At 34.7% G+C, this 71670-nt stretch overlaps 6 protein-coding genes across 9 annotated transcripts; 5 read left to right on the top strand and 1 right to left on the bottom strand.

Moving 5' to 3' along the window:
* The first annotated feature begins 22113 nt into the window (after positions 1 to 22113).
* Positions 22114 to 23231, top strand: LOC107879947. Of its 2 annotated transcripts, none has more exons than XM_016726869.2 (2): positions 22114 to 22364; positions 22686 to 23231. In XM_016726869.2, exons 1-2 carry the CDS (start codon positions 22309 to 22311, stop codon positions 22960 to 22962), a joined length of 333 nt encoding a protein of 110 aa, XP_016582355.1. In that variant the 5' UTR covers positions 22114 to 22308; the 3' UTR covers positions 22963 to 23231. The 2 variants fall into 2 exon arrangements, with proteins under 2 accessions (XP_016582355.1, XP_016582354.1); XM_016726868.2 differs by having other exon boundaries at positions 22149 to 22364; positions 22674 to 23231.
* A 1486-nt stretch (positions 23232 to 24717) lies between these two features.
* Positions 24718 to 30565, top strand: LOC107840194 (probable phosphoribosylformylglycinamidine synthase, chloroplastic/mitochondrial). Its single transcript, XM_016683972.2, is given in 6 exon segments — positions 24718 to 24892; positions 25297 to 25356; positions 25586 to 27821; positions 27824 to 29773; positions 29992 to 30079; positions 30159 to 30565. Coding segments are annotated over 3 exon segments (4230 nt in total). The 5' UTR covers positions 24718 to 24892; positions 25297 to 25311; the 3' UTR covers position 29773; positions 29992 to 30079; positions 30159 to 30565.
* An 842-nt stretch (positions 30566 to 31407) lies between these two features.
* Positions 31408 to 36653, top strand: LOC107840192 (myosin-2). Of its 3 annotated transcripts, none has more exons than XM_047395018.1 (6): positions 31436 to 31789; positions 32969 to 33127; positions 33218 to 33390; positions 33990 to 35926; positions 36092 to 36294; positions 36380 to 36653. In XM_047395018.1, exons 1-6 carry the CDS (start codon positions 31682 to 31684, stop codon positions 36431 to 36433), a joined length of 2634 nt encoding a protein of 877 aa, XP_047250974.1. In that variant the 5' UTR covers positions 31436 to 31681; the 3' UTR covers positions 36434 to 36653. The 3 variants fall into 3 exon arrangements, with proteins under 3 accessions (XP_016539454.2, XP_047250974.1, XP_047250975.1); XM_047395019.1 differs by having other exon boundaries at positions 33990 to 36073; positions 36239 to 36294; XM_016683968.2 differs by having other exon boundaries at positions 31408 to 31789; positions 33990 to 36294.
* A 716-nt stretch (positions 36654 to 37369) lies between these two features.
* LOC107840193 (leucine-rich repeat protein 1) lies at positions 37370 to 40298 on the top strand. Its single transcript, XM_016683971.2, has 7 exons — positions 37370 to 37697; positions 37917 to 38052; positions 38217 to 38288; positions 38522 to 38665; positions 38763 to 38834; positions 38923 to 38994; positions 39898 to 40298. The coding sequence occupies exons 1-7, from the start codon at positions 37619 to 37621 to the stop codon at positions 39977 to 39979; spliced, it is 657 nt and encodes a 218-aa protein (XP_016539457.1). The 5' UTR covers positions 37370 to 37618; the 3' UTR covers positions 39980 to 40298.
* Positions 40299 to 43284: 2986 nt separating this feature from the next.
* Positions 43285 to 48789, top strand: LOC107840191 (PXMP2/4 family protein 4). The gene is made up of 4 exons (XM_016683967.2): positions 43285 to 43799; positions 46797 to 47025; positions 47738 to 47862; positions 48338 to 48789. Exons 1-4 carry the CDS (start codon positions 43467 to 43469, stop codon positions 48419 to 48421), a joined length of 771 nt encoding a protein of 256 aa, XP_016539453.1. The 5' UTR covers positions 43285 to 43466; the 3' UTR covers positions 48422 to 48789.
* Positions 48790 to 59011: 10222 nt separating this feature from the next.
* Positions 59012 to 61237, bottom strand: LOC107840189. The gene is made up of 2 exons (XM_016683964.2): positions 61064 to 61237; positions 59012 to 60513 (listed from the first exon to the last, which is right to left on the bottom strand). Exon 2 carries the CDS (start codon positions 60496 to 60498, stop codon positions 59422 to 59424), a length of 1077 nt encoding a protein of 358 aa, XP_016539450.1. The 5' UTR covers positions 60499 to 60513; positions 61064 to 61237; the 3' UTR covers positions 59012 to 59421.
* Between the last annotated feature and the right edge of the window lie 10433 nt (positions 61238 to 71670).

Raw genomic sequence — 71670 nt, 5'->3', positions numbered from 1 at the left:
TGAAGATAGCTGATATTTTGAAGAAAAAAGTGGTTGAAAAAAGTTTCTTCTCCAAAAGGCGAATAAATCAAAAAAAAAAATATATGAGAAGAAAAGAAAAACAAAAGAAATTGAAAAGTCAAACAATGTTGATGACGATGTTGAGAACTCTTTGTGCTAATGAATCTGAAGAAGACATGGAGGAAGAGGTATTTTTTGGTTGTATATGTATTTTTATTTACTATTATATATTTAGGGATTTCTGTAAAGCTTTATCAATTGGGGTAATATGTATTTTTTCAGTGAGTTAATATGTATTTTATGTTTCTCCTGATATGTATTTAGGAATTGCAGTGAGGTGATTTGTTCTGTTAAAAATACATATGCATGTTATATGTATTTTTGGATGTGTTGGTTGTATTTTGTTGATTTGTACAGTTTAAGGTGTAGTTTTAATGTGTGTTGTTGTTTTTTTACAGTTTTACAAGATTTTTTTTTTTGTTAAATTTGAGAAACATCATTGGGTTCTCGCAATTTTATCATTCTCCGAGAGGTGCATATTCTTATATAATTCATATGAATTCTCTGGTCACTATGCAATTGTTCTGGTTGAGATACAAAAATTAGCTGAGATTATCCTATTGTATCCCAAGCTTGTAATTTCTACGAAAAGAAAGGTATTGATCTTCATAACCATCCAATATACAAAGATAAAAGCTTGTCAGATCTTTTTGATGTGTTATTTGCAGATGAATTGGTTCAACAATCAAGTGAAAGCTTGTAAGTACTTTAATATACATTTACCAATATCGTTTGTAGAAATTAAATTTTACTATTCAATTTTTTTTTTTGTAGGGACTGTGGTTTGTATATGGTAATATACGCAGAGTGTCTTTCTTATGGTAAAAGAGTTCCTTTGATTGAGTTCAACCCCAATACACTTCGTACATGTTATTCTGCACTATTGTGGGGCTATATATGGCATGAGAAAACAAGAAGCAAATGCTCATAGCGATGTCGAAGCACCCTTGAGGCCTGGCAGGCAAAGCCGAATAACTAGTGTCACTGAAGTTTTAGAGTTATGATGATTGTTGAATTTATTACATTGGATAGTCGACAAACTGGTGTATGAATGTTGTTGTTTTTTTGTACAAACTTATTTATGTTTTGAAGTGTTTAAATGTTACTTATTTTGAAGTGAATGAAAGTAATTCATTTCTGTTGTATAAGTTGAATATGTTTTCAACAATTTTGTACTATGTGTCTTACTCCAGTGTTCAATAATATTGGTTGCAGTACGATTGACCTCTGAAATACATATGCAGTCTTAAAATTTTCAATACAAATACATATGCACTTACCTTCATATATATTCTAATTTGTGTTCATTTACTTTCAAAATACATATGAGATGAATTCAACTTTAAGTTTGTGAATTGAATGAAAGAAATTCATTTAAGTATTTTATGCAGTTTTATTTTTTTGACTGTGAGATTTAGAGATCAAAAATACATATACAATGTTCAGATTTTGCATTAAATAAATATATATGCAGAATATATTATATGTATTTATCCTTTGTTCAATAGTTTCAAAATAAATATGAGGTGATTCAAACTAACTAATTTAGAAAAATGCATGAAATTAATTTATTTTAAAATTTTATTAAAATCATATGAAACTGCATTAAAAATACATATGCAATTTACATCATATTTATTTAATTTTTCTTTATTCTAAAGCTAACATTCATATGAGGTTAACCAAAGTTACTAAATTTGTACTAAAAATATATATACAGTATTCAAAATACATATAATATGTAGATTCAAAATACATAAGCAGTGTTCAGATTTTGCATTATATACAAATGCAACATTCATATTAAACAGTGCTTAGATCGCAAATGCTAAATAAATGTTTAGAACCATAAAAATGTGTTCATTATTATAAAAAGTGCAGAAGAAAGTATTAAAAAATAATACAGAAGAAAAAATGTATCATTTATGATATTTCCTACAAGAATGTCTGTTGTGACCCTTAGCCCCACATCCAGTGCATGAGCTGATGTTCTTCTTTCCAAACATATCTCGATCCGATTTTCCACGATCCTTCTTTGCAGGAGGTCTTCTTGTTGGGCGTTTGTACTATGGTGGCAGTACAATTGTTATAGACGTCTCATTCATCTGGGAGCATACCTAATTTGTATTTTGATATAGGTCAATAGAATTTCATTACATTCAACAACTAAATTCGATCATTCATTGATCTAGGATTTCAGAAAATAATTGAATAAAATTCAAATAGAAATTTGTTTAAATTATGATCATAATTGAAATTCTACAAAACTTCACAATTTGTTCAAAAAATACATAATAAAATTTATTTAAAGTAAAATACAAACACAACAAAAGTTTTCAACCAAATACAGAAACTACTGAATCGAACAGAAGTAAAACACGTATAACATATATTTTCACATATACAGTTATATTCTGAAATTCCGACAAACAAACCAAAAATACATATGCAGTGTTAACACTAAGCATAGCAAAAATACATATGCAGTTTTAACATTAAACACACAAAAATACATTTGGGAGCATACCTAATTTGTATTTTGATATGTGTCAATAGAATTCATCACATTCAACAGCTCAATTCGATCATTCATTGATCTAGGATTTCAGAAAATAATTGAATGAAATTGAAATCAAAATTTGTTTAAATTATGTTCATAATCGAAATTCTAGAAAGTTTCACAATTTGTTCAATTGTTAAACCAATCAAAATAACAACAAACGATCATCAAATAAATAGTCGAATAGTGAAATTTTAATACCTGAAACAACTTCTAAATTGAAATTTGGCAACAAATAGTTGAATTCTGAAGGTTTTTGTATATATGTTGAATTTACTCCTTCATTGCTTATAACTCAAAATTCGTTTAGAAATTATTCATATAAAATTTAACGGCGACAACAAAAAATTAGATAGGAGCATCAGTAAATAAATCTACGATGAATCAAAAATTGAGTAATTGAAAAAACGATCGGCAAAAACAAAATATACTAAAAAAAAATACGGTAATACCTGAAACAACACTTAAACACTAATTCGTAGAAGATAATTGAATTCCAAAGTGTTATCGAGAACAAGGTAATGTTGATAGTTGAACTTTACGAATTTTTTTTTGAACATCAACAAGTACAATTGAATTTGATTGTTCAATTACAGCGAATTTGAAGCTTCAACAAAAATTTGAATTGATTTTTTTTTAAGGATCATGCGTTTAGCGACTGGAAAATTGAATTATTTTTTTTTTAAGAAGAAGAATCACACATATAGCGAGTGGATAATATAATTTTTTTTTTTGAATTTGAATAGGGTTGTTGGGAGGAAACAGAAAAAGGGTGATTAGTGAGCTTTTAATGGGATTGTAATCTTTAATTGTTAATTTATGAAATTATTACCATATTTAGATTAGATAATTAATGCAGTAAAAACAATTGTAATTGTATTTTTATAGCAACACTTTGCAAAAATACATATCAAAAGTTGCTATAATATGCAATTATGAAAGTGTTGCTATGAATCTCATAATTAAAGGGTTAAGTATGCTATTTCTGAATTTTACCCATATTTTTATATGTAAAAATAACATAAATCTCGACCTTATTAAAATTATTTACACCCTTTCCCACTTTCTTAATTACCTTACTCTCTCTTCCGATTCATATACATAACAAGGCCGACATATACATAGAAACCTTATATACAAGGCCAACATATACATAACAAGGTCGATTCATACACACAACAAGTATGACAAGGCTGACATATACATAACTAGGCCGACATATACATAACAAAGCCGATTCATATACATAAAAGGACCGACATATACATAGAAGCTATGCATATGTATTTTTAGAGGAAAATAAGATTTTTGTAATATGTTTGGAGAGATGGGACCTTTTTGTAATAAGTGAAATTTAAGTTGTGAGTTTGTGTAATTTTTAGTTTTTATATTTATTGAAAAAATTACATTACACCACAAGTTAACTTATCATAATTATGTAAAATATTAGTTCTTTTAAATAATTACATAAATTTCTAATTTTATTTAAAATTTTGGTAAGGTATACTGTAAAATCAAGTGATGTATCCATAATATAATGTATTCTTATAAATTAAGTGATGTATCCGGGAAAAAATTGATATATCTTTGTAGGATTTTAAATAATTTTAAAAAGAAAATTGGGATAAAATCAGTTAGCTCCATGTGGGCGATGTAATTTTATTAAATTTAAATTCGTACAAAATTTGGATTATATTAAATTCAAAATATATTAGTTTCGAATAAATATTACGAATTAATATAATTGAATTAATTATTTAAGTCCAAATAGGTATGAATTTAAATAAGACCCAATATTTATTGGGTTAGTCCATTAATTTGGGTTACAAATGATGAGCCCACTTTACTAAGCCCAAAATATTGTCATATTCTAGAGGCCCAAATAAGCGCCACGTGTCAAATGATGTAGCATGCCAAGTCAAGTAAAGGAGCCAATAAGACCGTGCCACATGTCAAACTGATGCAGCAGACCCATGAAATAAAAGCCCATAAAAGATGCCACCACTTAAATCTGATTGGTCAAAGGAAATTCATATTCATCAGGACTCTTCCTTTCCTACAACTATAAATAAGGGCCTCATAATTCAGAAAAACGGACCCCCAGAACTCTAACAAGTAGCAAGAGAAAGCTCGCAGATCAAACTCCGCAATTTCTCTAAAAAGCTCAAGCATCCAAACCAAGTTCACCAAGATTCAAGATCAAGACATTAATATTCAAGAACAAGCTCAAAAGCCCTTGAATTCAAGCACAAGTCAAGACCAAGTCCTCAAGTCCATCAAATTAAGTTCAAATTCAAGATCAAACTTTAATTAGCCCTTGAATTTATATTTGAAAAGACGAATCAGATGATTCCTAGAGATTGTAACACTCGCATAGAAATGAATAAAATTGGTTGTTGCAATATATTTTTGTCTCGATTATTTATTATTTTTTGGCCTCGAAAATTTTATTGTCCAACAAATTCTGGCACGCCCAGTGGGACGATCCCTACCTATCATCTCAACTTTTCATACTTTAAAGTTTAAAAACAACGAAATGACTTCCAAGAAGGCCAATTCTCAATGAACTGTTTCCAAGGCTACAGATTCAAAGTTCTCTGCTGAAGTAGAAAGCATTCTATATGTTACTTTCGGAAGCCTGGGAGCTGTCACAAGAAGCAAGGCAGGCTTGCTAGGACAACAAACACATCCAGTGTCGTCCGCTCCAGTTCCAGTTTTTAGATCTTCAACCTCAAAAGGAACGAAGTCCAATGCAAGTGCTTCAGAAGGAGGAAGCAGTGTGGCTGAATCACTGAAAAAGACTCTAGCTCTACTTGAGCATTCTGGTTTCAAATACTCTGGAGCCAAGAGCGATGGTCGTTCAACAAATGCGTCATCTCCACTTACACCACATAAGCTAAGTACTTCAAAAATCAACTTATGTGATAATTCGTGTTACTCTCCAACATCTTCGGTGATCATGCAAGCAATGGTAACTGATGTCTCATCTATAGAGGAGCAGCTTGCGAATCTGACAAAGTCAATTGAAGGCCTGACCAACTATGTTCAGAATGAAGAGGCTAGGATTGATAAGATAGTGGATAGAGTGGAAGGCTTGATAGATAGAGAATCTAGCTATGCACTGGGAAAAGCTCTAGAGGTTCATGAGATAGAAAATCCTGTGAAACAAACACCATCGACTAAAGAGGTGCAAGTTTTTGCTGAGGGAATAATCCCGATTAGGCAATTGAGGGAATTTATTGAAGGGACCCTCAAAGACAAGTATGATGTTGTCACCAAGTCTTCCCTTGCATATGCCAAGCCTTACACTGCAAGAATAGATAGCCTCAAAATACCTGTTGGCTATCAACCCCCAAAATTTTAACAATTTGAGGGCAAAGGTAACCACAAACAACATGTCGCACACTTTGTCGAGACATGTAATAATGCTGAAACTTAAGGTGACTATCTTGTCAAACAGTTTGTTCGTTCCCTAAAGGGAAACGTCTTTGATTGGTATACAGACCTCGATCCTAACTCCATCGACCGTTGGGAGCAATTGGAACACGAGTTCCTAAGTCGGTTTTATAGCACAAGGCGTACAGTGAGCATGATAGAGCTCACAAATACTCGGTAAAGAAAGGATGAGCCAGTCATCGACTTCATCAATCGATGAAGAAATACCAGTCTAAACTGGAAAGATAGGCTCAGTGAAGCTTCTATAATAGAGATGTGCATCCAAGAAATGCACTGAGGGCTTCTCTACATCTTGAAAGGAATTAAACCAAAATCCTTTGAAGAGTTAGCTACTCGTGCTCACGACATGGAGTTGAGCATGTCTTCTACTGGAAAGGAAGGAGTGCCTATTCATGATCCTCGAAGGAGAAAGAAAAAGCAAAAACCCAAAATATGGGGCAAGTTTCTTCCCAAAAATGAAAACAAGGAATCCATGAATGTTGATGTATCTCCTGTGAAGGTCACCACAAAGGTAAGATAGAAGCAAAGTGTGAAGACGACTTCTGGAGAGCGTCTGAATCAAAAAACTTTAAAGGAGATGCAAGAAAAGAAATATCCCTTCCTTGATTCTGATGTTGCTAAGATTTTCGATGAACTCCTTCAGCATAAGCTCATCGAAATCCCAGAGATGAAGCGTCCCAACGAAGCTGGAAAGACCAATGATCCTAATTATTGCAAATATCATAGGCTCATAAGTCACCCTTTGGAGAAATGCTTTATCTTTAAAGATAAAGTCATGCAACTAGCAAAAGAAAAAAAAATCTTCTTCGACGATGAGACAGCCAGCTCTCATAAAATATCTATCACTTTTAGCTCACTCGACCCAATTCAGATTTGTGTCAAAGAGCATAATGAGAAGATATTAGAGCTTAATAGGTCTTCAGTTGACGAAGACGATGATAAAGGTTGGACTCTGGTGACCAGATGCAGACACAAGAAGATGAGTCTGCGAAAGGAGACGTATGAGCAGCCAACTAGAAAGAGAATGGTAAATAAACCAAAGAAACAGAAGTTGGTTGGATTCTAAAAAAAGACGAGGGTGACGGAGCTTCACCATCTAAAACCTTAACGTCCGGTGACATTAGAGGAATTATTACCGAGTTGGTTTCGTATAAGACTGCCCAAGTCAACCTTGAGGTGTCTTGTTTTAATACCACCAAAGAGGGGGAAAAGGGTGAGAATCTACCCATGAAGGTTTCTTCACCTTCCGAAAAGCTTGCTGAAACTCTTGGCGAAGAGGCACATTTGTGTGATACAAAAATTACATTCACAAATAACGATCTTATGCTTGGTGAGACCCTACATAACCATCCCTTATACATGGTGGGTCAAATTCTAGGAAAGAAGATCAATAGAATTTTAATAGATGAGGGATCTGGAGTAAATATCCTGCCTATCCGTACGATGAAGGAGCTTGGCATCGCTACTAGCGAATTAGATGAAAGCCATATAATGATCCAAGGCTTCAACCAAGGGGGCCATAGGGCCATGGGACGTATCAAGTTGGGGATTCGTATGGATGATTTTCAATCAAACCCATTGATGCATATGATTGATGCCAAAACTTCATACAATATATTGCTCGATAGGCCTTGGGTGCATGGGAACAAAATTATCTCGTCCTCTTACTATCAATGTTTGAAGTACCTTGAAGGCAGAATGGAAATAAAGATAGTTTCTGATGACATACCATTCACTGAAGCTGAGTCACATTTTGCCGATGCAAAATTCTACTTAAAGAAGCATGTTGTGGATGAGAAAAGGGTTGAAGATGTCACCAAGACCAAGTGTGACGATCTTACATCTAAGAAAGTCGCGGTGACTGTCGAAAAATTCACCACCAAAAAGTCTCTCTCCACTTTAAATAAAGAAGGTGTCACTTCTACGAAAAAGAAGGCAACTCCCATTCTTCGTTATGTACCAAAGGTAAGGAAAGAAAAAGATCACCCATCAGGTTCCCAAGATAATATGCTAAAGGGGTCAACTTTACCTATCAGGAAGATTGATGCAATAAATCCATCCTCAAGACTTCTTGAAGAGTCTGTGGCTCAAAATCTACCATAATATATGACACTCCCTATGAAGCGTACGAAAGAGGGCTTTGATCCAAATGCATACAAGCTATTTATAAAGGCCGGATACGATCCTAATGAGCCATCAAGGTTAGGCAAACTTCCATCAGAGGGTACAACCAGGCAAGCACGTGAAGGCCAAGGATATACACAGCTACCTCCAATTCGAATCTCCATAAAAAGGGCAGTCATTAATTACATCACCATAGAAGAAGAATCCACTGCTGCTAAAAGACCCTCTGTCTTTGATCGACTTGGAGAACCAACTTCAAGAACTTCCATGTTCGAAAGGTTGGGACCTCTAAATAAGAAGAAAAGCAACAAGCGTCAAAGAAGTCATCAAAGCATGATGATGCACTCTTCATTTAAAATCCAGAAGGATTTCCAAAGTTTGATCCCTTTCAGAATGAGGCGACAGACAGAACTGGTGGTTTCATGCAACGAGGTGTTAAAAGATAAAACTCATACGGTGGTGTATACCAAGGAACATGAGGAAGATGAAGAAAGTATTGGCTCCTCATATCATGTTACGATCCAAAATGAGAATGAGGTCTCGTCTCAAATAAAGGTTGATAAAGAGATGGAAGATACTTTCTGGTGTCACCACATATCCATCAACGATGATGATCCTCAAGAGGAGGAAGATGCTGGAGATGCTCCATCTCAACTTGAAGAAGGAGTAAAGGCCACAATAGATCCCCTAAAGGAAGTTAATCTTGGAACTAATGAAGACCCAAGACTAACTTACTTAGTGCGTTTCTAGAAGTAGAGGAGGAAGCCGCTTATATGGACATACTCAAAGAATATATGGATGTCTTCGCTTGGAGCTATAAGGAAATACCTGGCTTAGATCCGAAAGTAGCAGTCCATCAATTGGCGATCAAGAATGGTGCTCGTCCTGTTAAGCAAGCCCAAAGGCGCTTTAGGCCAGAGTTGGTTCTTTTGATTGAAAATAAAGTTAACAAACTCATTGAAGCAGTTTTTATTCATGAAGTCAAATATCCCACATGGATTTCAAGTATTGTTCCAGTATGGAAAAAGAACGGACAAATTCGAGTTTGTGTTGACTTTCGGGATCTCAACAACGTCTGCCCTAAAGATGACTTTCCAATCCCTATACTAGAGTTGATGATTAATGCCACTACTAGTTATGAGGCAATGTCCTTCATGGATGGTTCATCCATCTACAATCAAATCCATATGGCACTTAAAGATGAAGAACTCACTGTATTTTGTACGCCCAAAGGTATTTATTGCTATAAGGTAATGCCTTTTGGTTTGAAGAACGCTAATACCACTTATCAAAGGGCTATGCAGAACATCTTTGATGGCCTACTCCATAAAAATATTGAATGCTATGTGGATGATCTAGTGGTGAAGTCAAGAAAGAGAGACGACCACTTAAAAGACCTAAGAATGGTATTCGAGTTACTTCGAAGATACCAACTTAGGATGAATCCGTTGAAGTGTACCTTTGGAGTTACTTTTGGAAAGTTTCTTGGCTTTATTGTACGACACCGAGGAATTGAAATTGATCAAGACAAGGTCGATGCAATTTTGAAGATGCCTGAGCCTCAAAATATTCATGAGTTAAAAAGCCTTCAAGGAAGGCTAGCATATTTAACAAGGTTCATCTCAAACCTGGCTGGAAAATGTAAACCATTTAGTCGTCTCATGAAGAAGGACACTTCCTTCGAATGGGACCAAGCTTGTAGTAATGCCTTTGAGAGTATCAAATCATACTTAATGAAACCACCAGTTCTTGCGGTATCCATACCTGGGAAACCATTGATACTCTACACTGCGGCACAAGAGAGGTCAGTTGGAGCACTACTGGCTCAAGAAAACAGTGAAGGCAAGGAAAATTCTCTTTACTATTTGAGCATAATGATGACGCCGAATGGGCTAAAGTATTCTCCAGTTTAGAAGTTATGTTTGGCATTAGTCTTCTTGATTCAAAAGATAAAGCACTATTTTCAGGCTCATGTTGTCCGGCTAGTCTCTAGGGTAAATCCCATCAAGTTTGTAATGTCGAAACTAGTCCTTAGTGACCGACTTGCAAGATGGTACCTTCAATTTCAATAGTTTGAGATTGTGTATGTTCCCCAAAAAGCTGTAAAAGGACAAACACTGGCTGACTTCTTGACAGATCACCCAATACCTGATGATTGGGAGCTGAGCGATGAACTCCCTGATGAAGATACAATGGCTGTTGAAGTTAGATCCCTATGGAAGATATATTTTGATGGTGCTGCACATCAAGATGGAGCTGGTGCTGGCATAGTGTTTGTCACTCCACAAGAAGAGGTCATCCCCTACTCTTTTACCTTGACGAATCGTTGCTCCAATAATGTTGCTGAGTATCAAGCGCTCATAGTAGGACTAGAGATAGCTGTCGATATGAAGCAACTACAATTATAAATTTTTGGCGACTCTCAATTGGTGATAAAGCAGCATTTGGGAAGCTATGAAGTCTAGAAGCCTGAGTTAAGACTATATCATGAATATGCAAAAAATTTGATGGGATGGCTTGGAGAAGTAACCCTACAGCATGTGCCAAGGAAGAAAAATAAGCAAGCTGATGCCCTAGCTGTTTTGGCCTCAACCCTGACTCTTTCAAATCAAACACAAGTTACTGTCCGCCAAGAATGGGTAGTACCCCCATAAAAAATGATGAAGAAGATAAAGTGAAATACCTCGTTGCCGTATCTGAAACTGAAAAAGAAGATTGTCAACAACTTATCATTGATTACTTATGTTATTGGATACTTCCAGAAGATCCAAAAAGAAAGACTGACATTCGTCGTCGTGCACCTCGCTTCCTCTACTATAAGGACACACTGTATAGAAGATCATTTGAAGGAGTACTCTTATGGTGTTTGGGAGAGGAAGAAGCAATCCAAGCTTTGTAAGAAACACATTCAGGAGTTTGTGGAACATATCAATCTGGAAAGAAGCTCCATTTTCACATTAAAAGGATGTGATATTATTGGCCAACGATGGTGAAATATTGCTTGGACTATGCTAGAAAATGCAAAGCTTGTCAATTCCATGCAAATTTCATACATCGACCTCCAGAGGTACTACATCCAACTATAGCGTCTTGTCCATTCAATGCTTTGGGAATGGATGTTGTCGGTCCACTACCAAAATCTTCTGGTAGGCACTTATACATCTTGGCCACAACAAATTACTTCTCAAAGTAGGCCGAAACTGTTGCCCTCAAGAAAGTAAAGAAGGAAAATGTAACACCGCGTATTCAAGTACGTGTATTGGCGTATTCAAGTACGTGTATTGGTCTTATTTATATGGAATTAATTTTATTTTATTTTATTTATACCGAAATTTGCCCATCGATGGTTCCATACGAAGGTTATTGAATAAGCTTTCCAACGATATAAAGATTTCCAAAAATGAATAGGTTTCGGATATAATCGAGCACGTTCGAAACTATAAAACGATGGCCGGAATATTGGGAATAGTAAATGTGCAGGAAAATTTCCTGCACACAAACTACTGAGGCCAGCCAATTTTTTGAGTCAACTTTGAACGATCATAACTCCCTTAATATAATGAAATGGGAGAGCTGCAACCTATGAAAAGAAATATCTTTGAGTCTTCTTTCCAATGCAATTGGTTTCATCCAAATCCAACGTCTGAGTAAGGAGTTATACTCGTTTTACTTCAGCCTCTCAAAACAGATTTTTAGGGTCAACTTCAAACGATCATAACTCCTTTTACAGGACGAACTGGGTGTCCTACTTTATATGAAATGAAAGCCCTTTGAATTATCTTTCCAACGATACCAATTTCACCCAAATCCAATATCGGAGCAAAGAGTTATGGACGATCTACTTTAGCTTATCAAAACAGTCCACCAAAGGACAGATTTGACATTATTTAAATTTTAAAGGCACTTTGGTCATTCCCTATGATATTATGGACGGGAATATGTGTATATATACATGTATATGAGTTCAAAAACTCATTTTCATCATCAATCATTGAGAAAGAACAAACCCTAGCCAAATTTGACCTTTAAATTACTTTTGATTCAACCGTAGAAACTCCAAAGTAATCCGATAACTGCGTTTGTCATCTCGAGAGCTTCGAACGACACCTATTATTTATGCAAACAGGATTGCATAATCAAGAGGTGAATTCTAAGGTATGAATATTGTTTTTCTTTGTTCTCTTCCATATGTATATGTGTGATAGAGGATTATATGTATTGGTTGTTATTGAAAAGTGATGAAAATAGGGTTATGGACTATTTTGCATGGTTTGGTTGTATTGAATTGTGGAAGGTGGATATGGTAATTGAGTTATGGAAGGTGGATTTGGTGATATACTATTGAATTGATGATTATTTATGTCTATGGCTCAATTTGGTTTAATGGATTGGTTGGAAGGATAAATGAATCTAAACTTGATATTGGAGGATGTTGTATGAATATGCATGACATGTGAATGTAATTGGAGTATAAGAGGGTTAAAGTGACACCCTTTATGGTGTAATTAAGGCTTACTACTTAACCACTAGTTTGGTGAATTCAAATAATTGAATTGTGACGTTTGGTCGCTAATACTAGATTGCTATATATGTTCATTGTAGATAAGTAATCCAAAAAGACGAGAAGTCCATTTGAGATTAGTATTGAAGGTTGACAGTCAGGTATGTAAAGCATACTCTATACCATATCTTTGGCATGAAAGTGAACAATTGTTCTATTAAGAAAGTTTCCAAAGTTATTCAGTAACATGTGATCCATAATGATTTTGTATGATGTCCTATGTTACCAATGAACTTGTTTCCACCCTACAAGATGTCAAGACATTCCAATACTTACTTGTTTTCCAAATCTTACATATTTATTGCACTAATAAATGTCAGAAGGTATCCGGTTACTCGAACAAGATCCATGTGCTATTAATGACTCCAAAACGTTTCATTGATATACCAATAAGTTCCTACTTCATTGTTATGGCATTGATGACTCTAAAACACTTTATTGATGTGTCAATGAGTTCTTACTTCATTGTTATTGCATTGATGGTCTATTTATATGTCTCTTATTGATGTATCATTGTTTCAAAGTATCAAAAATATGGTGGCGACCGAAATAACAATCTCAAAGATTAATTGAACTAAGTGATGGAAGTTCTCTCTTATCGGGTGGTATCCCAGGGGCATAAGCCGATCATGGGTCGATCCCTATTTATGTGTTTATGGGTGGTATCCCAGGGGCATAAGCCTAGCATGGGTCGATCCTAGTTTATATGTACTGGAGGCAGCCTAATGGTCACAGTACAGTACAGTAATGATTACAAAGATGATAAGAACGAAGGTAAAGTGATTGAATAAATACAATGTATAGGTTGTCACAAGTTCTAGTAAGTGTGGTCCACTCCTATTACGATTTATCACTTGTTTATGATTTCTATTAGCTCCTATATCATATGTGATTATCTACAGCTTTACATACTCAGTACATATTTTGTACTGACGTCCCCCACGGGGGACCTGCATTTCATACTGCAGGCACAGGTACCTCAGCTCATACACCGCACAAGTAGGAGCTAGGATACCCAGCTGCTTTTGGTGAGCTCCCGTTTGCTTCGGGGCTTTCCGTGTCATATCCAGTCACTTTTGGTATTATATAGAAGTTAGTTATATGGCGGGGTGTGTCCCGACCTTAGTTAAACTCTGTGTATTGTATAGAGGCTTTGTAGACCTAATGTACAGTTAAGGTGGTATTTTGTTAATAGACGTGATGGCTCCAACAGCCAAGTATTGTATATACATATATATGTGTGCTCGAGTTTATACAGGTTATTATTTCCTTTTATATGCGACATGATGTTGTCCGAATTTTGGGTTGTCATAGAGGTATGCATGGGAAGTATAAGGTTATGAGCTGGTTCTCCCGAGCCTCCTCGGTTACGGGTGCCAGTCCGCCCCAATAGAATTTGAGGCGTGACAGAAAATATTGCAAACTTCATCTGAGTGAATATCATCTACCGCTTTAGAATTCCTCAGTACATAATAACCGACAACCGCAAGCCATTTGATAACAAGTTGATGAACAAGATCTGTGACCTCTTTGGCTTTAAGCAGTGCAAGTCTTCAATGTATCATGCTGTCTCCAATGGTCTAGCTGAAGCCTTCAACAAGACTTTATGCAACTTGTTGAAGAAAGTCGTCTCCAAATCCAAATGAGACTGGCATGAGCGAATGGAATAAGCTTTTTGGGCGTATAGGACAACTTATTGTACACCAACGCAAGCAACCTCATACTAACTTGCTTTTGGAGTTGAAGTAGTCCTGCCACTTGAGCGTCAAATACATTCTTTGAGACTGGCTATTCAAGAAGGGCTCACCGATGAAGAAAATGCTAAGTTGAGTCTTGCGGAGTTATAAGTTCTTGATGAGAAGAGGCTGGAGGCTCAACAAAATCTTGAATGCTATCAATCCCGGCTATCTCGTTTTTTCAACAAAAGGGTTCGCTTGAGATGCTTCCAAATTGGAGATCAAGTTCTTGCAGTAAGAAGGCCCATTATCACTTCTCATAAGTCTGGGGGTAAATTCACCCCAAAGTGGGATAGACCATATGTCATACAAGAGGCATATTCAAACGGTGCTTACAAGCTTGTCGATGCAGATGGCGTGAGGATTGGTCCCATCAACGCCAAGTTCTTGAAGAAGTACTATCCTTAAAGGAAGATAACACTCCTTAAGGCACGAGTATAAACTGCATGTACACTCCTTAAGGCACGAGTATAAATTGTATGTACACTCCTTAAGGCACGAGTATAAACTGTATGTCCACTCCTGGCCCGCAAGAGTATAAACTGTGTATGGCTCAAAAAGAAAATGAAAGTTCGCTAGGTTGAAAACCTCGAAAGAGGCGGCCTAGGTAAAAGTTAGGACACAAGAAAAAAAACACTCACCCAGAACTACGTTGTGACTTGATCCTCTTTACTGAGGTACGTAGACGCTGGAAATTTCATTCTGAGTTCAGTTGCACCAGTGTAAAAAAAAATATGTTCATACAATATCTACCATATGGATACCAAGTATGAAACTATTCTAATTAAATTTTGGACTTATTCTAAATATTTGTGACTCAATGGGGGCAACCCGTCGAAAAGAAAGAAATTTCCTTCAAAGGGATTTGGAATGCCAAAGTTCTCCAAGCCTACAACTAAAAGGATCTCAAAATTTACATGCCTTAAGGTGGACAAGATTTGTTCCTTTTCACCTTAAGCGGGCCTCTAACGAGTTTATCCTTAAAGGATATTAAAATTTTCATGCCTTAAGGTGGATAAGATTTGTCCCTTTGTACCTTAAGCTGACCTCTTACGGGTTTATCCTTAAAGAATATCGAAATTTCCATGCCTTAAGGTAGACAAGATTTGTTCCTTTGCACCTTAAGTTAGCCTCTCGCGAATTTATCCTTAAAAGGATCTCAAAAGTTCCATGCCTTAAGGTGGACAAAATTTATCCCTTTGCACCTTAAGCTATCCTCTCGTGGGTTTATCCTTAAAAGGATCTCAAAATTTTCATGCCTTAAGGTGGACAAAATTTGTCCTTTTGCACCTTAAGCTGGCCTCTTACGTGTTTATCCTTAAAAGGATATAAAAATTTTCATGCCTTAAGGTGGACGAAATTTGTCCCTTGCACCTTAAGCTGACCTCTTACTTGTTTATCCTTAAAGGGATATAAAAATTTTCATGCCTTAAGGTGGACGAAATTTGTCTTTTTGCACCTTAAGCTAGCCATTTACATGTTTATCCTTAAAAGGATATAAAAATTTTCATGCCTTAAGGTGGACAAAATTTATCCCTTTGCACCTTCAGCCGGCCTCTCGCAGATTTATACTTGAAAGGATATCAAAATTTTCATGCCTTAAGGTGGATAAAAATTTGTCCTTTTGCACCTTAAGCTAACAATTGGAAAGGGCCCATACTTAAAGGATACCATTGCATAAGTGCATCAAGTGAAAGGGCTCATACTTAAAGAAGACCATTGCATAAGTGCATCGATGAAAGAGCCCATAATTAGAGAAGATCATCGCATAAATGTATCGGTGAAAGGGCACATATTTAAAGAAAACCATGCCGTCTTCAAGCAAAGTCTTTCGGTCTTAAGGTGACAGAGGCGAAGTTAAACTCTTACCATCTTAAGCCGGCCAATTATTGCATAAGTCTTTCGATCTTAAGGTGATAGAGGTAAAGTTAAACTCTTTCCACCTTAAGTCGGCCAATTATTGCGTAAGTCTTTCGGTCTTAAGGTGATAGAGACGAAGTTAAACTCTTCCTACCTTAAGCCGGTCAATATTGCTATTTATTTCAATCCTGCCAAAAGAAAGGGAAAAAGATGAAATAATAGTAAACAAAATAAGAAAAAAGGCCACTCACCAAAAATACTTCAATGATGCACAACGACCGAACCAATGCAGGATAAAATCTGCAACAAGGACCAAGCAAAATTACTGTTGTGAATTGTATAATTTATAGCGTGTATTTATAGAGTAATTAGGCGGTGGCAAACTCCTAAATCAATTTAAATTTGGAGAGGCAACGTCCTAATTCTAAGAGAAAACAATAGGAAGGAAAGCAGCATCTCAATTCAAAAAGGCAAAGGAGACGTGGGACCTACCTAATGTGAAAAAAAAGGACGGCGGCAGTTCATATTAATCCAAAAGATATCAAATTGGTATATTGTTGGATTATTTGATTGAATATTAAAAAGAGGGGTCCATGGGACCATGTAAAAATAAAATAATATATATATATATATTCCACGAGTGGACAAATTCATTAAATGTCAAAGAACAAAGATGAACAAATTCATTTGTTTCTTTACACTTGCACGTGAATCATTCTGCATGTTCAAAGTGTTCATTTTGTGTATAAAAATGGTCCGTCATAATTTTGTTTGCACACAATTTTATTTTGTGTGTAATTAAAATATCAAGTTGGTACTTCAAGGTTAGTCTTTAAAATATTAAATGTCTCGATAAGTTTTGAAGTAGGAGTATTTATGGGCGATATAATTTCATTAAATTTAAATTCGTACAAAATTTGAATTATATTAAATTCAAAATATATTAGTTTCGAATAAATATTACGAATTAATATAATTGAATTAATTATTTAAGTCCAAATAGGTATGAATTTAAATAAGACCCAATATTTATTGGGTTAGTCCATTAATTTGGGTTACAAATGATGGGCCTACTTTACTAAATCCAAAATATTTTCATATTCTAGAGGCCCAAATAAGCGTCACGTGTCAAATAACGTGGTAGCCAAGTCAAGTGAAGGAGCCAATAGGACCATGCCACATGTCAAACTAATGCAGCAGGTCCATGAAATAAAAGCCCATAAAAGGCGCCACCACTTAAATCTGATTGATCAAAGGAAATTCATATTCATCAGGACTCTTCCTTTCCTACAACTATAAATAGGGGCCTCATAATTTCAGAAAAACGAACCCCCAGAACTCTAACAAGTAGCAAGAGAAAGCCCGTGGATCAAACTCTGCAATTTCTCTAAAAAATTCAAGCATTCAAATCAAGTTCATCAAGATTCAAGATCAAGACAACAATATTCAAGAACACGCTCAAAATTCCTTGAATTCAAGCACAAGTCAAGATCAAGTCCTTCAAATCCATCAAATTAAGCTCAAATTCAAGATCAAACTTTAATTAGCCCTTGAATTTATATTTGAAAAGACGAATCAAATGATTCATAGAGATTGTAACGCTCGCGTTGAAATCAATAAAATTGTTTGTTGCAATATTTTCTTATCTCAATTATTTATTATTTTTTGACCTCGAAAATTTTATTTTCCAACACTCCAAGTTGGGATTAATGTAACTTTTACATACTAACAAATTACCTTTTTTTTTAATCAACTAGCAATTAGGTAGTATTTTATCGGATAATTAAAATTACAATTTTATATGTAACTAGCTGCCTAATAGGTACAGATGTTTCTGAAACAGTAATGAAATCTTACTATTGGGCTTGTAATGTGATGACATTCCAATATTCCATTGTACTTCAGAGATTTGAGACCTCTTGTTTAAGTGATATTCTGTAGTTTCATTTTATTCATAGAGAGAAAATTATTTTTTAAATTTCTTTATGTTTAGTTAATTAAAATTTCTGAAAAACATAAGCTCTTTAAAATAAGGAAAATAACTTTTTTACGGAATATAAATTTCACGAATGATATTTCAAGCATTAATGAAATTATTTTAGCCCAAAAATAATTAATTTTTTAAAAAAATGGGTCCAAATGTTAGGCATTCATTTTATACGCCATTGAAGAGACACCATTATGTCAATGGGAAGATATTTTGTTATCGTGATAAGATCCATTACAGATATAACCTTTCGCCCTTGTCATGATTATATTCTCAGCTTTGACACTGTATAAAACTTTCTAATTCATGAATGAGTATATTTATCAGCTATAAATTATATGGCAACTATTTTCATTTTGGAATATTTCAGAATATTTACAATAGTTTGATAAAAATAAAAAATTCAACGTGATATTTTCTTTGTTAAACTTCCCTTTAAATCATTATTTTTTATCTTTTTCGTCTGTTGAAATATAAAATTAATTTAATACCTTAAATTTTGTATTCAACTACCTACAAACATCATTGTATAAGCAGAGACAAATAATAGTGGCAGTTTTAATTAAATTTGTAGTAGGAATTCGTATTGAGCATCTCTCAATCTCTAAATATTTTTTGTGGCCTACGGTAGTAATCTCTAAGTCATTTTTTGCTACTAATTTATGTTATTTGAACTTTTAAAAATATCGACAAATACTTATAAAATTTTGACACATTTTAAAAGATATAATTATACGATAATAATTTTAAGGAATTCAATTAATTTCGTCGTTGATTTAGAAAGAAATCGTAGTTAATTGAGTTAAAATGAGATAAGAAGGATATTTTAGAATGTATATCAACTTTTAATCTAAATTAATAAAAGTTAAGGTATTTATAATTTTTTCAAACTAAATGAATTTTTAATAATTTTAGTAACTAATTCTTTCTTGCACATGAATGTGAATAGGTGTCGATATTTGAAACTAATATAGAAGGACAATTAAGGTTGGGGTATTGGTTCTTTAGTACAAAAAGTAACGACTTTGTACTTTTGTTGCAATTAGAACATTCGTCTTCGAATTCTACAATTCATATTCATTAAGATTTGTACCTAGGGTTCGTCCAAAGGGTGATTGGATGGGCTTAAAAATTAGTCAAATTAGCTTTAAAATATTTTTTAACTTATTTGAATGTTTGATAAATAATAAAAGTGCTTAAAAATAAGTATTTTTAAACTAAAATAAGTCAAAAGTTATAAGTTGATCTATCCCAATTTATTATTTTTACCTTAAAAACTATTCTAAGTTTGACCAAGTAAAATACTTTATTATCTATTTCATGTTGTTGAAACTTCTAAAATATCCTTCCTTATTCTTCCTTTTTTTGCTCTCTTCCATTGTTGCTGCTCTCTATCATAGTTTATGTTTTTCTTTCCTTTGGACTTTGTAATGTTATGATTGATTAGTTCATTTCATTATTCAAATTTTATTATTCAAAGATTATATTAATTAAAATAATATTAAATATTATTTGAAAAGATCTGTGGGTGGAAGCAAAGCAGGTTTCTCTTCCATCACGGTAAATGTCATTTTGATTTAAATTTTCCGTGAAAAAAAAGTTCTTTTTATTCTTGTTGTAATTAGTAATTTTACTTTGCAGCGAAAAACAATTTTGTTTGCTATTTTTCAGTTTCATAAATGTTTTCAATAAACAATTTGAAATTATTAAAAAATAATTTTATCTAATTAATTTAAAATATAAAATAACTTGAGATATAAATTAACTTGTATTTTAATCAATTGAAATTAAACATTTTGCAAGGATCAATTTTACGAACTTTCATAGTTAAAGATATTTATGTCATTTTAACAGAAAAAATTGCTTATCAGCATTTTTTACCAAACACATCAGCTGCTTATTTTTAGTTTCAGCATTTTTATCCAAACACATAACTGCTTATATGTAGAATAAGCTCCAGCACATCAAAAGTGCTTTTCATGTTTGTTGCTCAAAAGCTGCTTATTTTAAGAATAAAAACTATAGTGTGTTAATAATATTAGTATTAATTATGCTGGGATTTTTCTTATGCATTGTTCGATTTGATATAATAGAAATAACATTCATTGCATGATTTTTCTTTTAAAACAATGTATTTATTTTTTTTAAAAAAATACCCTCTACACCTATGATGAAAATGATGTGAAAATTTTTTTGAAGGGTCACTGTGTCTTTAACTGTATTAATGCATGTATTAGAACTCATTGTATTACTAATATCGTAGATTTGAGGTATTAATTATACAAACATTAATATCAAATAAAGTGTATAATTAATACAAATAAGGTACTAGTAATACATACATAATATTAATATATGCATTATTTTTTTTAATGCACTCTACCAAATCATTCTTAAAATCTTTATTTCTAAAGTTTAAATTCAAAATTTTTATTTAAAATTTATAATAAAATCTCACTTATTCGGTCACATATTTTGTTTGTATTTGAGAATTGAGAATAACAAATAATAAAGTGTGAAATGGTTGATGGATTCTACCTAGTACGAGAGAGTCATATCGTGAAAGAATAGTACATGTTCTGTTCTTTTAGGAACAACAAAATCCTTGTAATCTCCATCCATCCTCTCTTGGTGCCATTGGGTATCCCGCGTACCAAAAGTAAGTTAAAAGACCTTCGCTAAACTTATGCTTTTTCAATTTATATGACACCGATTAAGTTTAAGAAATAATTTTTTTAGTCTTAAGTGTAAATTTAGATATAATTTGATTTAGGATTTTTCAAAGTAGAGCTTCTAAATTTAAAAATTATATAAAAAATTATAAATTACAGTAGTTAATAATTTAGATTATTTAAAATTTAAAAGACATGCATAGAAAAAATTTGGTTAAAAAGAATTTGTGTAACTCTTGGGATTCGAAAGGTATCATAAACAGGGATGTAAGAGTACTCTTTTAGTAGAATGTTTGGCGGAGTAGGTGATTTTTTTTAATTATTGATAAGTTTTTATTTTGATTCTTGCTATCTTTCAGTACATTTAATCTTAAATTAATTAGAAAATGTGTTTTTGATTTGAATTATTTTTAAAACTATATTATTCTCAAAGTAGCTCTACAAATTTAAACGACTTATGAATAATTAAGCTTCCTACTTTATTTTCTATCCACTTTCAGTTTTTTTCTAATTAACTTTCAAGATCATAACAAAAAAGACATATTCTTTAGATAGTGAGGTTCGGAGAGAGTAAAATGCACGTCAGCTGTACTACTATCTTAAAATTAAGCAATGAGGTTGTTTTCGATAGACCCTTAACTCAAGAATAAACATTCCAAAACAATATATATATATATAATAATTGACACGTTTTTTTTTATAAAAGTTATGTACTTATATTTCGGTTTGATTCAATTTTCTTTTTTTTCGTACTTAGTACTAAATTATGCCTGAACCCTTTTTTTGTCGTGTTTGATTTCATTTTTCAATATGGTACGGGTTCAATTTTATTTGAACACCCCTTAATTATCTATCCACCCGTACGGGTTTAAATTTAATTTGAACACCCTAATAATCTATCCACGTACAAATAAAATTGAATTGTCATTGTCAATATCTTTTTAAGTAAAAAGACTTACGTCCACGAAATTAATCGAATATGTGGCAGTGAATTTAGAGATTTTCAAATGACAAAATAATGAAAGATTAAGAGGACAAGGATCACGTTAAACTTCTTTATTATTGACAAGGACAAATTGAGAGCGATTACACATATAAAAAGTTGCTTTGCTTTGTTCTTTCTTTTTCTGAAACATCACTTTTTTTTTTGAAGTTTTTAAGATTTGCAAACTTAATTCCTTAGAAAAGAATATATTCTTCTTCTGTATATATAAAACGATCAGCAAAAGGTTGTATTGCTACTACACTTTCTAATTTCTTGTTTGGTTTATCAATCAAAGCTTTTTATATATATGCCTATCACTGCAGCTGGAATCACTACGTTTTCACAGAGATTACGACTAATTAGGTAATTAGAATGCTGTTCCTTGTTCTTTAAATTTGTTTGCTTAGTTTTAGTGTATAACGCGGGGTATATAGAAGGTAGAATGTATGCAAACCTAAGGTAGGAAAATTTTTTCCTGATAATAATATTAAATATTCACTTCTAATCTTAGATTTAAAAGTCTTAAATCATTCAAAAAATATTTTGATTTCTCGAATGGTCTTTTAACTTATAATATATATATATTTTTTTTTTGCAAATATCAAAAGTTTAGAATATATAATCATGTCTAGCACCTGTATAAATTTATACTGATGGCTAAAATGTTAAAAGTGCTGGATGCAGGTCACAGAAAATGAAACAAATTAAAAGAATGATGAGCACGTTCTCAAGTTGGACCGATAAGGAGGAAGAGGAGGAGGAGGAGATAGAACAGAAGGGTGCGTGGTGGGTGCCACATCCACGAACAGGAATATATTTTCCAAAAGGGCAAGAAAGAGTGATGGATGACATACCAAATGGTGCAGCTTCTCTTCCTCAGACTTATTGGCTAAGGAGTGAAGATGGTGTTGACAAACCCGAACAGGATTTCCACATGGCTAATTATAGGCAACGTTATTGAAACTAGCTAATCTCTTGGTAGGGAGTGCTATTTCTGAATGAGCTCTTAGTCGACACAAATTTAAATTAGTTGGCCACTGAACAATAGATTAAGTAGAGGAAATCTCTTTAGGTGTGGGATCTTCCAATAATAACTAGTGCTCTTATTGGTGTTATATACTAGTACTAGCACTAGCATATGGTATAATAATACAAATAAGACGTGTAGCAGAATAATGTATTATAACAAGATTTCAGAAGTAATCCAATATATCCACGCAGGTTACTAAAGATACTGGTCAATGTTTTGAGCGTACGTCTATACTTGCACCTTATGATATTTTTACTCCTAATTGCTTCGATACATTTTTACTATGTTCGCCTTGGGCTTGGACCAAAAGTACTTTTTAAAGTACTGATAAGTGATAGCTAGTTAGTGTCATAGCGTACTTACATATCCTTAAACTAAAATCCATGCACAATGAATCGTGGATATATATATATATATATACACGTAGAAATCAATTCCTGAAGCGATCTTCCGTTTGTATCAAAGAGTTGAGAAATAACACTAACTAATAATTGCAGAAAAACAAACAGAGGTATCCTTTAGAATCAAAAAAGAAAACGAATACAGAAAAAGATGATCCCTTTTAAGAGCATGCTCATTTGGTACACGAGACAACATAAGATATTTCAGAATTGCACTTGAGATTATAGGATTTTTATTGCATTTTTATATCGTCTACCAAATGCGATAAAATATTTATTTCAAATTTAATTTTGGGATATCCAACCTTGTGTCATTCTGCTTGGAATTATTTTATTCATCTCTGAGATGGGATAAATTAGTCAATGAATTGTAATTACTCGTCCTAAATTTTTTAATTTTATTTGTTATTTTTCATCAATCAAGACAAGATAATTTTTTTTTTTAACTCTTAGTATTAATTGTTTTTCTCCAAATTAAAATATAAACATCATTTAATAGAATACTAAATAACCATATTATTAATTGTGTTTCTTAATCTACGTGGAATGTCAAATTGGATGAAGGGAGTATGATCAATCCTCTGTTTCCATTTGGTTGTAAGTATTCTCTTTTTAGCCATTTTAGAAAAAATATAAGTATCCCTTTCTTTTTTTAAAATTCTTTAATCATAACTTTTTGCATGATATATAAGGTAATATAAGATAAAAAGTTATTTTGATATATTTTTATATAGTTTTTTTATTTTTCTAAATTTTATGTTAAAGTAAAATCAAATACTCTGTTCATTCCTAAATAGTTGTGATCATTTTTATTTTCACTCTTCTTAAGAAAAAATCAATTACACGTTAAATTGACTAAATTATCTTTTTTTGTACTGTAATGATACTTCACATATTTATAACTAAGGATAAAAATATAAAAAAATAATTATGTTTTGATTTTGTGAAATGATAAGTATTAAAAATATTTATTTTTAGCAAAGAAGATCACTAAATAAAAATGAATGGAGTAAACAAATTAAAATACAGGAAGTGGTACTTTCTTGTTTCATTTTATGTGATAGTTAAATTAATTAATATTTGATGTAAATTTAAATTTCTTTAAAATAAAATTTCTATATTTAAAAATTATATAAAATATAAAAAAATTAATATACGTAATAAACAATTTTGAAATATTGAGTAATACCAAACAACCAAATTGAAATAGAAAATCCTACTCCATCTTTTTTGAAGCACAAAGATATTACAGTGGTGAGTGGAGTCTAACAGTAATTCACAAAAAAATGTATAAGTATAAATATAATGGAATTTAGAATTTAGAGAATTTCTTAAAACTAGGGTTTTGTCTAAAACCCAAACAGGACACTGTCACTAATTTAGCTCTTTCCTCCATTGAACTGAACTACCTCTTCCCTTTTCGCTGATTTTAGCTGATTTTGCTAAAGCATCACTCAAAGGTATACTCTTGCTACATCAATTTTATTGTATTCTTTTTCTTGTAGGATGAAAATTTGTGGAAAAAGATCAATTTTTTATTTCAAAGTTTTGATATTTTTGGCAAGCAAAATTGGTGAGTGAGCCATTATAGCTCTATCTTATGCTAAAAAGCTTTGTGGGTATGTCTTGTTTGTTGAAGAAAGACCCAAATGTAGGTACAAAGCAACTCCTCTAATTTGACCATTTGTTGGTTTTTGAGCTTTTTTTGCTCTCTTTATGTATATTCTGCTAAATCTTGAGAAGTTGGGATTATTTCTATAACCAAAATCCTATCTTTATAACTGTTTCTTAATTATTTGTGATTGCTATTGTAGACTCTGTTTTTTTTTGAGCATATATTTTTATCAATTGTTATTTATTGCAGAAGCAGAGTTTGGGAATGACAACATCTGCTTGGGACATTACTGCAACAGAGTTCTTACAAGTATGATCATCACTTATTTTGTTGTCTACAATATGTTCTGTTTATTCATGTTTTGTAAATTGTTTATTGTCTATAATATGTTCTGTTTATTTTGTTTGGGAAAGTGTTTATTGTCGAGAATATGTTCTGTTTATTGATGTTTGGAAAATTGTTAAATATTTTTTGTTGACTAATTTTTGTATCGATCGCCAACGGAACAAATCGTTATGTTTGTTTATATGAACTGCAGGGTTTTCATAGACAAAAGTTAGCACTGCCCAGACATTTTAGTAGGCAGACAAATCGTTTGCTTTGGGGTACACTTCCAAGACAGTGCCCTGCTGGGTATTCGGATAAAAGTTTGAGATTAAGGTCCCATAATCCGGTGAATATTATAGCCGTTGTTTCCGGGGATGTCAGTAGCTTGGTAAATGAAGATTCAGGCAAATTTCAGGAGGTTGCTGAAAAGGTGATACATTTATATCGCGTTCCGTTTCTACAGGACAGTGCCACTGCTGAGCTTCTCAAATTGGTTCAGACAAAGATATCAAATCAAATAATTGGCTTGAAAACTGAACAATGCTTTAACATTGGGCTCAGTTCAGATCTTTCAAGTGATAAACTTTCTGTGCTTAAATGGGTTTTAGGAGAAACTTATGAACCTGAGAGCTTGGGAAGTAAGAGTTTCCTTGACGAGGAGAAGAGGAAAAGTCTGGATGCATATATCATTGAAGTTGGTCCAGGGCTATCTTTCACTACAGCATAGTCTGCTAATGCAGTGTCGATTTGTCAAGCATGTGGGTTACCAGAAGTAAATAGAATGGAACGTTCAAGGAGGTATTTATTCTATGCCAATGGGTCACTTCCGGATAATCACATTATTGCGTTTGCTTCGATGGTTCATGATCGGATGACGGAATGTGTTTATGTTGAGAAGCTTTCTTCTTTCAAGACAAGTATAGTTCCGGAGGAAGTTCAATATATACCTATCATGGAAAAGGGTCGCAAGGCACTGGAGGAAATTAATGAGAAAATGGGCTTGGCCTTTGATGAACAAGACTTAAAGTACTACACCAAACTTTTCAGGGATGACATTAAGCGAAATCCTACGAATGTAGAACTGTTTGATATTGCTCAATCAAATAGTGAACACAGTATGCACTGGTTCTTTACAGGGAAGCTTGTAATAGATGGTCAACCTGTGGATAAGACTCTTATGCAGATCGTCAAAAACACTTTGCTTGCTAATCCAAACAATTCGGTTATTGGTTTCAAAGATAATTCCAGTGCTATTAAGGGGTTTCCAGTGAAGCAATTGCGACCTATTCAGCCTGGTTCGACATGCCCCTTGGACGTGACTACCAGATTCCTTGATATCTTATTTACTGCAGAAACCCACAACTTCCCTTGTGCTGTGGCACCTTATCCAGGTGCTGAGACAGGTGCAGGCGACCGTATCCGGGATACTCATGCTACTGGAAGGGGTTTTATTGTTGTTGCATCTACAGCTGTATATTGTGTTGGAAATCTTCATCTTGAAGAGTCAAATGCTCCTTGGGAAGATCCTTCTTTCACATATCCAGCTAATCTGGCATCACCACTGCAGATCCTTATTGATGCTAGTAATGGAGCATCAGATTATGGGAATAAATTTGGGGAGCCCTTGATCCAGGGTTATACACGAAATTTTGGAATGAGACTGCCAAGTGGTGAGAGGAGGGAATGGTTGAAGCCGATCATGTTTAGTGCTGGCATTGGGCAAATAGATCACCTTCACATATCAAAGGGAGAACCCGAGATTGGTATGTTGGTAGTTAAGATTGGAGGACCGGCATATCGCATTGGAATGGGAGGCGGTGCTGCATCCAGCATGGTCAGTGGACAGAATGATGCTGAGCTTGACTTCAATGCGGTGCAGCGTGGAGATGCTGAGATGGCACAGAAGTTATATCGGCTTGTTCGTGCTTGCGTTGAAATGGGTGAAAACAATCCCATCATTAGCATTCATGATCAGGGTGCTGGTGGAAACTGTAATGTTGTGAAGGAGATAATACACCCACAGGGTGCCAAAATTGATATAAGGGCAATTGTAGTTGGCGATCACACAATGTCTGTTCTAGAAATTTGGGGTGCAGAATATCAGGAGCAAGATGCAATACTAGTGAAGCCTGAAAGTCGCGGTCTTTTGCAATCTATATGTGCAAGGGAAAGAGTTTCCATGGCTGTTATTGGAACAATTAATGGTGAAGGGCGTATTGTTCTGCTGGATAGTGTAGCAATTGAAAAATGTAGGTCTAGTGGACTGCCTCCTCCTCCGCCTGCTGTTGATCTTGAGCTTGAGAAGGTGCTTGGAGACATGCCTAAAAAGACATTTGAATTAAATCGCATGAACACTCTGCGTGAACCACTTGATATTGGTCCTGCAACAACAGTTTTAGATTCATTGAAGAAGGTCCTGAGGCTTCCTTCTGTTTGTTCGAAAAGGTTTTAACCACCAAAGTTGACAGGTGTGTCACAGGCCTTGTGGCACAGCAGCAAACTGTGGGTCCATTGCAGATTCCTCTTGCTGATGTTGCTGTTATAGCTCAGACTTATACAGGCTTTACCGGAGGTGCATGCTCAATTGGGGAGCAGCCAATAAAAGGTCTTTTGGATCCAAAAGCAATGGCACGGTTGTCTGTTGGAGAAGCACTCACAAATCTTGTTTGGGCAAAAGTTACATCTCTTTCTGATGTTAAAGCAAGTGGGAATTGGATGTATGCTGCAAAGCTAGATGGTGAAGGAGCTGCTATGTATGATGCTGCTGTTGCTCTTTCTGAAGCTATGATTGAACTTGGAATTGCAATTGATGGGGGGAAAGATAGTCTTTCCATGGCAGCCCAAGCATCTGGGGAGGTTGTTAAAGCTCCAGGGAATCTAGTCATCAGTACTTATGTGACATGTCCTGATATAACTAAAACAGTTGCGCCAGACTTGAAGCTTGGAGATGATGGTGTACTGCTGCACATTGACTTGGCCAAAGGGAAACGGAGACTTGGTGGATCTGCCCTTGCCCAGGTTTAATATCAAATTGGGGATGAAAGTCCTGATTTGGATGATGTCTCTTATCTTAAAACTGTTTTTAATGAGGTTCAGAATCTAATTTCTGATGAGCTGATATCTGCCGGTCATGATATCAGTGATGGAGGACTTGTAGTGGCTGCCCTTGAAATGGCTTTTGCAGGGAACTGTGGCATTAACTTAGATTTAGCTTCTTTAGGGAGTAGTGTAGCCCAAACACTTTTTGCAGAGGAGCTTGGCCTTCTCATTGAAGTTCAAAGGAAGAACTTGGATTTAGTTCTGGAAAGGCTCCGCCATGGTGCTGTTTCAGCTGATATCATTGGTCAAGTTAGTTCATCTCCAATAGTTGAATTTAGGATTGACGGGATTACACATTTGAATGAGAAAACTTCTGTGCTCAGGGATATGTGGGAAGACACCAGCTTTCAACTGGAAAAGTTCCAAAGACTGGCTTCATGTGTAGAATTAGAAAAGGAAGGATTGAAGAATCGGCGTGAACCATCCTGGAAACTATCCTTCACACCTACATTTACTGATGATAAGTATATGACTGCTGTTTCAAAGCCAAAGGTTGCAGTTATCCGGGAGGAAGGCAGCAACGGTGATAGAGAAATGGCTGCAGCTTTTTATGCTGCTGGATTTGAACCATGGGATGTTGCAATGTCAGACCTTCTCAATGGAGATATCACGCTTGATGAATTTAGAGGAATTGTGTTTGTTGGAGGTTTTAGTTATGCTGATGTACTCGATTCTGCAAAGGGTTGGGCAGCATCCATTCGCTTTAATCAGCCTCTTTTAAACCAATTTCAGGCATTTTACAACCGTCCAGACACTTTCAGCCTCGGAGTTTGCAACGGGTGCCAACTTATGGCTCTGTTGGGTTGGGTTCCGGGGCCCCAAGTGGGAGGTGTTTTGGGTGCTGGCGGGGACCCATCACAGCCAAGGTTTGTACATAACGAGTCAGGAAGATTTGAGTGCCGCTTCACGAGTGTGACAATAGAAGAATCACCGTCCATAATGTTCAAAGGCATGGAAGGTAGTACGCTGGGTGTTTGGGCTGCTCATGGTGAAGGAAGAGCTTATTTCCCTGATGATAGCATTTTCAATCATATTCTTGGCTCAAACTTGGCACCAGTGAAATATTTTGATGATGATGGCAGACCAACGGATGTATATCCTTTCAATCTTAATGGCTCTCCCTTGGGTGTGGCGGCAATTTGTTCTCCGGATGGGAGGCATCTTGCATTGATGCCTCATCCCGAACGCTGCTTCTTGATGTGGCAGTTCCCGTGGTATCCTAAGAATTGGGATGTGGAAAAGAAAGGTCCAAGCCCCTGGTTGCGGATGTTCCAAAATGCTAGAGAATGGTGCTCATGAGGTAACTGTTTTGCTTCATTATGAACTGTTTTTCATCTTCCTGTCGGTATTGGCAAATAAGTTCATGTTTTTGTACTCTATCTTCAAGTAATGTAAATGTTTTAGTTTTCTTACTCCATTATGTCTAGTGCACCTTTAGCGTTGAAATCAGGCTTAATGAATGGACTGGGGCTGTACTTTTTTTGGCTAATTTCTTCGAGGATTGAACAATTATTGCAGAATGGATAAGACACAAAGGTTGAGAAGTCTATGAAGCAGATGAAGGAGTGGAAGCGCAGAGCTCAGATAGTACGCGGTGTCAAGAAGGGTAATGGTTTTCAGCTGCTACAACATTGAGAGACTTCATTTATTCTGGTTCTGATTTTCTCGTTGGTTGAATTTTGCAGATGAAGGTTGGAGATGCTGGCAACAAGAAATGATCTGCCAGGACCAGCTCCTTTAAACCAAGCACAGAAAATGTTTGCCATTGTTATGTTTCTCTGGACATTTATTGTTACGTTTTGCTGGTCCTCACCTAAAGAGCAAAAACCAAAATTTTAAGTCTGCCTGTGCTTGAGTCCCTAGCCCCGGATAAAGGAGGAGGAAAGTTTATAGTTTATCATAAGTCAGATCCTCTTGGTTTGTTACTTCCTGATTCGATTCCACTCATTGTGAATATCTTCTTCTCTGTTATGATAATCTCGACTCTTGTTCATCAATGTCCTTTCCATAGCTTTACTGCTGTGCCTAATTGTCGGCGCTGTGGTTTCCTTTTGTGACTTGCAGTTAAAGTATCATCTTTCTGGTTGCATTATTAGTAGCATAAACCAGCTCTGATCATCTGTTATTTACAATTCTAGAATGAAACTAGGGCCAATTTATAAATGCTTAGATGCACTTATGTTTGTAAAACTATGTACCATATAGGTAATAAAACGAAGGATGGATAATCCTATCAACTATTCATGGTTCAATGATAATGTTCAAACACAATCTATCTAGTCTATAATAAATAAAGGGAAAAGGTTGAAGGAAACAGAAAAGAATACCACATGAGGGCCAAATGTAAATCGTTCTATTAATAGTAAAGGGCATATTTGTGATTAAATTTAAAGAAAGAGCAAAATATATTCTATTTTTAATATCTAAGGCTACTAATAATGAGTGCATACTTGTGATTAAATTCGAACGGGCAGAAAACTTATTCTATTTCTCATCATTAGGGACATTTATGACCATTTGGTGTGACTTTCTCTTCTAACCCAATCATAATTTTTAGCCATTTTTTCATTCATTTAAAATCTCCGTTTCGTAGCTATGTTTCCTCATTTAATAAATCGTTTTTAAAAAATAATCTTAGAGCAAACAAAATACAAAATTATAGTACTCCTTGTTCAGTTCATGGAAAAGTATATTAATTCGATTAAATAATTTTTTTAATTTATATATCATTGTATCTTGATTAGATATTTGATCAAAAAATCGCTTTATAAATAAAAAAAAAAAACAATCTATTAGTGAAATCTGAATAGTTGCAAATTAATGAAAATTACAACCACTATGAAATTGTAACACTAATCTCACACTCTTCTCATTTATTATTAAGGAGTATCCATTTATTTATTTGTTTAGATGACAATTAATAAGTGAACAAAAAAAAAAAATCTATATAAAAAAAAGACCGTTGGGAGCGAAAGGATCGATTGTAACGGATAGTTTTTTTTTTTTTTTTCACTCAAAAGCAATACACTCTCTCTTTCTCTTTTGAGAATCAGAACACAAATTTCTTCAATTCAGATTCAAGAAACGCTAATAATTACTCCATTGATTTCAGTAACTGTTGAGGCATCCCTTTGACTGATTGCTTTTTAAATTGTACGAGTATACAGAAAAAGATTGTAATTTCCATCAATTGTTATTATTTTGGAGAATGGATTTGGGTTGTTTTGATATGGGTTGTATTGAAAAGAAGCCGGCCAACGAAAGTATGAACAGTCCTACTGCCGCTTCTACAACGGCTACTTCCAAACTTGGAAAGGTACCCATTATCCATTCTTTACTTTTTCAGTTTGCTTACGTTTCTTAGATGGGTGAGTCTCTTTGATTTTCGGGTATTCCCAAAAAAGAAAAAAAAAAAAAACCTTGGTCTTAATTAGGGAAAAAAGAAAGTAATTTGATCCCCGCATGTTAATCTTGATTTTAAACAAAAATATGATTTTGTGAGTGGGTATACTGGTAATGACAAAATGCAAACTTCAATATCTTTGATTTTGGCCTAGGGGCGTTACGAAATAGCCTCTCGACTTGACAAGGTAGTGGTAAGGTCTGCGTACACTCTAGGGACTATATTGGGTATGTTGTTGTTCTTGTTTTTGTTTTAATCTTGATTGTCATCTATCCTTTAGCGAATTGGTTTAAAAAAAATATGATTTTGTGACTGGGTGTGTAACGGTAATGACAAAACTAAAACTTCATTATCATTGAGTATGTATGAGAGTTAAATTAAATCAGTTGCTAACTAAGTGTTGTGAAATGTAAGTTTCCCTGCACTTTAAAAGGTGTAAATTTCTTTTGTTCATGACCTTAGATAGGAAGGTGTGGAGGACACGGATTAGGGTAGAAAGTTAGTAAGGTAGGAGTGTGTTCATACTAGTATGTAGGAGTGCATTGTCTTGTTGCCTTTACTAGTAGTCGTAGTATTACTCTTGTAGTTTCTTGTTTTTCGATTTCTGTTAATATGTGTTGTATTATTTTGTTGTAGTATTGTTCTGATAATATTTGTTTTTTGTTACTATTTATTGTCTCTTGTACTTCCATTACGTCTTTTACTAGATTGTTTTGTCTTGAGACGAGGGTTTATCGAAAACGGCCTCTCTACCAGTGAGGTAGAGGTAAGATTTGCGTATACTCTACCCTCTCCAAACCCCACTTTGTGGGACTGCACCGGGTATGTTCTTGTTTTCTAGGAGTGCACAACAAGGAAATGAAGGTCAACAATAAAATTTTGTTACTTCAAGCAAAATCACATAACCGTTCACTTTGATTGGTGTATTGCCTAACGTTGGTAGTATTTCGTCTTGTTTCCAGATAGTGCTGAACAAGGCAATCAAAGAAGGTGGCTAGTCGAATCTAGTTGCTTTGAAATATTTATTAGATGTTTGCTTTAATTGGTGGTTTCCAATTTTGGTTTTTCATTTTGTGTTTTGGAGTAGTGCAGGCTAAAGCCGTGAAGGAAGGTGGACAGTCAAATTTAGTTTCTTTAAACAAATCTGGATCACAAATTAGAAAGCCACCTCATCGCAAAACTTCGCCTCTGAATTGGTTCCCTCGCAAGAAAGTGGATTCCTATTTGAAGAGGAAAATAAAAATGCTCCAGGTATATTTATATGCTTGTGCATTCTTTTTTTTTTTTTTCAATTGTCAATAGATGTACTGATAGTGTTGCTGGCCTTGTATGAAATTCCAGGAAGTGGATGGAATGAACTCAACCCTTGATGAGACATTGGGGGATGCTAATCCCCATTATTGTAGAGTTCTGAGAGAAAAAATAGCAGTAAGAGAAGCTGCTCAAAGAGCTGTGGAAACACGGAAGGCTGCACTGATTGAAGCATCATGGTGCCGAATACTTCAAGCAGCCAGGTGAGCATTCTTATCTTCATTTTTGTCTTTAGTGTTGTTGTTACACTTATGTTAGATCCAGAGATTGAGGTTCCACTAGTGATATACTATATTTGAAACAGTTTTTAAATTACTTATGCTAGTGAGCATTAATGTTCATTATTGTTTAGTTGTTGTTAAACTTAATGTTACATCTGGAGATTGACGATCCACTAGTGGTATTCTGTATTTGAAGTTTTTTTTTTTTTAATTTCCTTATGCTGCAGGTTCTTGCTAATTGTAAATATAGGGGTTGAACGTGTTGAGGCTGATCCTCTAGGATGTATGTTGTTTTGGTTGGAGACTTGTGTATGTTTGTATAAGCATAGGTGTGAATTTTAGTAAATTGATTTGCTAATTATTTGGTATTGGAGCGAAATGCGCAAATTAGATTGTGAATTTAATATAGGCAATAGTAACTTGTTTGTGGTTGGGATATTGGAGTGAAATGCGTGAATTGGGTATATAAAATTTATATATAGCCAATAGTAACGTGTTTGTGATGAGATATAGTTGATTGATTGAATAGAGTTTTGTTCATATGTTAGTCTAAAACGTAGTTTTCTGTATCTGTCATACAGGATTGATTGTAAAGAAGCAGAACAATTGCTGATAAAGGCGGAAAATTTTTCTGCAGAAGCTTTTGAAGCTGCAACAGCTATTGGAGTAATCTTGTTTGACATTCCTGATTGCTCACGAAAGCATTACAAAATAGAAAAGTCACCGGCAAGAGAAGGAGGACCCACCACTCATACTGTTAGAACATCGTTTGAAACTGCATTTGAGGTGGATAAACAAGTAGCAAGTGCAGTTAAGGCTGCCCTTCGTAAGCTTGCTAATTGCCCTTCCATGAACAAAGATGAAGTCAAGGAACTGCTGCACAGAATAAGCCAGAACCCTGAAACAGACGATAATCATCAAGAAGTGTCTGAGTTCTCTTCAGAATGTGAATCAGATACGGCTTCTGAAGTCGCAGATTTAGAGACAGAACCTGTTGGGGTAAAGGAAAGGAAATATAAAAAGAAGCAAGCATATGAAAAGTTTAATATGCCCAATCTCGTGGAAATGATGCTGGAAAGGCTTAGATGTTTGCAAGAAGATGAGCTTGCATCTCTTGCCACTATAGTTGCAACGTGTGGATTGAATGCTGCTCTAGCTGAAGCCGAAAACAGCAAACCACACATTTCAGGTTCTGCTGCTGTTGGAGAGGTAGCAGTTAAGGGCTATAATTTGGATGGAAAGAAAAGTAAGACAGCTGAGGAACTTCCAAGCCTGGATAAGTTTCTGGTTAAGCGGTTAACGAGATTTGAAAGGGATGTATTAGAAGCCAAAAATGCCAGGAGTGAATCTGGGGAAAGAAGTGAACAAAGTCAAGATAAATCTGCTGATAAGGTTCTTTCAGAAGACCACCACGCACATTCAGGCCATGATCTGGCTAGTATTCTCAAGAAAAGTGAACAAAGGCAAGATAAATCTGCCTCTTCAAAGTTAGAGAAGGAAATTGAAGAGGCAAAGAACAACTCCGAAACATTGTTAAAAACCAAGTCTAAAGTTTCAAATAGCAATGTGCATTCGTCTGAGGTTCCAAGCTTGGATAAGTTTCTGGTGAAGCGATTAACGAGACTAGAAAGGGAGGTATTAGAAGCCAAAAATGCCAGGACTGAAGCCAAGGAAAGAAGTGAACAAAGGCAAGATAAATCTGGTGATACATTGGTTCATTCGGAATACCACACAAATTCAGGCCATGACCTAGCAAGTATTCTCAAGAAGCCTTCTTCTTCCAAATTTGAGAAGGAAATTGAAGAGGCCAAGAACAACTCCGAAATGTTGTTAAAAACGAAGTGTAAAGCTTCAAATAGCAATGTGCTTTCATCTGAGCTTCCTGACTTGAGCAGCGTGCTGGTTAAGCACTCCTCGAAGCTTGAGAAAGATATTGAAGAGGCCAAGAGGAAGAATGAAAAACTTGGTGAAATTGAGGGTAAGAACTCGAAAAGATTGGGAACTGTTGCAACTGGTCAAAAAAAGAAACATGAAATAGAAGTTCCCAGTTTAGAAGATTATCTGGTGAAACCTATGACCAGACTTGAAAGGGAAGTTCAAGAAGCAAAAAGTAGGGAGAACACTGCAGACTCGACTGCAAATGTGTCCGAGACTACCTCGCTGGTAGGAAAAGAAAATGTTGACCAGAATGTAAATCATGATACAAGTACGGTAGGAAATTCTTGTAACGGAGAACATCCGTCAAAGTCAGCAGACACATTATCAATCGAGGTTGAAAACAAAGAATCACCGGATAGTCTGGACAATATTATAGTAAAGCCAGTTTGCCGTTTCCAAAGGACTCAAAGAAAGTTTGAAGCTAATAGTGCCACGGATAGCGAAGGTTTGGATAAGATTTTAGTGAAGCATGTTTCAAAGCTTGAAAAAGAGAAAATGTCCTTTCATGCAAAGGAAGAAGACAATTTGATGAATGTAAAGAAAAGGGACACAAGTGCTAAACAATTGCAGCACAGTGAAGGCAGTTTGGATCAGATTTTGGTGAAACACAAGTCTAGACTTGAGAGAGAAAAGATGGCTGCTAGTCAGCCCGAGGATGATTATCAGATAAGAGATTCAACTTCTCGGAAAGCTACAAGGGAGAGGGAGTTGCAAGAAGCTTGGGGAGGCTTAAGTCTTGGGAAAGCCAGTTTGGATCAGATTTTGGTGAAACACAAGTCTAGACTTGAGAGAGAAAAGATGGCTGCTAGTCAGCCCGGGGACGATGATCAGATAAGACATTCAATTTCTCGGAAAGCGACAAGGGAGAGGGAGTTGCAAGAAGCTTGGGGAGGCTTAAGTCTTGGGAACTCTTTGCGTCCTCATATGTCTAGACTTCAGAGAGACAAGGCAAGTGTATTATCTTTATCCTAGATCATCTTATATTGTTGTTCTTTTTCTACTTCTCATGACTTTTCTCGTGTTTCCCTTATAGGCTGCCTGGCTAAAAGCTGAAGAGGAGGAGAGGAAGGGAACCGTGGAGGCGTGAAATTATGAGGCATTTCACTTTCTTGAATCTATGAAAACTATGATATGTTTTAGATTTGAAACATGTAAATTCTTTGTTTTTTTTTCCCTCCCATGCTTTCGGTTGGTCAACGTGACAACAACCAACTGAACTTCTGAATATTTCTTCATTACTTGTATAGTGATCTCGTATGAGATAGATCCTTTTTGAAGTAAATATGATTAGAATGCTATTTTATTTCTCTTTTTTGTATAGTGATCTCGTGTGAGATTTTGGGTTCTTCTAAGGTAAATATAGTCAGAATGCTATTTTATTTATTTCTCTTACAAATGTGTCACTGAAGGTTGTAATTTAAAGAAGACTGCTGCAAATTTGTGTACATATTGCTTGTCTAAATTCCTTCTATGATTATGAGAGAGCTAAGAAAGCATTTTAGTCAATATTAGGAAGAAAATATACATAACCAAAGTACTTGAAATAATTGCAGATAATTTTGGCAATAATTTTATGCGACGACATCCAAAATATATTAGCCAATTAAAAATGAAGTAAACCTAAAATCATGTAGAGGTAATTATCTCAAGGAACTTGTAATCTTCACTATAAATTTGAATTATAGTGAGATCAAATATTACATGACACACTTATCTTACAAATTGCGCCCCACAAACATGTGAAGGGACCCAATAAAAAAAAAAAAAAAGTTGAGATCTCTTCAGAATTAATTAAGAAGAATCTTGAATTTGAGCTCGATAGAGATACTTTTACTCTTTATTAATCTTATCCAAGATAAATTAAAACGAGTGGAATCGGTAAAAACCTTGAACTACGAAATAGTTAGACTGATAAATAAACAAAATTAGTAAAAGTAAAAAGGTAACGGAATCCCTTTAATTTTGTGGTTTGGAATTTGATACACAAACAAATAATTCAGTTGAGAGTTGAGAAAAACCACATAGTCCTTACGGAAAATCTCACAATGATAGTGTGATTCACACTGTGTGAACAACAGAGAATACTGGTCCCATTTACTCTTACACAGTACAAAGTAGTACAAACACCCAACAATATTACTGCTTCCAAATTTGACTTGACCCCTACCTCTTATATAACAACCAACAGACTACTATTGGTTCTACCACTACTACATGTACTTTCTTCTTTTGGCCTATTGCTTACTTGACTTTTCACTTCCATTTTCTCTCAATGGCTTTTCCTTCCTCCTTTCTCTTCTTGTTCCAAGTCATTCTTTGTATTTCTCCTGTCTTCTCCACCAATTCTGAAGGTGAATTTCACTCAACTTAAGCTAATTTAACTTTCTCATGTTTTCTTTTTTCTTTTTTATTTGCCTTTCTTAGGTTTTAAAAATTTCAGCTTTCTGTTACCATTTGATTTTAAATCTTGGAAATGGACACAGTAGTTATGTTAAGGAAAGAAAAAGGTTCAATCTTGTTATGGACCCTCTTACTCAAAATCCTTTTTCGTGTTTGTTTTGTTTTTCCAGGGAATGCTCTACATGCTTTAAGAAGCAGACTTTCTGACCCAAAAAATGTTCTACAGAGTTGGGATCCTACACTTGTAAATCCTTGTACCTGGTTCCATGTTACCTGTGACTCAGATAGTAATCATGTTATTCGCCTGTAAGATGTTCTATCCGTTTCTTTTTCCTTTGATTAGGTAGAGGTTAAGTCTGCATATACTCGGGCCTCCCCAGACCCCACTTGTTGGATTATATTGATTATGTTGTTATTGTTGTAATTGGCAATTCTTATGGATTTATTTTTTTGATCTTTGGAATTTGCAGGGATTTGGGCAATACTAATATTTCTGGAAGTTTAGGACCAGAGCTTGGTGAACTGAAGAATCTACAGTACTTGTATTTTTCTTTGTTTATCTCTTTTCTTGTTTTTTTGTTTCTTGTCTCAGATTAGTGTATCTCCTGTTGGATGTACTGAAACCGTGGAAAAAGTAACGGAAAAGTAATATAAAAAGGGGGCGTTTTTTAGACAAAGATATATGTTTAGATTGATTTTGTGTGCTTACTTTACTTGCAAGTCTATCTATGTGTTGTCTTTGAAGGTAACGGACAAACTTTATCCTGAATTGCAGGGAACTTTATAGTAACAACATTGAAGGTAAAATTCCAAAGGAATTGGGTAATCTGGAAAATCTTGTTAGCATGGACCTATATGGCAACAAATTTGAAGGCAACATTCCAAAGTCTTTTGCTAAATTAAAGTCTCTTAGATTTTTGTAAGTATTCGTATGGAATGATTCGTGAGTTTGACAATTTTGAGCTGATATTTGATGTTATAAAGATCATTGAATCTTTTTCATGTTATGACTACAGACGGTTAAATGACAACAAACTAACTGGTTCGATTCCAAGGGAACTTACGACCCTCCCCAACCTTAAAGTATTGTAAGTTTCTGAAATTTATATCTGCTGTTATTACCTTCATATGGTGTTGATTTCTGCTTGAGTGAATTTTTTAATCGCATTGCTGCAGTGATGTTTCTCACAACGATCTTTGTGGAACAATCCCTGCTGATGGACCCTTTGGAAGCTTTCCTATGGAAGGGTATTCACTCTTGTCATTTTTTCTTCCTTCTTGAAAATTGCTCACATTTTTGCTGATGATCTAACCATCCCTTGATATGGTACTGGTTCATTAATGCCCAATTTATTGGTGAAAGTTTCTTTGAGCTTCATTCTGTAACTGTTTTACTCAGGGGAGAAGAATTCTATTGAATGACCGGTTGCATCATGCTTAAAATGTGCTTTAAGGTTCATAGGCACAGGTTCTGAATGCACAGCCTTGCATTATTGAGCTTGATCCTACCTATTGCAAAAATTAAGTTCCGTCAAGTCATTAGTTAGTAGTTGTTGAAAAGAAAAGGTCATTAGTTAGTAGTTGGTGACTTTGGTTGATAGCTAGCGATTAATGAACCTCATATGCTTGTTGGTGCAATTTGCAACTACACTTTTGGTGTCTGCCTAGCCTGTAAATCCCACATCCACTATCAACAACAACAACAAACCCAGTGTATTCCCACATAGTGAGGTCAGGGGAAGGTAAGATGTATGCAGTCCATACCTCAACATCCACTATATGCCCTCAAATTGTTATATGGTGTTGATGCTCAAACAATAGTAAGAGTCTTGGAAACTATTCACTGGTCTAGTACGGCCTCAAGTGTTCCAATTCATTGAATCTGTCATTTTGTGCTATAATCGGAACCACAAAATCAAAATCCGAACTCCAAAACAGAAAAGAAAAAGGTGCTGTCCTGAGTAACGTTTATGTTGGGACCATTTAACACTACATGTCGATTCAACGGTAAATTCATTTCCACCCCTAATGTTGTGTTATGTTAGTAGTTCTACAAATTATAGTAAAATGAGCAATCAATACACTCTGGTTAGACATGATCATGATACAAAATTTGTGCTGTGAGACCTAATAACATTCCGCTTGTTTCAGTTTTGCACACAACAGACTCAATGGACCTGAGCTGAAAGGACTAGTGCCCTACGACTTTGGATGCAAAGAGGTCCAAGTGTAGTTTGACATCAACCTTCAGAAGATTGTTACAACATATATGTAGTTTGACAGTGTTATTGAAATTAAACCTCAGGTCGAATGCACTTCATGTTAGGACCAGCTAGCATGTATAAGGTTCTTTAAAACCATCACTAAGCTTTCATCATAACTTGGCAGCAGAAAATGTGCTGTCTAACTGAGTTCATTAAGTATTAGATGGGCAAATCAAAGCTTAATTATGTATACCCTTGTGCCAATAACAGCAGCATTATGCATATCATAAGTGAATGTGAGGAGGGTGGAGTGTTATCGGATTTTACCTCTATCTTTTGTGAGTTAAAGAGATTGTTCCTAATAGATTCTTACGTAAAGAGATTGTTCCTAATAGATTCTTACGTTGCGTACCGTAAAATTGGTTTAAGTGGGATGGAAGAAACATAAATATTTCTTATTGTTAAACAGACCAACCTATAATCGATCAAAATGCATCCGTTTCGTTTTAGTTGCCGTTCTTGGTAAAAATACTTTTTAAAATTTAGTTGTTCAATTTATAAAATCAAAATAAATTTATTATGTCTTTTCAATACTATATTTATCATTAAATAATGACACAAAATGTATATTTCCTTCATTTTATTTTAATTGATCCTCTTTCTAAAAATATTTCTTTTAATTTAGTTGTCCCTTTGAAATCAAGAGAATTTTACTATCATCTTTGTACATCTTTACTTTACTTGTACACTTTTCTATTGGCACAGGAATTAAAAAGCGGTGAATAATAGAGATAATTTTATCATATTATCCGTTGAATTTAATAATTTAATGCTTTGAAAAATACATTAGATAATGAATTGTAATTAATGTTAAGAGTAAAATTGATAGAAATAGATAAAGTATCCATTGATTCTATGAACTAGACAAGTATTATTGAACATCATAAAATAAAAAAGTGGTCAAGTAAAGATGGATGGAGTGAGTATGTTCTTTTGATACCACTCCTATTATTAAATGAATAAACAAGTATATATACTCAAATTTATATTTTAAAGTATAATTAATAAAACTAATTTGATAAAATAAATACCTAATAAATCTACAATCTATAATCTATATCTATATCTATATCTATAATCAATAATACATTAAAAGTGTGAAACCCTTAGAAAAGTGATTTGAATTTTTTATCCTTCATTAAAAGGTTTCTTTTAGAGAAAACTGTCTTTTTACTATTTTTTAAATTTATTATTTAATTATTTTATCATATTAACTAGACTCCTAAAATATATGGGACTCCTAAAATACATGGAATGAGAATCAATTAATGTTTTCCTTTGTAGTGATCAATTAAAAAAATACTCCTAAAATAGGACAAGGAAATACTTCTATAAATATTGAAATGTACGTTAAACTAGAGAAGAAATTGATTTACTTAAGTTTTGTGATCACTATTGTATTATTTTATTGTAATTTATAGGTCGTACATGAATTTATAGGTGGTAGACGAATGCCGGTCAGCTTTGAGGAACCTTTTTAGGTAAAGGTTAGGTTTAATTGTATTATTTTTATATCTTTGTTTTGATAAATTTTTTTGTGTAAAGGTAAAGTTTAATTGTATTATTTTGATATCTTTATTATCGTATTGTTTTGTTATAGTTTACGGGTGGTAGATGAGTGTCAGACGGTTTTGAATTTTTTTTGTGTGTAAATGTTAGATTTAATTATATTGTTTTAATGTCTCTATTATCATATTATTTTATTGTAGTTTGCAGGTGGCAGATGAATATCGATCGACTTTGATAAATTTTTTTTGGTAAAGATTAAGTTTAATTAAATAAATCCTCCAAAAGATATTGAATTTAATTATTGTATTCATCTTTATTATTTAAATAAATATCCTATTTAGTGTAACATTTGAATTCAATAAAATGAGATAGATACATACACTTAAACTAATATTTTCTTAAAAGAGCATTTAAGTCACTAAACATTAACTAAAATAAAAGGGAGAAAGTACTAGTAACAGAGTTGGGTACTTATTTAAAAAAAATCATATCATAAATCACAAAACAAGATTCATATGTTACCCCTTACCAGTCCCAGAAAAACTAAAGCAGAAAATATTGTCGACAAAAAATGTAAAATAACTCTTGAAAGTGGGGCAGTTTGGAACATGAAGAGTGAAGTGAAGCTAAACTTAAAGTACGCGGGGTCATCCTAGAAATATTCAAAACATAGAGGACTGATAAAGAAAAAGCGCAAAGTTTGTTGGAACTCCGGGACACGTGTTTCAAGGAGGATGGAAGTACGTAATCGTGTCAAAAAGTTGCTGCTGACGTGGCTTATAAAACTTAAAAGCGCTGGAAACCTTTCAATGCAATTCGGCATGTGAGCCAACTTTGTGTAGAGGCCGCGCTAATTAAATTGTGAGTAAATAAATAAATTCCTTCACAAACTTTCAATGCAATTCGGCATGTAACCCAACTTTCTCTACTCCCGGCGCTAATTAAATTGTCACTAAATTCCACTAGAGATTTTCAATTTAAATATTAAATATATATATTTTAAAATCGCTTTCAGAATGAGGTTATAATATGTTATTATTATAATCGCTTTCAGAATGAGGTATTTAATATGTTATTAAATAAAGTCATAACTCGTTATTTTTTAATTTATGACTTTTTGAGGAGGTATTTTTATTTTATTTTTTATGCAGAGATATGAAAATATTTTTTTTTAAATTCATTTATAATAGGACAAAAGGCTTTATTTCCTCCTTTTAAATGGCTTTTTTTTTTTCCTTTTCTTAAATAAAATAATGTGAAACAGTAGTAACTCTAATTTTCCAAAAATAAAAAATCAAGTGCTAAAATTTCTTTTGGAAAAAAGATGAAGCTAAAAGTTCTCCAAATTAGTACTCATAATAATATATGTTGAAAAAAGCAAAATATTACTCCTTTCATTTTTTTTATAGGCAATCCTTTTGAATTGTGATTTTGTTTGATATTTTGACCACAATTTAGATAAAATTATTTTCAATTTTTTAAAAATAAATAATTTATTAAAGGGTGTTCAAATAAAATATGTTTTGTTCATCTTTACTTATCTATTTGTTAATTATTGACACAAAAATTAAAAAGTATAAATAATTTTATCATATTATTTTTTAAATATAAAAGAATATATTAAATAATTGAATTGTATTTAATATTAAATATAAAATTTATAAAAGTAAATAAATTATTATGATTTAATAAATTGAATAAATATATAAAACAAAAAAGGTGAACAAATAAAGATTTAGAGGAGTAGTGTATGGTATAAATGGAGGAGCAGCATTGTTAATAGGAGTGTACACGTGGATGGAAATTAGGCAAGTAAACCACATTTGATTGTCTTGTACACTTTGCTCCTATTTATTGGCGGCTGAAAGTTGTGAAGCAGTCCGTCCAACTTCTGTGTGTTCCGACTGACAAGTAAAAGACCTGGGTTTTCTCCATTTTTCCAAAAAGATGTGTGCTTTTTTCCTCAGAAATGGTTGTAAAACCCACCATTCATTGCACCATCTATGGAGAAGACCTTCCATTGAACATTGGAACATCAAGAACCATATTGTTCAACATTCTAAAGTTTATTCACGATTGCCTCATTCTTCTTACAGGAAAACTAAGGAGCTTGAGTTGTCAAATCCCAGTTTTCTTGCTTCCTTTTCTGGGGTTTCCTCTTCTTCTGCTTCCAAAGTTGGCTTAGTGGGATGGTACTTGCAAATGCTCAACTCCAGACCCATTCTCACCAAGAGTATCACTTGCTGCCTTATTCTTACCGCCGCTGATTTTTCCTCTCAGGTAAAAAAGGAGTCTTTTATTTCTCTGGAAATTGCTCGTAATGCTTCTGTCTTTTTTTTACTTTATACAAAGGTTTTAAGCTCCTTTGAAAGTTACCTAGATGAAAATATTGTATGCTGAGTTCTGAGCTTTGAAAAGTTCTAGAGATGTAATTATCCGGGTATCATTTGGTACGCACGCTAAGTTATCCGGTGATTATAGTCGTGTTAATCCCTGGACTAAGGTGGGAATAATCCCGAGTTGGATGGAATAAGCTGGGATATCCCGGGATTAAGTTTGGCATAATGCTTTTATTTACTTAATAGAAAGTTTTTAAGCTTCCTTGAATGTTACTTAGACGAGAAATGATTAATAGTATGAATAATCATGCGTATTGAATGCCTAGTTCTGAGCTTTGAAGGGTTTAATGAGGGGTCATTTGGTAAGGGGACTAAAATATCTGGTGATTATAGTCCCTGGACCTATTTATTCCACCTAATCCCTTGTTGGGTGAGATAAGGTGGGATATTCACGATTAAGTTTTACAGTACTGCTGCCTGTTCATCAATTTGGGATGAAAAAGTAATCTTGAAAGGGTTCCAATTGCAGAGATTATGAAGTATTGTGTATTCAACTTCTTAATCAAACAAGACAAATTATCTTGACCCCTTTTGCTTTCGTCCTTTAGATACTTTTTCGCCCTAATAAACATAGAGCTGAAATAGCGCAAACCATTGTTCAACCAGAAAGAAAAGGAGTAGCTAGATGACACTAGGTTCCCCATGGAGCTCTTAGATGTCTCGTCTGCTTCTTAAATGTCAATGCATTTATTTGGTCAGATAGAGGTGCTATATAACAGCCATGGTCCATCCAATATCCATTCCTTTATTTAATCTTTCAATGATAAATTTCAGAACAAACTTGTCATTTATTTCCCAGTGTCACTTTAGGTTCGTTACCTTCCCAACATCTGTTATAGTCTCAGCCAAATCCACTCAGCTTAGCATATATACACAATTCAAAATTATCCATAAGTTCGAACTACACATTGAACACTATTCCTCCTGTTTGTCCTTTGATTTGTGGCCTGTGTCCTCGGTAGACCCAAGTGATGAATGCTTCTACAAGAATAGGACTTGTTGATAAATTCGTGAGGTGCCACTGCAACATGGATTATTGAAGAATAAAAGGAGCTGCCTTTGGAAATGGACTTGAGTTAAAATACATATGATGTGAGGTGAGGGAGTAACTTGTGTGGTCTTGTTGTGCGCTCATCTAGTTATGAGAATGAAATCAAGGAAATTAAATAGATTGCTTTTCTTGGAATTCCTTAAGTAACAAATCAATCCTTGTCATTTCACACGGAGAATGATTTTGTTTAAGCATATGAAGTGGACGAATAATCAGTATATGTAATCGAGTTTAATGCTATCATATATTTCTGCCCAACAATGTCAGATACTGCTCTCATACGTCTTGGTTGGTGGTGGAGAAGAAAACCCGCCTAAAAATGAAGATTTTATTTTCCATGGTCTCAAAGGCTCAAAGGAAGATAGCCATCAATTAATCTGCTTATGGTCCTTACTGATTATCCATCTTCGAGGCATAGCTGGGATGAGTACATTAAGTATAAAACCAGCTAGTTTCCTTCTTCCAGCTCGCTATTTCCACTGATTAATCATTCTCCATGTAAACTAACTTCTCAGCTTTATATCTAGAGAACTACTTCATAACACCGAAGTATACTCTTCTTCTATAGAATCCATGGAGGATTCACCCATTTTTCCACCTAGTTTCGAACCATGCACAAGAGCTCTCTTACGACTAGACCAAACCCTGGGGGCTATTATCGTCTGATAGACTTGTTTATGTCATTCCTTATTTTCATCGTCACATACTTTCAAGCAAGCTAGAACTGTAAGAATTTCCCCCAAGTTCATTCGCAATTGTAAGGTATGGGAGTGGCCTATAAACTCCTGTCTTTTGAGTCTTAACAGATAATCACGGACCAATTCAGCCGCATTCAGTTGTTTTAGCCACAAGTTCCACAATTATCTTCACATAGTTGCATCTGACACTTTGGTGTTCCTTCCCATGAGTACTTTCTCGGCTGAAAACTGAATGACAATTGGGATTTGCACCAGTTTCTTTTACATCATGACCCTTATCGGTAAATTCAAATTATTTGCATCTGGATTGTTCGTGTAGCCTTAGACTACTCTAGCAACCGGATTCCACCAAATAATGAAGAAGTAAAAAGGATTGTTAATTCTTAGAAACTAGTACAAATTGACAAAGAGTGATTTTGCTTCTTTGTCATTTGAGAAATTGCATGTTGAGATTTATTTGAATAGTTACAATACTAAAATAAAAGTAAGATGCTGCTGGGAGAATTTAAATTATAAGTGAGCAAACTCAAGGGCAACGATCATATAAGATGAAGATCAAGGGTTAGCATAATCTTATTTAACTAATGATGGTTTGATAATTACAAAGCTCAAGTTAGAAATTCTCTCTTTAGGTAGGATTAAGTGATTAACTATAGTCACGGGCATTTATTCCAGAGGAAGCTAGTAGTAGTCCGTATTGCTGAGTGGAGAAGAACAGTTCCATTCCTATAATGTGACAGAAATTGGCCCTTGTACCTTTCAGAGTACTACACTTGTATATCAGGAGGATACATCTTGAAGGGGTCAGACTCATTTTTCATGTAGTACGGTGTAGTAATAATGTCCATATTAAATGGAGTGGCAAGGTCAGAGATGATTTCTATAGCCAACCCCAACTTGCTTGGGATTGAGGCATTGCTATTGTATGGTGTAGAAATAATGCCTGTAGATCTTGTTGAAAACACTATAGAATGTCAAAGTCTGTTGGTTCTCTTTCATAATTTGTGTTTCACCTGTCTTATTTATCCATCCTCTCTTCTAGTGTACCTTTCTATTCTGGTTCACCTGTGGATTAAATCATGGCATGTTTCTAATCTTCCCCCCCTCGTCTTTGCACTCTGTTCTGCAGACAATTGCTGGGTCATTGATGGAGCAGTATGATCTCACACGAACATTGCGGATGGCTGGCTATGGGGCGCTAATTGTTGGACCTTCTCTTCATTTCTGGTTCAATTTTCTGTCAAGGAGCCTTCCAAAGCGTGATGTTATCACAACATTTAAAAAAATAGCTTTGGGACAGACAATTTATGGCCCTGCAGTCAACTCTATTTTCTTCTCCATGAATGCTGCAGCACAAGGTACGCCTGCTTTAGACGTTCTGAGTTGCTCTAGTTAAATCTAATAGTAGGCTGTACTTTAGCATCATTAACAAAATAAAAGATGCTGCAGCACGAGGTACGACTGAGTCCTGCTTAAGATATTCTGAGTTGCTCTAGTTAAATCTAATAGTAGGCTGTACTTCAGCGTCATTAAAAATAAAATATTTATGGAGGACTCTGGAGCTTGGGTAATTATTATATTCTTGCGCCTCAATGTTAAAGGTAGAACCTGTTCTTTTTGTGCAATTGTGTTTTGAGGGATAGTGTTTAAACGATGTATGACTTTTTCGCATACTCTCAGAGGTCATGAACCAAGAGAAGCGACATGGAAAACCAGAAAAAGAAAATTAAGATTAGATAAGAACATCTATCTGATTAAAGTTGACACAACATGAGAATCTCAGTCAGTTCAATGGCGAGCTGCTTCATTAGTAGTTTCATCAGCAAATATTTAGGATGTGCATCAGCTCCTTTCCCCTTCGTACTTGTTTGTTGTCATTAGTCCTTAATGGATATCTACCATGCTTTCGAAAGTCTAAATATGAATGCATTGCAAACTTCTTTATTATATGAATGAACTAGCAATAGTTTTGGTGTTTATTCGAACTCTTTGATTTTTATTTTCTGAATTACATTGGGCGTTAACTTTTGATGCTGGTATCACTAATCCTTATATTGGTTGCTACCCTAGGTGAAAGTAGTTCAGAGATTGTTGCCCGACTCAAGCGTGATTTGGTTCCCACTGTTGTCAATGGTCTTATGTACTGGCCAATATGTGATTTCATTACATTCAAGTTTGTTCCTGTTCATTTACAGGTATGCTCAAAGTCTCATCGACCTCTGAGGTTTACATTACATAACTTAGGATGCTCAATGACAAATTCAGGATTTAAAATTTGATGGGTCCAAAAATTTGCTCTTGTCACTGAACCAATACATTTGCAATTATGGATTCGGATTTTAATATTTGTTAGGAGTAATATTTTTGTATTTTTTCAAATATGCATACATGCTCAGAATAAAAACAGTTGGTTCAGTTGAACCAATTGATTATACATTCCATTCCATCTGCCCCTGGGCCCAGGAACCTCGGTCTTTGCCAACGGAAGAACTAAGGTTCAGATCCCTCAACTCCCAATTTGAAGAAAATGAAGTTCTCAGTAGGCACGAAAAGAAAAAAAGAATTTTTCTCCTTCATTTTTATAGAGGGCTGTCTTTCCGTTTCCAGATTTAATGTATGGGTATATCTATTTGAGAAGGTAACTAATAGATGTTATTACTACATTGACAGCCGCTCGTGAGCAACACATTTTCGTACGTATGGAATGTGTACCTGACCTACATGGCAAGCCAACAAAAAGTCTCTACCGTATAAGCAGCTGTATCATGTCTTCTCTGCTAACGATTCATATAATCTTCTTGCTAACAATCTGGGTTGAGCCTGGAGGCATGACTTTGGAGTGATTTCATCGCGGTGACATGCTAGTTGGTGAAGCAGAACTTCAGCAGAAGCACAGAGGCCATTGAATGTGTCATTTAAGAGATTTGTCGGACCATCATGGTTCTTTTTTTTAATATCCTAGTTCTAGTTACAGAATTCGCATATTAAATTATCAGCTTTCCTAAAAGAGCAGGCATAGATTAAATTTTGAAGATTTTGCAATTGTATCCTCCTCACTTTTTTGGAATAGAAGGACCATATATCACAATTTATTAATATACCACCTTGTTTTGAATATCAAAGATGTATTTGCAGCATGGATTGCATATAGTTCTAATCTGGCTAATTATCCAATTGAGCTTGCAAAAGTATCCAACATGAAAGGAAACAAAACTATTGCTCTCGTTCTAAAGCCTCTGAATTTTACCTTTGTCCACCAATAAAATAAAAGGTGGCTGCATTTTATTCACAGTTTGTGCTTTAATGTTATAGCGGGCAAAATTCAATTACTGGAATGTGATAACATGTTATAGTGGCAGAAATTCAGCTACTTAAATGTGACATGCCCATTTCTCTGTTTTGTTTAAAAAATGTCAAATCTTTTAACTACTTTGTGATATGCCTCTTTGTACTTATTTTAATACAGTATTTAATCTTTTTGTATTCATTTTTTGTCAACAGAGAATGGCTCCTACCCAGTACTGACCAAGTCTTTATTTGGACTTTGCTCTCATCTTAGTGGGTAACCATGAAGCCATTACATCAAATGGAATCAAGAAATAATTTGGACTTTGCTCTCATCTTAGTGGGTAACCATGAAGCCATTACATCAAATGGGATCAAGAAATATGTCACATTGCTGTATAAAAACCTAGAGCTCCCATCTCAAATATGCAAGAAAAGTTTTAGTTCTCTCTCTTTTCCAAGTATAGTTTGTTTGCATATCAAAATGAGAAGCTTAGTGAAGCTGGGGCAATGGTCCCTACTTGCAGCTGCTTTGGCAATTTGCTTAGCAGCCAGCACTGTTTTTGCTGATTACTCCTATGGCTATACTTCTCCCACACCTTCTTACAGCTCTAACAAGTACTACAAATCACCATCTCCATACAAGCATCATGTACCCACTCCTTACTACAAAAAACCTGCTGAATATTCTCCATCACACAAATACTACAAAGCACCTGTACCTTCAAAGCACAACTATTACAAGTCACCTACTCCTTCAAAGCATTACTACAAGTCGCCAATTGCAAAGAAGTATTATAAGTCACATACCCCTTCAAAGCATTACTACAAGTCGCCTGCTCCATCGAAGCACTATTACAAGGTAAAGTACTACAAGTCACCTGCTCCTTCAAAGCATTACTACAAGTCGCCAACTCCTTCAAAGTACTACTACAAGTCCCCATCGCTGGTTAAGTACTACAAATCACCAACTCCTTCAAAGCACTACTACAAGTCTCCTGCTCCTAAATACTACAATTCACCACCACCACCAAAATATTACAAGTCTCCAGTGTACTACAAATCTCCACCACCTCCAGCTTATTATGAAAAATCACCTTCATACTACAAATCTCCTCCACCTCCACCACCAAAATATTACGAGGAGTCACCAACTAATTATAAGTCTCCACCTCCACCTTACTATAACTCTCCACCACCTCCACCAAAGACCTATGAACAACCACCATCATACTACTCACCTCCACCACCAACAAACTATGAGAAAGAAACACCCACCTATGCCTCGCCTCCACCACCAACAAACTATGAGAAAGAAACACCCACCTATGCCTCACCCCCACCACCTACAAAGTACGAGGAATCTGCCACCTATGCTTCACCCCCACCGCCATCACCATCTCCCCCACCAACCTACTGATAACAATCATATCCTCCTGTTCAATATTTTTCCACCATTCCTTGATTTTTAACTCATTTTCATCCTCCTATTTGGAGCATTTCCATTTCCTCTGCCAAAATTTGTTTGTATGAATTCCGAAATTATCAGCTTTGCTTGTTGTGTGTTCTTTCATTGAAACAATTTGTGTTATGTATTATTTGAGATTATGTAATATCTCGAGATCTCTATCAATTTGGATCATTGAATCGAAAAATTCCTTTTGGTGTATTCTCCTGAGAATTACATTAATGCCTACAACAATCTTCTTCTTTCAATAATATTGTTTCTGATAATTTACTGAACTCCTCCTTCGAAGCATTAATAAGCCTTTTCTAAACGTTGCTGGTCCCGAATGTTTCACTTAATTGATTTGGTTTTCAGTCAACTGATTTAGATAATAACAAACCAAGTTATTTAATATCTTATCTAAGTTAAAATTCAATCGAAGAGAACTTAGTTATAGTGATTTTAATTCACGGAAAGTCTTATTATTGAAGAAATCAAAGTCTCCCAGTATAATTCATTTACGTCAAAGAGACGAAGATAATGCTACAAGTTCAGCAACGCTCACGACGCTCAATCTACAACAATTATATACAGTGTTTTTACAGACACCTTAAATCGCTCTGTGACCCCTATAGGTACAGTACAGTTCATGCATACTATAGTTGCATCAGTGCATCCACAAAGTTCAGCACAGTTCGGCGTTCAGGCATATTATCATAAGATTCGATTCAGTTCAGTATGTGCATTAGGCAATGCAAAAAGAGATGGTTGATGTTCCCTGAGTTGCTGGGATAAAGGTCAGCATCTGTTGCAACAAGTAAGATTTCTTCTCTGTAGATTCAACTGAACCAGGTGGCAGGCAACTGTTGTGCAATGTACACGAAATAGACAAACTTAAGTGTGTATACATAATGATCAGACAAACTTGAGGGGAGCCATATCACAACATTTTCAGCTGAGCCTCCACGCTCACTGTATATACATAATGATCAGACAAACTGTTGAAAGTTGCTTTAAGAATGCAACCGTTTCTTCTCTTTTCTTTTTTCTCCAATTTTTTTTACGTACAATCCTAGTTAAATTAGGAGTCCTATCTTTGGTAGGAAACTAATTAGTTATTTTAATTTTGGTAGAAGTAAGTTATTTCTTTGTCCTATTTTTAGTTGTAATAGCAAACTATTTAAGTTGCTAAGTTGATGAGCAATTATACACCGTCTTTTAACAAGAAAATAATCTCTCTCTGTCTCTCTACATATTTTCTTCTTCAAACTCCATCTCAGTTTTAGCGACTAGCTTTTAAATTGAATTCTTGTGTTATTTCCCTTTAATGGTTTTAAATCAACAATTGGTATCAGAACTTTAATCTTAAGGGACCTGTGAGTGTGTGCATCAATCTAATCCAGTGGATACCATGAACGGAGAAGCAAATTTTTCTTCAATGGCACCACCAACTTTCAATGGAGAAAGTTATCAAATCTGGGCAGTTAGAATGCGGATATATCTGCAAGCTTTGGATCTATGGGAAGCTGTTGAAGATGAAAACGAGATAGATCCCTTGCCGGACAATCCAACGGTTGCGCAGATTAAAACTCACAAGGAGAGGAAAACTAGGAAATCAAAGGCAATGGCATGCTTATTTACTGTAGTTTCATCTAATATCTTGACTTGCATCATGTCTCTGCAATCAGCGAAAGAGGTATGAGATTATCTTAAGACTGAGTATGAAGGAGATGAAAGGATTCCAGGGATGCAAGTGATGAATCTGGTACGTGAGTTTGAGCTGCAAAGGATGAAAAAAAGTGAAACCATAAAGGAGTACTCTGATAGACTTCTTAATTTAGCAAATCGCATCATATTGTTGGGTTCCACTTTCAATGATTCAAGGATCGTTGAAAAAATCCTAGTAACGGTACCTGAAAGATTTAAGGCTACCATAACAACCTTAGAAAATACTAAAGACTTGTCTAAGATCACACTTGCAGAGCTCTTAAGTGCTTTTCAAGCGCAAGAGCAACGACGTGTTATAAGACAAGGAGGAGTTGTCGAAGGTGCCTTACCAGCAAGCATCACGATGATGGACGTTTTAAGAAGAAGAAAAATAAGAAGTACCAACCAACTGATGAATAAGGTGCAACACACAACAACAAAAACAAAACAGGTGGTTTCAAAGGAAACTACCCTCCTAGTAAGCATTGCGGTAAGCTCGGACGTGCACCTTTCAAGTTTTGGGAGAGGCCTGATGCTAAGTGCTGTAAGTGCAATCAGCTTGGGCATGAAACGATCATCTACAAGAACAAAACTCAGCAGCAAGATGCAGAGGCTCGAATTGTTGATGAACTCTTTGTCGCATCATGTTTAACAAGCAGTGTCTCAAGCGAGTCGTGGCTGATCGATAGCGGATGCACAAATCATATGACTTGCGATAAATATCTTTTTAAAGATTTGAGCCCTACTAAAGTTACAAAAGTTAGAATCGGCCATGGTAGTTATATTCCAACAAAAAGAATTGGAACCATTACAATTGAAACACAATCGGGCACTAAAATAATTTCCGATGTTCTTTATGTACCCGATTTGGACCAGAACTTGTTAAGTGTTGGTCAGTTATTAGAAAAAGGTTTTAAATTGTATTTCGAAGATAAACACAGCTTGATCAAGGAGGAATATGGACAAGACCTATTTAAAGTAAAAATGAGAGGCAAAAGTTTCTCATTAAATCCATTGAAAGAAGAGCGTGGATTTCACCAGTTGTGTGTGGAGTCATTTTTTTAGACATTCCACCTGGTGATGAAGGCTGGCTTTGTCCTAGTTGCGATTGCAAAGTTGACTGCATTGACTTGCTTAATGATCTTCAAGGAACAGACCTTTCCGTCGCTGACAGCTGGGAGAAAGTATATCCCAAGGAAGCTGCTACTACTGCATCTGAAGAGCTGGTAGAAGCCCCTCCAAAAGATTATGGGATCTTGGGGATTTCCTTTGAAGAATCAGAAGATGATGACTTTAATCCTGATGATCCAGATAAGATGAGTCTGTTAAAACAGAAAGTTCAAGTTTTGATTTTACGTCCAACTCTGAGGATTTTAGTTTGATATTTTATACTGAATTCAACCGGAGACTTGATGAGTGGGTTAAACTTGAACAGCTTGATATTAATTTGGTAGAGACTGTTGTGGATGAGAAGGTTGAGGATAAGGTGACAAGTTTGAAAATGACATGTCACCACAAACATAAAATTGACAAGACTCGTGTCGAGGTCCATGAAGAGCTTGATGCAGCCAGTTTACGAGAGCAAGAAGAGTTCATACAAGTTAAGAACATTGCTACAATACAACTTGGAAGATATGAGATTGAAACGTGGTACTTCTCGCCATTTCCTCCAGAATACAATGACTGTTCGAAACTGTTCTTTTGTGAGTTTTGTCTCAATTTTATGAAGCGCAAAGAGCAGCTTCAGAGGCACATAAGAAAATGTGATCTTAAGCATCCTCCAGGTGATGAGATCTATAGAAGTGGTACACTGTCAATGTTTGAGGTTGATGGCAAAAAGAACAAGGTTTATCGGCAAAATCTATGCTACTTGGCCAAATTTTTTCTTGATCATAAGACTCTGTATTATGATGTTAACCCGTTCCTCTTTTATGTGCTTTGTAAATATGACGACCGAGGTTGCCATATGGTTGGCTACTTTTCAAAGGAAAAGCATTTAGAAGAGTCTTATAACTTAGCTTGCATTCCGACACTTCCACCTTATCAGAAGAAAGGCTATGGGAAATTCCTAATTGCATTTCCATATGAACTTTCAAAGAAAGAAGGAAAAGTGGGAACACCAGAAAGATCACTTTCCGACTTAGGAATGTTGAGCTATAGGGGTTACTGGACGCATGTGCTTCTGGATATATTGAAAAAGCACAAGGGCAATATATCTATCAAGGAAGTAAGTGACATGATAGCCATCAAGGCAGAAGATATTTTGTCCACTCTTCAGGGCTTAGAGTTAATCCAATATCGAAAGGGGCAACAAGTCATCTGCGCAGACCCAAAAGTTTTGGATCGTCATCTCAAAGCTGCTGGGCGGGGTGGCATTGAAGTTGATGTCAGCAAATTCGAGATTTTCAGACAGAAAATTGGAATTTGCATTTCATAAAAGCAAGGAGGAATGTTGAAAGTTTCTTTAAGAATGCAATCGTTTCTTTTCTTTTTTCTCCAGTTTTTTTACGTACAATTCTAGCTAAATTAGGAGTCCTATCTTTGGTAAAAAACTAATTAGTTATTTTAATTTTGGTAGAAGTAAGTTATTTTTTTGTCCTATTTTTAGTTGTAATAGCAACTATTTAAGTTGCTAAGTTGATGATCAATTATAGACAGTCTTTTAACAAGAAAATAATCTCTCTCTTTCTCTCTGCATATTCTCTTCTTCAAACTCCATCTCTGTTTTAGCGGCTAGCTTTTGAATTGAATTCTTGTGTTATTTCCCTTTGACGGTTTTAAACCAACACAAACTTGAGGGGAGCCATATCACAACATTTTTCGCTGAGCCTCCACGCTCACTTGTGTATACATAATGATCCTCCTTTTTAGTTTTTACCTCTGTAGTCTTATACACAGACAATGAACAATTTGATGATGCTCAAAACAGAAACAAGATGAAAGTTCATCTTCATAAAGTGGTGCAATTAAGAGAGAATTGGAAGAGCAAGTCCGATATTTAATGTACTTATCTTATAAAGTTTGCTTCTGTTCCTTTGAGTTCAAATTTGTTCAACCACACAGAATTTTTTAAAATTCCCTCCATTGCAAGGCAACACCGAGGTTAGCTTGTGCCTGCATGTGCAGAATTCTGAAGATGCAGCAAGGCTGTCAGAATTTGTGTAAAATACATTGAGTGCATGTTGGTGTAGAGAAGTGCCACATTCTGATGGTCAAAAACATAGGCAAATATATGCTAATATTTGAGAAACCAAAAGAGAAAAAAGCAACGGAGCAAAATTAATCAACAAGAGAATACCCACTGTACTCCCACAAGGTGGGGTCTAAGGAAGGTAGAATGTATGCAGACACTCCCTTACCTCTTAAGAGATAGAGAGGCTGTTTCGGAAAAACCCCGAGCTTAAGTAACACATATCCAAGCAGTTTTAAAATATAAAATACACCCTCGGCTCGAATGTGATCACTTGTTATAGTGGCTGAAGTTCAGCTACTTTAGTGTGAAAAAAATGTTTATGACTATCATTCTAGTGGAAAAAATTCAGTGATTACAAGTAAGATAAGCCACTGGTGGTCCAAGTTCATTCAATCATAGAAACACGCAGACTCTGTGAACTGTTTTTGAAAGAAGTGACATGCATTTCTCTCCTTGGACTTTGATCCTCTAGCTCCACAGTTGGAATTGCAAAGAGCCAAGGATCATAAAGGACCCTATCTGCAAGGCCGTTCACTCCATAGCCTCCACCACCACTAGCTTATTATGAAAAACCACCTTCATACTAAAATTCTCCTCCACCTCCACCACCAAAATATTATGAGGAATCACCGACTAATTATGAGTCTCCACCTCCACCTTACTATAACTCTCCACCACCTCCACCAAAAACCTATGAACAACCATCATCATACTACTCACCTCCACCACCAAAAACCTATGAACAACCACCATCATACTACTCACCTCCACCACCAACAAACTATGAGAAAGAAACATCCACCTATGCATCACCCCCACCACCTACAAAGTACGAGGAATCTGCCACCTATGCTTCACCCCCACCTCCATCACCATCTCCCCCACCAACCTACTAATAACAATTGTATCCTCCCGTTCAATATTTTTCCACCATTCCTTGATTTTAACTCATTTTCATCCCCTATTTGGGGCATTTCCATTTCTCTGGCAAAATTTGTTTGTATGCTTTCCGAAATGATTGGCTTTGCTTGTTCTGTGTTATTTCGTTGTAACAATTTGTTCTACGTATTGTTTGAGATTAAGTAAGATCTCGAGATCTCCATCAGTTTGGATTATTGAATCAAAAGATTCCTTTTGGTGTATTCTCCTGAGAATTATATTGATGCTTACAACAATCTTCTTCTTTCTCTAATATTGTTTCCGCTAGTCTACTGAATTCCTTCTTGGAAGCATTAATGAGACTTTTCCAAACGCTGTTAGTCACGAAAGTTTCACTTAATTGATTTGGTTTTTAGTCAACTGATTTCGATAATGACAAACCACGTTATTTAATATCCTATCTAAGTTAAAATTCAATCAAAGAGAACTTACTTATGGTGATTTTAATTCATGGAAAGATTCTTAGTGATCCTCCTCGTTAGTTTTTACCTCTAGAGTCTTACACACACATGCAATGAGCAATCAGATGGTGCTCGAAACATAGATCAAGATGGAAGTTTACTGTAGGATGATGTCAAGGACCAAACTGTTCTTGATCCAGTCCACCTATTTGGTTGGATTTTCAAACTGATTTTGATTATTTAGAAAAATAACATTAGATAACTGAAAAGATTATACAGTTCCACTAAAACGATAATCACTTACTAAAAGTGATCTTTAAAAAAATAAACATAAGAAAATTGATCACACTGGTTCTGGTTATAAAGCCTACTAGCATATAGAAGTACCGAAAATCAAGTAACTAAGAACAACAACAGCATATCCAGTGTATTCCCACAAAGTGGGGTTCGGGGAGGGTAAAGTGTACATTGTCCATACCACTACCTCAGATGAAGTAGAGAGGCTGATTCTGATAGACCTCCTGCTTAGGACAGATAATAGTATAACAAACAAAACACATAAAAATAAACAACAAAATGAGATAACATACCGCTAGATAATACGAAAAATAAGACACTGACAGAGTAATACTATAAATCAAGTAACTAAATTCAACGCAAACAGACCTGTACGTCTATCTTCAGTCTACAAGCTATGGTATAGCTTTCCTTTTATTTATTTTTGATCTTACCTTCTTGTGGTGTTCTGCTTCTTTTCTGGAAAGCAATTAGACGACAATCGCTTCAATGATGCAAAGTTTCACAATATTCAGCTTTCCCAAATAATCGCTGGAAAAGAGGTGATTTTTTTTAATTTTGGTCCTTTTCAAACATAGTATAACAAAATGTAATCTATACCAAAAGTGTGTATGAAAACATTGGCTAATTAACATTCAATTGAATCAGTAACAAAAATAAATCCAACTGAGTCAAATGTTCTTTGCCCTATCTCATGTTGGTGTACATATTTGTATGTTACTTGGTAAGGAGCATTATCTGAGACAATAGCCTCCATATTTTAAGAATAACATCTTAAACATTACGAAAAAATAGAAGGCAAACTGCAATATCAGATAGATAAGGGATGGCAAGCGCAAGTCAGAGAAAAGAGCCTCACCAACATACAGAAAAAGCCTTTAACTGCACTAACGAGAAAATAACCAATGATGTAACAATGTACAGTAAGCTAGAGAGAGAAGACTACCAACGGCAACCAACCTTTGAAGAGAGATGTTACCTTTTTGCAGCCAAATCTGGAAGCATATATCAACTAAGGTTTGAAGGCACCAATAAGCGTTGAATTGGGCAAAGTGATGAGAAGAGCATGCCTCAACCTCAAACATCTAGAGGGTTTTGTCATTTGGATGAACTAGAAAAAAAGCACGGCAAAGAGAAATAAGCCCATCCAACATGAGAAGTTCACAAACATGCACAGAAACAAAGAAGAGCAACTATTTATGCTATGCTGGAGAAGGAAGACTACCAGAAGCAACTAACTGCTGAACCGTGATGTTACCTTTTGAAGCGAATACTGGAATTGTATATCACTTAAAGTCTTGAAGCTACCAATCAGGCATCTCATTGGACAAACCCAGTTCAAACTCAAAAATTTAAGGGCAAGAAGCACATACCTCAACCCCAAACTTTTAAAGAGCATCGCCATTCGGATGGACTAGAAAAGAAAGGATGACAAAGTGATAAAAAAGAACCCGCCAACATGCAGAAGTGCATTAACAAGAATGAAAAAATGTTCAATATGCTAAAGACAGAAGAAACTAAAAGCAACCGGCCTTTGGGCCATGATGTAACCTTTTGCAGCCAATGCTGGAAGCATTTACATATCTTGAAGGACCGAAACCACCCATAAGGTATCACATTACTTCAGATCAAATTCATTAAATTTGGGAGCCTTAACCTCAAACATCTAAAAGACATTGTCATTTGGATAGACAAGAAAGGAAGGATAAAAAACTGAAGAGAAAAAAGCCTCACCAACATATAGAAGTGCCTCACAAGCAATAACCAAAAAAAAACAAACGTAAGACATGCTAGAGACAGAAGACTGATGTTACATTTGCAGCCAATGATGGAAGCATATGTCACCTGAAGCTTGAAGCCAATTTGGCATCACATTGGACAAACTTCAAATCAATCTCAAGAATTTTAAGGGCAGGAAGCGCATATCTCATTATATTCGTCTTAGAGGAGGAATGAACTTGACACTTTATACCAGGAAAAAGAAATAAAATGTCTGTTTCACTTGACATAGGCAATATAATTGTTGCCTCTTTGTTGCAAAAGTGGATCAATGAAGAATTGAAAATTGGAAAAACTTTGGAGCTGAAAGCACTCAGTAATGCTTAGAAATTGATTCACTCGCTAACTTCTCAGTTTTACAATAGTACACAGCTGCATGGAACTAAATGATTTATTTCATGAAAATATTTCTTAGAGAACCTCATCTGTAAAATGAAAAATGACACATGACCAAGTGCTTGTAAACATTATCTATGCTTAATCTATGTAAACATGTCCCTTTCAAGGGACCAATTCTCCTAGAATACAAATCTCACCCCACACATCCAATAGCCTCCCACAATATTCACATGCTTGTTCCTTTGGTAATTCTCACAATTACTTTATTTCGTGAGAAATAATGTCAAGAATCTCATCATCAAATCAGACACAAAAGCCTGAAATCTCCACTTATCCATCTGGTACAAGATTGACGACAATGAGTTGTTTATTCAGAAGCAGAGGCAGAGGAAGAAGCAGAAGTGCAGACCTTCTCAAGTAGCATGGACCAATCTCCCCCAAGTATACGAGGATTTGTCTCCACTGCCACTCGGAAATCCAACATACTAGCACATGAGGATCTTGTTTGTCTTTTTGTATAATTCCCAGGAAACTGTCCATACCATCCAGGCAGTATTTGGCCATTACGATGTCTGACACGTTCATTTGTATGCCGAGAGCCAGCCAGTCCTATGCAAGGTTCAATCAGCTTTTTCAAAAATGCATCTAAGCTATTATTTAGCAGGTTAGCACAGTCCAATGATATGCCAAGCCCCTCGGACTCTAACTTCCGCTCCAAACGGCTTCTTAGCAATCTACTTTCGGGCAATTCTCTGCAGCTTTGACAAGTCTCCAGACTAAAGTTGTACACAGATCCACTATGGAGAGTTTTTCGAGCACCACCTACATTCACAGAAATTCCAAGAGGGGCAGTGACAAGGCTTCTGCTTTGAATACCTGGACTTCCAACAAATTGTTCAACTTCTTCCCCGTCTTCTACAGATGCAACTTCAACTGGTGGTCTGCTACCAAGGGAATGCAATTCTGTGGCACTTTGCTGTTCTTGTATCCTCGGTGCTGTTTCTTCACATGTAATAGGACTTTTCCCAAGTGGTCCGAGAGGACTTGGACGGTCCCGCAACCTTCTGTCTCTACTAACTGGAGATCTGGTTTTGCGAGGTGATGAGGGAAATGCATCACCATAGAGCGATTGCAGACAACTTCTTTGGTAACCATTCCCGACTTTGATGCTGAGACCTTCAACCTTTTTAGGTTTTGGTGGAGGAACCTTACCCAAAGACGCATTTTTCACTATTGAGAGAAGAAGACGATTATGTAGGTGGATATTCTCTCTTCCAATAGTTCGAATGCAAGACTTATCGAAGTCAACCTTGCTCAGCTTTGAACTTAAAAATCTACTAAGCTCATTGAAGTACTTCTCAGCTCTCTGCTGTCCAATCTTTCTATATATTACATCTCTCAGCTCTAATGTATCCACTCGAGTATAATGGTGCTTCATCACCATTTTCAATTGAAGCTCCTAACATTCAAAATGACCAAACTTTCGTCAATTCCAGCAAACAACAAAAACAAATAGCATCATTTACTACCCATACCCAATAACCCCTAATTGTAAAATACATTTTCCTAGATCCCATTCTTGACAATTCAACTTTTCAAGACTTGGATCAAATGAAATTAATTAAAGCTTATAGTAAAATTAACATAATCCAAGAATTAACAAGACCAAGATAAAGTCAGCAATTTGTCCTTTACTAGCTCCAAATTAATATATGCAACCAATATACATTCAAGATTTACCCAAATTTAGCAATTTCAAAGTATATATATACATAAAGTAAAAAATAAAAAAAAGTAACATTAACCCAATTGACATGACTATCGAACAAAGTAAAACTTACGAAGCTAAACCCAAATTCAGATTAAGCAATCGAGCAACATATAACTAGAAATTAAAGACAATTAAGCAAAATTAAATAAACCCATTTGGTAATTAATCAAGAAAATAAAACCCCAATTAACAAAATTGATGAATTGAAGTAAACGAAAAACATAGAATGGAAATTGACCTGTGTGGGAACGAAGACGACGTTCGAGTTGTTCACTCAAAGCTGTCTTTTTTATTTGTTTTATTTTATTTCTTTTTTGCGATCCGTCTGTTTTTCGTAAAACTAATAATTCTCGTGTTTATTGTTGTTTATGAGTAATGATGAACATACGCCAAACAGGTACTATACTTTTCTTAGTTATAAGCCCTAATGTCACACGTGCGATTTTAATAATGGGTGAGTTTTATTAGGCCGTGTTTGGGTGATGTGATGTATGAGGAGAAAGAAAAATATTGTCTTGTTTCCGTCAACCAAATGGCGGCAGGGAACCGGCAAGTTTAGGCGCCGTATAAAATAGAAGATGGTTTTTATGTATATGTGGACTACTTCTTAATATTTAAAATGGTACTCCTTCGTTTCAGTTTATTTATCTTGTATTAAGTTTGTACATAATTTAAAAAATTAAAGAATTTATTTTATTATCTTAAACTAAAAATATAAATATATTAAAATATTATTTATTAAATATATAATGTTGAAAATCGAAAGTAAAAAATTAATAAAAGGAAAAAAATAAAAAGACATTCTTTTTTAAATAAATTAAAAAGAAAGTAAGACAAACTAATTTAAACGGAGGGTGTATCAATTTGTTGTTACTTGCTTCCTTTCCTTACAAAATTAGTCTATGTATGTAACTCTCATTTTCAAAGCAATGGAAACTAGGTAAAAACAAAAGGGAAATAGTCCAAATAATGTGTTTCTTACTAGTGGGCTGGCAGAGAAGGGAAAAGCCTTATTTTTTACGTATCAATGTTGTTGACCTTCTTCAACAACAAATATGATTTATTAGGTACTAAAATTGCTTTTTTTAGTAAGTATAAAACAAAACAGCTTTTAGTACTATGTTTTTCAAATAATATGACGAGATAAACTTTAAAAGTACACGAGTAATATGGCATACCATTTCAAACAAGATTGTTGTTTGACAAGAGCTAACTTTGCACGTAAAGAAGATCCAACTGCATTAATCTTCAGTTCTACAGTCCAAAACTTGTAAGCATAGATTTTCTACAGAACCTTGTGATCAACAGTTGATTATTGTCTATACATTTCAGAGATCCCTACTTAGGTAACGACACGTGCCGATTGAGTTAATAGAGATGTCGCATATCTTAGTTTAGTTTGAACTCTGTATATATCCTTTCTGATACAATTGTACAAAATATGAAAACATCTTCCACTTTAGTTCTCAATTTTCTGTTGTCAGCGTTTCAGAATCTTGTATTTTCCATAGACTAGAGTTGGCTGAAAATGCTTTATCAGAAACACCTTCTTCTGGTCAAAGGTAATATGGTTTATCATGAGATATTATAAGTACAACTCGCAAGAGCAAAACCGTGATCATAGCTAAGAAAAGTGCGTGGAATACTTTTGTGTTTCGCGGCGATTTGAAGTTCTTATAATATCTAGGAAAAGGCCTTATGAACAACAAGTGCTTAACCATTAAAATTGTAATACAATATGTAAAGAATCAATGGGGAATTTGTCAAACCTTGAAACAAGTATAGAGTAAGCATTCCATTTCACTCAATGCAAGAAGCTGGAAGTCAACACTATCCCATTGCACATTGCACATTGCAGCAGCCTGGATCCACTATTTCGGCCAAAGCCAACAATCAGCATATATTCCAACTTCTGCAAAACCATCAGTCCACTAACCAGGATTTGAATCCAAAGGTCCCGTCGGAGCAAGAAGTGAAATAAGATATGAAGTCAAGAAACCACTAAAACAACAGCCCTGAGCAGTGCCTTTGAAAACATTATTCTACCAGGATCTTCTACCTCCCATGCTGAAGTAGTCTACTCGAGACGCTGAATTGATGTATCCGCTCCATTCCACCTTTTCGAAATCCATAATAAACCACTGTTTAGTTATTTACTTTCAGGAATTAAGAGAACTCTGATTACAGGAAATCAGACAAGTGCAAAACTTGCAAGCAAAACAGCTGAAAACCCAAGGATATGCTGGCATCTACAATTAGGAGTATGTGAAAGAGATTGTAAGTCCTACTAGGGGGATGGAATTCCAATAATGAAGTAATCGAATGTAGAAATTGAATGTTTCAGGTAAACAAGGAACAATATACATGACACCACTCAACCATTTCCAAAAACCTTGTTGAAATTTCTGAAAGGGCCAGTATCCGATGAAATCTGAATGACATGTCCTCCATTTTCAAGAAAGTTTGTGGCAAGCTCATGTGCACTAGAACTTCAGCTATGCCCCAAAGTAAAGGGAAAATCAAGAAGTCGAGCAAAGATAGCAACGCGCTACCCCCTGCTCTTATGGAATCTTCAAACACCCAAAACTTCATAGAAAATCAAAGCAATTATAAAAGGCCGTAACAACAAAGTTAACTTTGAATTTGTCTTCTTACTTGCATTGGTCTTGGTACATTTACAAATTCCTTTCTTACCTATCCTCACATAATTCTAAATGGGAATTTGAAGTCGATGAGGAAGCTCGATTTGCCATGGATCCTATAACTGCATTCACAAACTTAGTAAAGGTTTGCAAGTTGCAGCATCCTTCCAAAACATTCAGAAAAGTGTTTGAAGTGCTGTGTATGGGTCCTCCTGGATTCAAATTCAAGATATGGCATACAAAACTGATGATGAAATGATTTGATCATGGAACATATGAGTTGAAAATGTATTAAATTCTAGTGCCAATAATACTTTTTTTTTCTTTTCTCTTTCACTTTTCAGGAAATCTTGTCCGGAAATAGGTACACGTGTCAAAAGATAATACTCCCTCCTTTCGTATATACTTGTCATGTTTTTGGAACGGAGAAAGTACTAATTAAAAGTGGATACAAATCAAATGACCACATCAAAATCGAGTATGCGTGCACCTTTGCGCTACTTGAATGAAGTTCCAAATCAAGATATGACATACTAACACTGATGATGAAATGATTTAATCATGGAGCACATGAGTTGAAATACTTAGTTTAGGTACCATCACTAATCAGTACATCCAAACAAGAGTTAAATATTGGAAAAATGACAGGAAGTGAGTCCTAATTATGATCACAACTTTGCTACTTACGAAATTTTTTCAATAGAACAATGCCAAATTCCCCAACTCACTAAGAATTGGGTCAGAGAGTTGATTATTGAATAATACCAAATCGTTGAGGTTTATCAGATTCCCCAACTCACTACGAATTGGGCCAGAGAGTTGATTATCGAATAATACCAAATCACTGAGGTTTTTCAGATTCCCTAACTCACTAGGAATTGGGCCAGAGAGTTGATTATTGAATAATACCAAATCACTGAGGTTTTTCAGATTCCCTAACTCGCTAGGAATTGGGCAGAGAGTTGATTATTATATAATTTCAGATAATTGAGTTTTTTCAGATTCCCCAACTCACTGAGAATTGAGGAGAAAGATTGTTTGTGTGTAAGCTTAAATTCTAAAGTGACTTCATCTTCCCTATTTCTGCAGGAATGGGACCAAACAATTCATCGGAGAAAGCGTAGAACACCTTTGCATTGGTCAAGTTGCCCATTTCTGGAGGTACGTGACCTGTTAACTGGTTTTAATCAAGATGAGCTTCAACAAGATTGACAAGTTTTCCCATTTCTGTAGGAATAGGACCAGAAATTAAGAAGATTCTCATCGAGATGCAAATAAGACAAGATGTTCAAATTCCCCAATGAAACAGGAATAAAACCTTTAAGAAAATTGGTACTCAGAGCTATGTCAGAAAGAGACCCTAGATAACCTATTTCTTTCGGAATGGAACCATTTAAATGGTTGTCAAAGATGTGGAGGGTATGAAGCCTGGCTAGTGAGCCGATTTGTGGTGGGATTGTTCCTGAAATCTGATTCATGGACAAGTCAAGATAGACAAGATTAGTGAATGTAACTCCGTACCAGTAGCTCCATGCATCAGAACTTGGTTTCCATAAAGCCAATAAGGAATTATTCTAGTTCTTGAAAGTTGATTTCCATTTACGCAAAAAGTAATTGTAAAGAGGTCCGAGGAAGTGAAAATCAAAAGTAAAGAGAATATTTTCGAAACCATCATCATATACTGCTAATTAAGTGATTGTGAGTTGATTATTTTATTTGTTGATGGATAAAATTGGTGTAGAATACACTTTTTTATATTGCAGTAAATCAATATAAGTCTTGCGTGTCAAATAAAACGTAGAATTAGAAGGACGTCCAAGTCAATGAATCTTCGCCTTAAATTAATAAGTAGAATAATTAACCTCGTATACCATCAAAATTCAAAGGCTTTGTTGTTATATTCATAGTTTGGCTAATGATGTCATTATGTTTATTCATATGAGCAAATCTATCTAAAAACTAAACAATAGTTCCCTAAACATTGGATGATTAAACATCCTAACTTAGTTTGAAAGTTCCGTTAACCCATTTTAAATGATCGAATCAAACTTTAAATAATTAAATACATTTCTATGGTCCCAAACGAAAAAGAAAAATGAGCAGAGAAAAATGAAGTCGAGAAAGACTTTGTAAGTCTTGCTGTGGAAATTTCATATGAAAACTACAACAAAAAAATCCACGTATTTTTGAATTTTCGTTTGATGTTACTACTCATTAATAGAACGTATTCTTTACTCTAATCATCAAGCATCACGTGTAGTTAGTTTGAACTATAAAAAAAATAATCCTTTTCTCTTATTCATAGATAGTAGCGGAAATGATGATCTCGGTTTATTATATTGAAACACAAATAATTCATAGACTAATAATGAGTCTTATGGGTGTTGATTGTCATAAAAATGGGCGAAAAGCACAGGAGTATAAGACTTAAATTTCACCCTAGATCAAAAATCGTTAGGTGATATTTCAATATGCCAAAGGCATGGTGGTGACTGAGTTATCCGATATGCATTTGCTAGTGAAAGGTAGCATGTATTTAATACATAAATTAGCCCGCACACCATTGTTATTAAAAAAGAGGCGATCAAAGCGGAGAAATTAGGAAAAGAATTATCAATCAAATTTTAGGAACACTGATTTGAACTTTCTTCATATCAATCAAATCTAAGTTTAGAAAGGGTTGTGATTCTCCAAGCCAATGCACAAGTCTTCAATCTTGCTCAGAAAAATGCCAATCAGGTCTATTTTTCTAAGAAAAAATACATTGTTTGGTTTTTGCTTATTTTTTTTAAAAAAATATTTTTTTCTTGTTCAAGTACATCTACATTTACTTTTTCAAAAAATTTCCTCTATCAAAAACCAAATTTTGAAATTTGGAGCGTGGAAAAAAAAGACAGGAAAAAGAATTACAAATAGAAAACAAAACAATTTTATATGTCAAACACCATAACATAACATATTTGCATTAATGAGGACAACGATCATGCCTCAGGCCCATAAAAGTTGAAATCGACTATATAAATTCTTACTGGACATGTTAAACTATTCAAATCACCTCATGTCTGAAATGTGAGGATTCATAATATATTACGTATCTTAGGAAAATGAATTTAATTGAACTCATTGTCAATGACGGAGCCTGAATATTTACTAAGGAGTTCATAAGTGAACATGCAAATTAACCGAAGGGGATTCAACATCTAATATATATACATAAAACTAATTTTAACTATGCATATATAGCATAATTTTTCACCGAAGGGGGTTCGATGAACCCCTCGGCAAAGGGTAGCTCCGCCCCTGCTCGTTGTTAATGGACTGCGCTCCCTCCAAAAAAATAATAAATTGTGAGTAGGAGATGTGTTGTATTTTTCAAGTCTTGCTATAGAAATTTCAAGGAAAGTTACATCACACAAATTCATTCAATTTGATGTAAAATCCCAAAGCTTGCAAAAGAAAAAAATATGAAAAAATAAAACAAAGTAAACTGCTTTTTAGTTCAGGAACCGGCAAATCCTTATACTTGATTCGACATCTATTTATGTGGACCTATTTTATTAAAAAGGAATATTTTATTGGACCAATGATTGATCTAATCAAGTATATTTAAGTAGCCAAAAGAGTAGGAGAATGTCCTCCTCAAACATTAGATACAACTAAGTCATATAATAGAATGCCTTTTCTTTGGTATTATAAGATGAGATTGAGGGACCTGGTATATTTAGAATGAGACATGGCCTTTTCTTGTTTAAGTAGATTCTCTCCAAAGTAGACAAGAAATGCTCGATATTTAGTTTGCATTTTTTACTCTCAAACGAAAGAATGAGTCCAACTGCAAATACTTAAATTTTGTCATTGTCAAGTCAATGTACAAGTCTCTTTCGTGGAAACTTCATATGATGTGGTCATTTGCTTTGAGAAACCAATTCAAGTGAAAGTATTCTTCACTCTAATAGCTAAGAATCATTCAATTTTTATTCTCTTCACTTTAATTTTGATTTTTCATTCTGACGTGACAAGTTAAATGTACTCAGAACTTAATTTACATTTAAGTCTTCCTCTACCTTTTCAACTTTTTTTTTAAAAAAATTGGTGTTGCTCCCCAAAATAAAGAGGGAAAATAAAAATTCAACTAATGAGTCTATATACGCTTTTTTAAAACCAAAAGGACATAGTATTCAAAGAAGATAGAACAATGTCCATTGCTATCATCATATGAATGATATGAAGACTAGAGCATTCAGCTATGAGCAAAGATAGCAACGCCCTACACCCCTGCTCTTATGGAGAGAAACTTCAAACACCCAGAACTTCATAGAAAATAAAAGCAATTATAAAAGGTAACAACAAAGTTAACTTTAATTTTTTCTTCTTACTTGCATTGGTCTTGGTAAATTTAATTATAAATCCCTTTCTTACCTATCCTCACATAATTCTAAATGGGAATCTGAATTCGATGAGGAAGCTCGATTTGCCATGTATCCTATAACTGCATTCACAAACTTAGCAAAGGTTTGCAAGTTGCAGCATCCATCCAAAACATTCAGATAAGTATTTGAAGTGCTGTGTATGGGTCCTCCTGGATTCAAAGTCAAGATATGGCATACAACACTGATGATGAAATGATCTGATCAGGGAGCATATGAGTTGAAAATGAATAAAATTTTACTGCCAATAATATTTTTTTTCCCCCTTTTTTCTTGCACTTTCCAGGAAATCTTGTCCTTAAGTAGGTACACGTGTCAAAAAATAATACTCCCCCACTTCCTGTATACTTGTCATTTTTTTGAAACGCAAAGAATATTAATTAAAAGTGAATACAAATTAAATGACCACATCAAAATCGAGTATGCCTACTTGAATGGAATTCCAAATCAAGATATGACATACAAACACCGATGATGAAATGATTTAATCATGGAGCATATGAGTGAAAATACATTACAGTTCTCAGTGTAAATAATAGTAGGTTTTTCTTTTCTCACATTTTCAGGAAATCTTGTCGGGAAGTAGATAGACGTGCCAAAAAATAAAATTTACGTGCCAAAAATCTAATTGGGCCGCCAGATTTCAAATTTACGTGGGCCGATATATTGGATTCGAATGGGTCCGTCGCAAACGAAAATATGTTACTACTTAGTTTAGGTACCATCACTAATCAGTACATACAAACAAGAGCTAAATATTCTCTAATTTTTTTTTTGAAGAATTTTATCCTTTACATTATATAGGGGTAACCACTGAGAATTAAATGTACATTTTTGTGAGCTTTGAGGCTTTCATCGGAACAAAGAGAGAGGAGCGGAAAGCCACTTGACAAAGGGGCATATTGATATTGTACGAGAATTTCTCAATAATATCATGAGACTGTAAGTTTTGATAAAGCCAAAATATTTATAATCGTCATCAAATCTTAATTTCTTCCTTTTCTCTAAACAAGGCAAGATTCTTTTTTCTTTGTTTCTCTTTATTCGATGTATAATGTCATATTGAATGTGGTGATCATTTTCGTAACCGCATGAGCAAATTAATGTGTATCATACAGTTGAATAATAGGAGCTGACAGTTTCGAAAAGCAGTGTAACAAATCTTAGATAGGTTGTTCTACGTGGTTCACCAAATGTGTTTAGTAAACAATAAAGTGATGTCTGAACTTATTAATACCTACTAACTTAGAAAAGAGTATCACTAGTCAGCGTCAAAGCTACTAGAAGCTTAATTATCTAACCAAACTATCCAGAATAATAATGCTTATGTATACTAAACAATTAACAATAAACACACATTCAAATCTCAAAGTACTTGGTTATAGTCTAGCTTTACCAAACACAAAGTCTCGTCAAGCTTACCACATTAAACTTTCTTTAACTCTAAGTCATACTTAATGGCACCGTTAAGATGTCAATTATATATTAATATTAAGTCACTGATCAATTTCACTTTCTCATTCACTCTTTTGGCCCACTTTCTTCAATTTGCTACTATTAAAGAATTAGATCTTGACTTAAACGTGGAGCTACAGTTTTGTTTTGCTAATATAACAAAGTTCTAGTAATTTTGAATTGCTTAAATTGTCACGTTTAGTCAATTGAAGGAGAAAGAACAAGCAAAGGGCAAGCTAGCATAATTATAATGATTTCTTCTCACTTCCAATTTGGGCTATCTAGCTACTACAAGTACTTTGAATAAACTTCACATCAATATATAGTTGCAATTTATTTTTCTCTTTTTGTGAGCGTAGGTAAAGGAGGAGATTCTTTTTATAATCTTGGTAGTTGGAATAATTTGCACGTACCTAGACTAATTTTATGAGTTATTTGCTATCTTCCATAATCAACACATATCTTAGATAATTCAACATTGAATTATTCAGAGTAGCTTCACCTACAAATTTCTTCATCTAATTCTCCAGTATATACATATATGTACGATGTTTGATTATAACTAGTGGAATCCAAAATGTTGTTTATGATAACATGTGAGTCAGCTTGAAGGGAGGATCTTAGTTTCATCTTTTTTTTTTTTTTTTAACAAAAAAAAAACAGCAAGATGTAAAATGGGAGAAATAAGGAAATTAAAGATATGAGTTTGTCTACAGTAATGTCTATTTGCTGTTCCCTTGTGACTCATCATTTCTGTACTTACTAATAATAGTATAGTAGTATTTTCTGTAACTCAAATTTCTGGCACCTTATATATAATCATTATCAAATTCAGAGCCATGAGTATCCAAAGCAATATGAGTAATTTAAATAGTTAGTACAGCAATTAAAAAAAAGGGAGGAGGAGGACATAAAACAATCTAATTTTAATTTGTTGTTAAGTGGCATAGTGACTTTGGAGAAGAAGTAAATAGACAAAATTTAACATGCATGCATGAAAGAAAAGATATCTGAAATTCTGAATAGTTTCAGTGACAAAACACGTGCGTTCCCATGTTTTTATGTCTATAATTTTTGGATTTTATTTATATCCACAGGCACTGTAACAAAAAAAAAAAATTATACTACAATAGTACAGTTTAATTTGCTGTAAAAGATTACTTGTTATGGTTATTGATATGTAACTATAATTGAAATGATTTGAAAGTATAGAAAAGTTATATTATCAATGTATAAAAGTTAAAAACTTTTTTTCCTGTATATTAAAGTTAAAAACTTTTTCTTATGTATTAAACCTCATTATTACAAAGTTTGTTTTTCTATTACAAAAAATGCCAGCGCCTCATGATGAAAACTACTTTAATTTCTTATGATATGGGTGAATAAAGAAAAATCAGTCAAAATAGAAAATTACATATTATTACACGAGCTTTTTACCATTGGGTTGGGAACTTGGAATTATGTTTTTAATTTCATTGGTTGAGTTTCTTCCTTTCTGGAATGGATAAAAAATACATTTGATAATTTTATCCACTTATATTATAAGTTAGAATGCAATATAGGTGGTGGTGAAATAATTGATTCCTAATTCGCTCTTAATAAGTTTGATAATTTTATCCACTTATATTATAAGTTATAATACAATATATGTGATGATGAAATGACTGAAATTCCTAATTTACTCTTAATTAAAGGTTTTGAGTACGAGGCACTAATCTAGATGGAAAAAATCATATTGGGAGTGTTGATTCAAGAAATGGACGCTAAATATGCTAATTCGATTTAATCTAGTCGCCACTGGAGCTACAAAGGACTATCTAAATTGATTTGTTTCTGCCGATAAGCCCCAATTGCATCATAGGAATTCGAAAAAAAGGGTTCTTTCGTATACTTATAGTAACTATTGTCACTTCTTTTTTTATTTTGATAGTTTCTGCGATTACATGGATACGAATGTTTGGTGAGAAATAAAAAAAAAAAAAGTACGCTTGAATAATCTTAATTATGTGAATTTAAACCATCATTTATTAAGTAGCCCTACTTCTTCTAACTTTCACCTTCATCTCTTTCTTATTAAAAGACAGAAATTAAACATCCTACTATGTATAGGAAATAAATAAAGTCACGGGTAGCCATAACTTCAAAACAAAAGAAGAAATGAATACTTCTTTGGACATGAAAATTCTGACAATATATATACCGATGTGAATGTTTGCCAACAAATGGTACATTTTCTAATTTAAATTTTTGGATCTAAATATCAGACACCCACATTATTCATGAACCTACCTACTGAGGTTGGTTTTACATAAACTTTGGTT

Source organism: Capsicum annuum, chromosome 8, assembly GCF_002878395.1.
Source record: "Capsicum annuum cultivar UCD-10X-F1 chromosome 8, UCD10Xv1.1, whole genome shotgun sequence".
NCBI classification, from domain to species: domain Eukaryota; kingdom Viridiplantae; phylum Streptophyta; class Magnoliopsida; order Solanales; family Solanaceae; genus Capsicum; species Capsicum annuum.
The sequence above is the reverse complement of the archived record's forward strand: the minus strand, read 5'-3'. Positions and strand labels throughout refer to the sequence as shown.

What these genes read in the sequence shown, in the direction of transcription:
- LOC107879947 (XM_016726868.2), top strand. Translation starts at nt 22,309, where the DNA reads ATGCCTATCACTGCAGCTGGAATCACTACGTTTTCACAGAGATTACGA. An exon ending in CAGAGATTACGACTAATTAG is followed by an intron (nt 22,365 to 22,673) that starts GTAATTAGAATG and finishes AAATGTTAAAAG; the next exon opens with TGCTGGATGCAGGTCACAGA.
- LOC107840192 (XM_016683968.2), top strand. Translation starts at nt 31,682, where the DNA reads ATGGATTTGGGTTGTTTTGATATGGGTTGTATTGAAAAGAAGCCGGCC. An exon ending in CTACTTCCAAACTTGGAAAG is followed by an intron (nt 31,790 to 32,968) that starts GTACCCATTATC and finishes GGAGTAGTGCAG; the next exon opens with GCTAAAGCCGTGAAGGAAGG. An exon ending in CGAATACTTCAAGCAGCCAG is followed by an intron (nt 33,391 to 33,989) that starts GTGAGCATTCTT and finishes TCTGTCATACAG; the next exon opens with GATTGATTGTAAAGAAGCAG.
- LOC107840193 (XM_016683971.2), top strand. Translation starts at nt 37,619, where the DNA reads ATGGCTTTTCCTTCCTCCTTTCTCTTCTTGTTCCAAGTCATTCTTTGT. An exon ending in AGTAATCATGTTATTCGCCT is followed by an intron (nt 38,053 to 38,216) that starts GTAAGATGTTCT and finishes TGGAATTTGCAG; the next exon opens with GGATTTGGGCAATACTAATA. An exon ending in GGAAGCTTTCCTATGGAAGG is followed by an intron (nt 38,995 to 39,897) that starts GTATTCACTCTT and finishes CGCTTGTTTCAG; the next exon opens with TTTTGCACACAACAGACTCA.
- LOC107840191 (XM_016683967.2), top strand. Translation starts at nt 43,467, where the DNA reads ATGTGTGCTTTTTTCCTCAGAAATGGTTGTAAAACCCACCATTCATTG. An exon ending in CCGCTGATTTTTCCTCTCAG is followed by an intron (nt 43,800 to 46,796) that starts GTAAAAAAGGAG and finishes TCTGTTCTGCAG; the next exon opens with ACAATTGCTGGGTCATTGAT. An exon ending in TTGTTCCTGTTCATTTACAG is followed by an intron (nt 47,863 to 48,337) that starts GTATGCTCAAAG and finishes CTACATTGACAG; the next exon opens with CCGCTCGTGAGCAACACATT.
- LOC107840189 (XM_016683964.2), bottom strand. Translation starts at nt 60,498, where the DNA reads ATGGTGATGAAGCACCATTATACTCGAGTGGATACATTAGAGCTGAGA.